This window comes from Scardinius erythrophthalmus (genome assembly GCF_964197995.2).
Source record: "Scardinius erythrophthalmus genome assembly, chromosome: 18".
In the NCBI taxonomy this organism is placed as follows: domain Eukaryota; kingdom Metazoa; phylum Chordata; class Actinopteri; order Cypriniformes; family Leuciscidae; genus Scardinius; species Scardinius erythrophthalmus.
The window spans coordinates 5,542,715-5,603,662 of NC_138238.1; the positions used below are offsets into that span (position 1 = coordinate 5,542,715).

A 60,948-nucleotide genomic window follows, 5' to 3' on the forward strand; every position below is an offset into this window, starting at 1 on the left:
TTCAGATCACTAACCGGTAATATGTGCAAAGTAATATGATGTTTCCAGCATGAAGAGGCATTCTGGCCACACTAGTGAACTATAAACAGGAGAAATATGAGAGAAAGGAAAATGGTGGAGATTGTTCAGTGCCGGTGTGAGCGACTGTGTTGAGCTGAGCTTTAGATCAAATAGTCACGCTCCATTAAGCCCTCATGATTGTAGCTGTAAAACATTTCCATATGAAAAGGAAAGGAAGGTCATTTCTACTTTCCTTCGGGACTGTCTCACACCTCTTGTGAAAAAAAGAGCCTGAGTTTCTGCGGTCCGTGCTATAGAAGAGCGGACAATGGCGTAAAAACTTTTATACGCAACTCTTATGACATGCTAACACACGTACTGTAGATTACTCTGTCAAGGTCAAGAGCTTTTTAGAAGCATTCCTTTGTGCGTCTATGAATAGGAGAGTCATTCAGCTCTTAAAGGATAACTGTCGCCAAAATGCAACCTAGGGTGTTTTTGTTAATCTATACCCGAGGTGAACTTTCGTTTAAAAGCATAATTAGAATGGAAGCGCCACTTTTAAGTTTGACTGTATTTTCATTTTCGGTCAAATTGCCTTTTGAAAGGGAGTGCTCGGGGCACGACTATGATAGCATCAAAAATCGCTATTTTTAAAACACTAAGAAAGCTCGACACAACATGAAACATGAGAACATTGTTTTTGTGTACACAGAGTTTACCAAAAAGAAAGATTCTGAACAACTCACTGTCTCTGTGTCCGCCGGCATTTTGACAGTCAAAAATAGTCGATCTCCGAATGTGAATGAACCAGAGGTGGACGAAGTACACAACTTCCTTACTTGAGTGAAAGTACAGATACTACTGGTCAAATATTACTCCGTTACAAGTAAAAGTTGTAAAGACCTATTTTTACTTAAGTAAAAGTACAGAAGTACTCGTTTTTAAAAATACTTAAGTATCAAAAGTAAAAAGTAAATGTCAATGCATTGTTTTATTATTGTTGCATTGTTGTATGTAATACTAAAAGTACCTTATGCCTCTGAATCTACGCCTGCCTACCCTCATATCAATATCAAATTTATTTCTAGAACACAGTTCCAGTAGTGGGATTGAATGTGAGATTGAATGTGAGATTGAATAAGTGCACTCAATAACGTCCACAGTGGTTTCGGACACCCAAATGGCTGTTCCCTCAAATATTGCCCTATTTAAAGTTTTTTGGCTTTTAGTATGAATACGGTAGCCTTACTGTTATCTATAAGCTAGAGTGCTCCAAAAAAGTGACAAAAGTCGCATTTAGAAGACCAAACCCAACGTTGAAAATGAAAATCAGGTTTATGTCAGAATCCATTGTCAGATTGACGTTGATCTCCAACGTTGGACAGACGTTGTATTGTGGTTAAAAATGAAAATCGGGTTGACGTCAGAAACCAACATCAGTCGGGTTCTGACGTCAACCCGACTTTTATTTTCAACCAATATCCAATGTCAATCTGACGTTGGGTTCTGACGTCAACCCGACTTTCATTTCCAACCAAAATGCAACCCCTGCAACCAAAATCATCCACTGACTGATGTTACTTTCTACTCAAGGACCTTGACAGAATTGTAGTGGAGTAAAAAGTATGATATTTGTCTTTCAAATGTAGTGGAGTGAAAGTAAAAAGTTTCCAGAAAAAATAATACTCAAGTAAAGTACAGATACTCAAAAAGTGTACTTAAGTACAGTACTCAAGTAAATGTACTTTGTTACTGTCCACCTCTGGAATGAACTGACTCTGGGTTTTAGTATTGCTTCTTATATGAGGATCCTTTTTCAAATACAAGGTCAATATTGATTTTCACTAACGACAAAACAACAAATTATCCGTGAATTTATATGGAACTAAGGCTATGTTTACACGTGGCCGGTTATTTTCATAAACGGACATTTCACCCTCTCCGTTTTCAGAAAAGTGTTCGTTTACACAAACCCGTGTACATGCCGTCAAGAGCATGCCAAACCTGTAGGTGGCAGTGTAACGAGAAGCTCAAGCCCATGTTAGCCAATCAGAATCCCGAAAATATAGGTCGCACCTTTGACGCAGTGCAAGTTCTGTCGCATACTGTAACGTCGACTGCCTAAAACTCCCTTTTTCTCTGTTTACATGTAAACGTGCAAACAGAGTTTTCCAAAATCTCCACTTTGGCCGGAGTTTTTAGAAAGAATCGTTTTCAGAGGCGAATTCTCCGTTTGCGTGTAAACGAGGGGAACAACCGAAGGGAAATGTCTCCGTTTTTCAAAATAACCATGTACGTGTAAACGGGGCCTAAGCTTTCCATCTGTACTCTCCTCCCTGTTCTGTTGCATTCGTAACAAATGGGGGAGTATATATATATATATATATGAAGAGTTCAGATGCAAAAGCCTCTAAGTGCCATCTGAAATTTTCTTCTAGAATGATCATTTTTATCAAGCTTGTACATTTAAGTTAAGTAATTTCACTTAAATGGCAATTAATAGATAATGCTCATTGGCATTTAAGTGAAATTACTGAACTTAAATATACGAGCTTGATATAAATGATCATTCTAGAAGAAAATTTCAGATGGCACTTAGAGGCTTTTGCATCTGAACTCTTCATATATATATATATGTGTGTGTGTGTGTGTGTGTGTGTGTGTGTGTGTGTGTGTGTGTGTGTGTGTGTGTGTGTGTGTGTGTGTGTGTGTGTGTGTGTGTGTGTGTGTGTGTGTGTGTGTGTGTGTGTGTGTGTGTGTGTGTGTGTGTGTGTGTGTGTGTGTATAACACACCTTTTATTTGAGAAACTAGAGTGTTTAGAAGCCTCTGAAAAATGAAGTTAACAGCATTGCTTTTTTAGTTTGTTACTCCCTAACACTACATGATCAAAACCAATGGGATTTGACACAAAAGCTTGTGGTCTTCACTTAGACTTAGACTGAGCACCTCATATTCAGAGGTTATCTTGGAAACTGGGTGTTAATAAGGTCATGTTTTCATAGCATAAAGCACATCTGCTCTTTTTCTAAGTGCAGCGTACCCATTAACATTTTGTAAGGACCACCCATTGGCCCAACGACGGAATCCAACGGCCTGGCGAAGGTTTAAAGCGTGTATGTCTTTTCAGCGCTCCAGTGAAGTTTACTTAATCTATTGGAACTTAGTTTTAGTATTACTTTAGCTCTACGTTTGATCTGACTCCAATTTCAAATGATAATCAAATTTAGATCGTATTTCTGATTAGAAATTAATCATAAACATCGATTATGAATTAATTTAGATCTTTGATTATCCTGATTATCCCATACTTTCAGTTATTAATACGTTATGGACCCGAATGCCGCACAGAGATCACGTCGGCCAATTCGTGTTTCTCACGGACACAAACTTGTTAATTCTGATTTGAGTCAGAGGATGTAGGGTTTGCTAATATACCCCTAAAGTCAGTCGCCTACTGCTTACGGACTAGAGAGTGTAGTTTATTTTAGCCATTTCCATACAACTTGCTAAACCAGTGATAGACAGAAATCAACAGGTCTCCAAGATGACGTGCCTACTGCTCCGTTCATTCATGTGCCTGTAGTTTGACCTACCTTAACTAAGTTTGCGGTAGCACCAGCCTCCTTAAATATATTAAAATAATGATTTCAGAATACTTCAGAATAAATCAAGATGTAACATTTATTTGTCAGGTAAAAATGTATTATGCCAATTACAGAAGTAATTTATTAAAAGCCAATTCAAATATACATTTACTCAAAGATGAATCTAAAAGTAAGCAATGTTCTCCTGACAAAGACACACAGTAATGTGTCAGGATTTTCCAACAGGAAAATACTGCCATGCATTACTGTGTGGGGGATGATCCCGGTAAAAGATTCCCAATGATTGCTCTGTCCCCTCACCTTAAATACCAGACCAGAACAAAAGGGGTTAAACAAATGTTGTTTAGAGTTGGTTGGGCCAATCCATGTACCCCAGGGGGGTAGCACCTGGTTTCTTGAGATATCGTAAAGAGATATCAGCCAGAGAGGAGATACAGGATTCTCCTAAGTTCTTCAATCTTTTTCATTAAACCAATGACTGCAATGAAATTAAGACCATTTTACCAATCGCACTGTGCCCTTTAAAATGACACCAAACATGAAAAGGAAAAACAACATATTCACAAGATACATCATATGTGATATATAGACATTCTTAATGAACTTTCAGTGCCTTGAGGAGGGAGAGGGGGGATGAGTTGAAGTCAAACAGGGGAACAATGAGATAAGTTTGGGCAGTACAAGGTTCTGTGCTCTGCCTTTGTTGTCCGCTGTCCAGGGTGCATTTTATGGCGTTATTGCAGGGTGAGTTTTGTTTTAACAGGAAAATCAGTTCTTACAGACGGCCCCTGGCCCCTTGGGACAGATTTAGATCAGGCCTAAGGGGACATTTTTTGGACATTTTCCTGTTTCCACATTTTTAGTGTTCACAGACCTGACCACTGTAGTTTGCAGTGTTAGTCGATTGGTGCAGGAATCCAGTCGTCACCTGAAATAACAACATTACGACAGGTTGAACATTAAAATGAAAGCATGGCAGAATGTGTGGATTCTGCAGCAGCCGGACTGGGTGTCACATGACCCTCTTGGCCGGGTTTGCTTCCACCTGCACTTGGCTGCGTTGGTATTCAGTCTGTAGAATGATCTCGTTGTATCAAGTCTGTTTGCGTTGGTCAGCATGATCAGAAAGTGTCATTGGAAAGTGTCATTATAACGCTTTGCGGAAACATCTTTGTCCTCCCTAGGATGTTTTAACTGACCATTTTAGAAGTCCTCGGTCACCTTCAAGCAGAAGGTTTCATTTGCCGGGTAGATCAGAACTCCATTGTTGAAGGAATCATTTCACTGATGACGCTCCACTGCGTGTAAGACACCTGAACAACTTTTGAATGACCATGCAATAATTGAACACTGATGTATTTGTGGTTATTGTAAGATGAGGAAAAGTTATTGGATAAACACAAGAACACAAGATAACAAAACATGATGTACTCAAAAATATGAAACCCAAAAGTCAAAGGTGCGAGTGGTAAATATGGTCTCTTCTTCAAAATCATATATTTAATGAACAGGTGTAATTTGATCACCAAATTCTTCACTACCGCAGTGATCTGGTAGTGGGATTTAGACTTGGTCTGGATGAATCAAGGACGGGTAGCAGAAAGTCACCATAACTAGTATATTTACTAGTTGTATGCATAATTAGAGTAATTAGAGTATATCACATAATTAAACATGGAAATACACAATTTCATAATTGTAAAATTGTCTACATTAGTTGTTATAAGTGCAAATCATCAATGAAACTTAATGTTTTAATCGATTCAATTAGAGAATGAAATGTATAGAAACAGAGATTTAAATTTCTGGTTTAACTTTTGTAATCATCCTCTGTGCATTTGATTTACAGGCTAGGTCACACTCAATAGTGCAGGTCTGAATTGTTCAGTTGACAAATAGAAATGCCTGCATTTTAAATTTAGCTGTTTAGATCATTGTCATTAGTCATTTGTTGGAAACTAGGGGGCCCTCCTGGTTTGCAACAACGCTAACGACTGGACATAAAAAATATTTTGTCCAAAGACCAGTTGCATTAATTAATAGGTCTCAATAAGATTTTTTATGTGGATTTAAATCAATTGATGTGTGACCACAGCCATGCATGTCCTATGCACAGCACAGTATTTACATACAGGAAGTTGACAAGACTGTAATGCTGAAAAGAAATTATTAAAATAATTTTCCTTGTCCTATATGTATGAAGGTAAATGATGTATTGCATGATGTGAATAATTTTGGCCTGGTTAGTCTTATGATCTATGCCAGGTAGAGATGTTCTAAGATTGCCATAGTGATGGTGTGTATTGTGTATGTTTGTGTACAGGAGATGGGTGGTGTTTTATCCTACCATAATTTGTGTTGCATAATTTAGTTCCAGTGCTACACCGGGAGGCCACATACAGGAGCTGCTTCTGTAGTGTTATGAGGTGTGAGCGGCCCCTTGGAAGTTTCTCCACCCCCATCTCCTAATGTAAAGTTGTGTGTCCTGCTTAAGGCAGGCAGAACCAGACCCTTGTGGAATCTGGTTCTAAAGAAAGTCATTTGTCAGCCTGTAGGGAAATAGACCTAGAGAGGAAAACACAGTTTAATCTTGAGCCTTTATACAAATTGCATTTAAGATAGATGGTCTATCTCAATATTTATTTGATGGCTTTAGCCAGACAGTTGTTACTGATGGCTTTGATCTGTTAAGATTTTACGCCATTAGAAGAAAATTTGTTTTTGTTTACAAAGACATGTATCATTCTCATGATCATGTGTTTGCAAAGAAAAGGTCAATTAAACAGTGATAATAGTCAGATCTGACTGCTATTGCTTCTAAACTCAAACAGTCTGCTGTGTTGTGAGCATTAGGACCCTCAGGTCTGCTAGGGAAATCTCTTTACATGATGTTGTTTATTTACACTAGCCAGATCTGTGTTTAGAGCAATTAGATCACCAGGGGTGGTGCTGTGCTTGTTTGTTTTAGCCTTTGGAATTTATGGTGCCATTCAACTCTTGACCATTTGGATCTCTGTGGTCCATAAAGACTGTAGATTTTCTGCCTGATATTTAAATTCACACAACTGTTCTTACATGTACAGTAAAATACCTTTCCTGATCAGATCCCATGTGAGATGAAGCTCCTAGAGAGGAGTTTAACACTTGCACCACTTTGTTTGTGGTTTTGTTGCAAGAGAAAATTTAAATTTGTACCTCCCCTTGTTACTGGGTTAAAGATCTATTAGATCAAAATGAAATCATCCTGTGGATTTGGATGGACATTTAAGACATGGTAATCAGGTTGATCATTTTAGTTGGTATATACTGGGCATTGTAATTTCTCTCATTAAAGATTTTTGCACAAATAGAAGGTAAAGAAGTTCTTTCTGATTCATTCTTCCTTTCAGTTTCCTTTCTTACCAATACTTTCTCTAACCATTTATTATCTCATTCCTCCCAACACTAGTAGTGTTCCTCCTTCTTGTTCCCTACATACACGTACCATCTTTCTACATTCTGATTCTTTTAATTCTCATTAAACATTCTTTTTTCTTCTAACCCAATGCTGAATCATCACGAGATTAAAGCCATTCTTGGCCATTACAATATAAGATATATTACAATCTGGTCATAATATAAATTATATTTTATAAAATTGTATAAATCAAACCAATTTTATTTTCTGGTCTCGGGGGTTTCTACTGAGTAATTTGTCCAAACTGACTTGTTATCTTCTCACTGATCTTTTAGAAGGTGATTGGCCCTGCAGCTCCAGCTGTGCTGGCATTAGCATTGTGTACACAGCAACACCCAAACTGGAAACCAGTTACAGCTGCTTCGATGCTGTGAACATTCAATGGACTGCAGGCATTGAGAAACATGGGTCAAATCATTGCTCAATTTAAAGATTTTTGTGACTACAATTTAGAATTGGACACAATTATCTTATTTTAGGCTGAGATGTTATCAGTTGCATTCTTTTAAGAATCTTATTTAAATATGAAAGAAAGGTTGGACAAACAGGTCTCATGGAGGGCGCCAAGATTGTTTTATGGCTTGTTGCTTTTATCAGTCTCTTTTGAGACCTCGAAAGCATACAATAATGCAGTGATTGCAAAGTCTGGTATAAAACCAAATTAAAGCTATGTTTTATAAGACTGAGCCTTAAATGGTGTTGTTTAAACCATATACGGGACATCAGTCATGAACTTTTTGACACTATTAAAAGATTTTCAAAGAACCATGATTACTTTGATGTAATTCATATAGGTCTTTGTCTAAATTATCTCATAAGATAAGGACAAGCTGTGCATGTCCTCTGACACTATCAGGCCTGGTTACAAGCCTCTAGTAACACAATAATTGTCATTATATGCATCAGTTTTAAAATTTAGCGTATTTTTCCAAATTTCAGCCTAGGACTCCTGCATAGCAGCTGTTCTCTAGGACTGGAATCATTTTCCCAGATAATTTCTTTTGAAATATTCTAATTGCATTGCACTGTTTTGTCCAACTTTACACTTCACACACAAAGGATTCAAGTGAGACAATTTTACTTGTTATCTTTTAGCTCATCAAATCACAAGATTTTTTCACAAGTTAGCGTGACCATTTTCTTATTTCCAGTGTTGCAATGTTGTTGCAACAAAGCAAATAATTAAATGTAACAACATTATTTACCTCAGAATTTAAGTTTTTAGTTTTCAACCCTCTGTTGAGTACCAGAATAAAATTTGGATGATGTTATTCCAATTTAGGTTTCATCACTTGTTGCTTTGGCAAACAAGGAGGTAAAGTTAAAGCAAGGGATATCTTTTCTCATCTACACTGCCGCTATCATGTCCCTGATATGTGGTTTTATCTAATTCTCAAGCCCCACCGGATTTTGCGTTCTCCGGTCTAACTGGGTATGCCGACCCATTCTACAAATGTGTCTATGTGAGGTGCGTCTGAATTTTCCCTCAACACTTCTAAAAGGCAAAAGAGAATTGACTTACCAAACGGCTGAAGAAAGAGAAGGACATCTTTTTTCTCTTACTTGTTGCAAGTCCCAATATTTCGCTGAAAAGACACTCGCAACCTGGAGAATCACGGAGGGACTGTCACCACTTTGTAAGGACCACCCATTGGCCCAACGACGGAATCCAACGGCCTGGCGAAGGTTTAAAGCGTGTATGTCTTTTCAGCGCTCCAGTGAAGTTTACTTAATCTATTGGAACTTAGTTTTAGTATTACTTTAGCTCTACGTTTGATCTGACTCCAATTTCAAATGATAATCAAATTTAGATCGTATTTCTGATTAGAAATTAATCATAAACATCGATTATGAATTAATTTAGATCTTTGATTATCCTGATTATCCCATACTTTCAGTTATTAATACGTTATGGACCCGAATGCCGCACAGAGATCACGTCGGCCAATTCGTGTTTCTCACGGACACAAACTTGTTAATTCTGATTTGAGTCAGAGGATGTAGGGTTTGCTAATATACCCCTAAAGTCAGTCGCCTACTGCTTACGGACTAGAGAGTGTAGTTTATTTTAGCCATTTCCATACAACTTGCTAAACCAGTGATAGACAGAAATCAACAGGTCTCCAAGATGACGTGCCTACTGCTCCGTTCATTCATGTGCCTGTAGTTTGACCTACCTTAACTAAGTTTGCGGTAGCACCAGCCTCCTTAAATATATTAAAATAATGATTTCAGAATACTTCAGAATAAATCAAGATGTAACATTTATTTGTCAGGTAAAAATGTATTATGCCAATTACAGAAGTAATTTATTAAAAGCCAATTCAAATATACATTTACTCAAAGATGAATCTAAAAGTAAGCAATGTTCTCCTGACAAAGACACACAGTAATGTGTCAGGATTTTCCAACAGGAAAATACTGCCATGCATTACTGTGTGGGGGATGATCCCGGTAAAAGATTCCCAATGATTGCTCTGTCCCCTCACCTTAAATACCAGACCAGAACAAAAGGGGTTAAACAAATGTTGTTTAGAGTTGGTTGGGCCAATCCATGTACCCCAGGGGGGTAGCACCTGGTTTCTTGAGATATCGTAAAGAGATATCAGCCAGAGAGGAGATACAGGATTCTCCTAAGTTCTTCAATCTTTTTCATTAAACCAATGACTGCAATGAAATTAAGACCATTTTACCAATCGCACTGTGCCCTTTAAAATGACACCAAACATGAAAAGGAAAAACAACATATTCACAAGATACATCATATGTGATATATAGACATTCTTAATGAACTTTCAGTGCCTTGAGGAGGGAGAGGGGGGATGAGTTGAAGTCAAACAGGGGAACAATGAGATAAGTTTGGGCAGTACAAGGTTCTGTGCTCTGCCTTTGTTGTCCGCTGTCCAGGGTGCATTTTATGGCGTTATTGCAGGGTGAGTTTTGTTTTAACAGGAAAATCAGTTCTTACAATTTCACAGCTGTTTTTTTTTTCCCTCTCCGTGTAAGTGAACTCTGCAGGGTTAAAGACGGAGAATAAAGACAAATGTTTGCCATGAATCCGGCTCTGGAAGATCATGAGGAGTAATCTCGCTGTTCTCAGCAATGCACGTGGACCAGAGTGAGCGATCGCTTACACTTAAGTCAAGATATCATTACTGGGTCATCCTTCTCTTCCTCTGTCCCATCAAGAGGGAGATTTCATCTCTTAATGTGACTCTCCCACTGAAGTAGGCACAGAGAGAAGACAGATATCAGTCAAAGATGCATCTGAACGCTTCTGCCTTCACTGGTACAGTGAGAGTTAGAGACTTTTATCTCTTCTAGGGTGGACCTAAGAGGACTGTGCTCGCTTGATGGACGAGAACAAACTTTGTTGGTTGCAGAAGCTCAAACGTTCTCGTGTAACTCAACAAATCTCACTGGTTCTGGTGTGTCAAGCAATCACCTTTGAGCTTCCATTTACGTTAGTGTGTTATGAATACTATGCGCTGACCAAGGGTTTCAAACTAAAAAAGCATTGATTTTTAGACATCACTATAATACCAAAGCCTGCAATTTTGATGCTGATAAATGTGTTTTTGATGTTGTTGTTTTCAGAAAGACAAGCAAAAAGAGTGGGTTTATAAAGACTTGTTGGATCACACTGTAAATATCACGAAAGAGAAATCGCAACAACCTGATAAAACAGGTAGGCCTAGCTTTTTTGTGTTTGTGATTCATTCTTATTTTGCTGTCTCTTGTATGAACATTCCCAACTAGACATGCGTCGGTGTTCAGTAATATGGTATTGAAATCACTATTGATTTTGACAGCAAATTTTGATCCGATATTCTCGCTACTGTTTACGTTCTCTTAAAGGGATAGTTCACCCAAAAATTTAAGTTCTGTCATTACTCACCCTCATGTCGTTCCAAACCTGTAAGACCTTTGTTCATCTTCGGAACACAAATTAAGATATTTTTTATGAAATCCGATGGCTCAATTAACACTACACTGAAAAAAAATTATTTGTTGAATTTACTAAATATTTTTATCGTAAGTGGTAGCACGCAATTGATTTTAGTTACATTTAAACATGCATTAAGTTGAACTAAAATTTATTAAGTTCAACTAAAACTAAAATCAATTGTGTGCAACCACTTACAATAAATCTTTTTAGTAAATTCAACTATCATTTTTTTCAGTGTATGAAGGCCCAGAAAGGCAGGAAAGACATCATTAAAATAGTCCATGTGGTTCAACCTTAAATTTACAAAGCGATGAGAATACTTTTTGTGCGAAAAAAAAATAAAAAAAAATAACGACTTTATTCAAAAAATTTTTTCTCTTCCGTATCAGTCTCCGAGGTGGTGCTCTCGTGAACTTTTGTTTGATTTAGTTATGTTGCAGTTAAAAACGTGAGACGCAGGTCTGTAGAATGAAGAATGTAATGTTACAGAATGAACGCATGAACAGAAACCTTAAAATACTGATTCTGTGAATCAATTGATTTTTTTTTTTTTTTTACCGTGTTTTTAAGCCCTGATAAAGAGTGCAGTTAAAATCACGAGGCGCAGGGCAGTGGAGCAGACTAACGGAAGGTCTAGAGATTCGTTTTCAGAACGCTGTCACATTGCAAAATGATTACTTAATAAAATGAACTTGAAGTATTTTATTTTTCGTAAGAGATCCCTTAAAGCAGCTTTTTGTTTTCCCTGACAGACAGTGAGACGAATCCCATGGTCTCACCAGCCGATCCTTTATTGTTGGATGAGCATTTTGAGCTTTCAGGAACAACTGTATGTTATCCTGATGTTTCCCAGCACTGCTGCATCCTGAGATTCTCTTAACAAAGGTCTTTGAGGATGGTCAGCTCAGCTCTCATACCCAGCATGCATCCTTTCAAATGCTCTACCAGGGGTTTGTGGGGACACTGCAAAGCCCCCAAACATTTCTACAGAAAAAACATTTCTGAGCAAAGACAACCCTGAGACCGTGGAAGCATTTGAAATGGCTGGTCTAGATGTGGCTGAGAGCCAGATATGTCAAGAAGTTCTTGCCTTGCCTCAGTTTCCCAACTTATTGTTCATCTGGCAGATTTCTTTCTGAAAGTAAAAACCCAAGAAACAGCAAGACTGCATTCCAATTTGTTTGGAAAAGCAGCCACACATTTAAAAGGGAATTTGTGTCTCTATATATTTGTCATTATGGCATGATAAACCTTTAAAGCACAATGGTTTTCTAGTGAAAAACGATGTTCAATACCCTGGTTTGTTTTCAAAGCTTTCTGTGTTTCAATGATCTGTCAGCTTTGCTCTTATCTTTAGAGAAACAGAAGCTTGGGATGAAAAACGTCTTTTTTTATTCTTTTCTTTTTTTTTTTTACATATATTGCTAGTGCTGTCTATCATACTGTAAGTTGTACCTTCTAAGGATTGCTATATAAAGTTTCAGAAAGTTTTGAAGGTGCAGTGTTAGATTTTCTCTTTGTAAAAAATTCTATTTTTTTTTCTAATAATGTAAGATTTCAGCTAACAAACAAGTAAAAGTACATTTACAGTGATGTGCAACTACATTTGTTGGACTCTCAATCATAGACCGATATCCCTCCTGTGCCCTTCACGGTCACATTATCTGCAAACTCTTATAAAATGTAGATAGCTGAAGTTCTATTTCTAGACATTTGAGATGGTATTGTTTCATTATAATAATAATAATGCAATGATCTATTAGCTAGATAAAGTGTCCTCCTGACATAAATGGATAATAATGCTAAAAATAATCTTCTAATCGGTTTCATGTAGAAATATAATCAACCCTTTCTTCCTCTAATAAAGGACATTGGCAAGGTTGGATGTTGACTCTAAAGTGCTTCAGTAAATCTTACCTCAGAATGAAACGGACTGATTTTAAGAGTGTCTTTGAGTGTTTCATCTTCCACTGAGAATTCCCTCTTTTAGAGGTCCATGTTCCCAGCGCACTCACTGAACAGGTCTTCATCACATTTACAATACAAACTGCTCATTAAAAATAAACATGTACATCCTAACATAATGTTCAGAAGACTTGTAATATCAAAGTAATTTGGATCACATTTAAGGTTCTTATTTTTTTTTATGGAAACAATGATCCCACTGAATGGTTGTGTGTGAAAGAGAAACAATAACACCAATAATTATTGTTAATTTAACTAACAAAACTTTCAATCTGCTGCAAACTACACTGTAAATAAACGTTTCTGGCTTAAATTAAGTACAATCAACTTGAAATTGAATTACATTAAACTGACTTAAAAATAACAAGTTGAAAATTGCTTAACTTATTTTGACGACTTAAAGCAATGTAAAAACATGTTGTCATAACTTCTTAATCATTTAATATTTTACAATGTATGTTGGAAAATACATTAATATAGACCTTATTCACAACAGCGCCAGATGTGAGGGACACACATGCATCTCTTTAGGGTTGTACTGTTATTTAATGTGTTTTGGATTTTTCTGATGATGAAACACTGCAAAGATATCTTTCAAAGAAATTTAAGTAAACTAAAACCTCCAGACAACATGAGCTGATAAAAAATAAGTGATCTAGGAATTTTTTTACAGCGGATGCCATTGAAAACACATTAAGTCTATCCCTCACAAGCTCGCTTTCATACCTGTCAGGGCGCTGCTCTGAATAAGGTCTATTGAAACTCACATGTCTGATTTAAGTTAGTATTGCACACTGTATTCAAAACACAGAGTTCATCACATAATTAATTAGGGACGTTTAATGCCTGTTGTGGAATCTAGCAGATATTCGAGAGCTGATGCAATGTGGAGTAAAAATGTTGTATCCCTTGACACCACGTGCAGGACATGATAATTGGACAGGTTTCAAAGCCCATTTATGTGTGTAGTCGTGAAAAGAATGAAGTTGATGTCAGGCATGTGTCTGGTGGTATTAAGGTAAACAACACTAATGGGCAGGGGTCCTGGAAGCTGCTTGAGAATCAAACCTCGCCTCTGAGTTTGAGGACATCAGATTGGTGTAGTTTTCTGTGCATCCATAGTAGTTCAAACAAGTCCATTAGGGTGTATTTACCGGTTCATGTGTGGTGATGTGAGAGCTTCTTGCGGATAATTCAGTCCTGCATCGCAATTGTGAAAAGAACAAGTAAACAACCATGTCAGAGATACCAAATCTCGTTAGAAAAACAAGCAACCTTGCCTGACAAAACAAGCCTCTAAATGAGCTACACTAAGATCTGGGAAAGCTCAAACAGTACATGGGGATGTCTGGACACTGCTATCCGTGGTCTGCCATACTTTATTGTGCTATAGGGGCCCAAGCACTAAGCCCAGAAACACCACTGCATTCATTTTTTTTTTTTCTTTGAACACAAAAGAAATTGTGAATCTTTTTTTTTTCATAACTGTATAGAACTTGTGCTATTGCAAGTCTTCTGAAGGCATAGCTGAGAGATGTTTTTAATCAATATTCATATTCACATTAGAGCATGGCATTAGCAATGCCACAAACTGATAATAATAATGATTATTATGTATTTATTATTAAATTATTCTTTATATGATTAATTACTGTAGGAAGGTCTAATAAGCTTTGGGGCGATAACGTTCATACCAACATTCGCTTATTGGAATCAAGAGCTTTATTATGCTGGTTCTCTTTATGACAAATCAATTGCAATTAGCAGCATATCACCACTGCCCAGTTTTACGATGCAATTAGTAGTTCTTTACTCTCGATGCTTCATTTATAATGAATTTTTGTACTGGCACGGAGCATTCAGGCTTAAGTCCCCTGGCTATCATCGTACCCTAAAGATTTGTTTAATTAAATGTTTACTATAAATGACATGAGTCAATGAAAACCAATTAATTTTGTGCTCAACAACACTGCGCACCCATATAGGAGTTTAAAATAAGAAGCCATGCAGACTATGCCAAGATTTCGCTGTGGGTTCTTAATCAATCTTAATCTTTTTTTAAAATGAGAACGATTATTTATTTTAAGAACGTAATATTTTATAGAGACATTTTTAGGTCCTTTGATGTAATATCAAAGAATTTATTCCAATTTTAAATCAAGTCTTGTTTGTGAGAGATATTATCTCTGGTAAGGGCTATTGATTTCGCCCTTGCTCGGATCTGAATGTAGGACGCCGGCGTATGTGAGCTGCCCCTTCAGGACAGTCATTAGTAAAAGAAATGACTGATAGAGGCAAACCATTGGGACTCCTTTTCTTGTCACACCTCATATTATGACCAGGAGCGATTTTAACATATTCTTTTTTTTACATTTCCCATCATTACTCTCCCATCAGGCTACTACAAATCCTCCTGCCATCTTTTGGTTTAAGAAACATATGTGTCAAACATGTTCCAATAAAAGACTTATAATGTATCTCAAATAAAAGCTCACATTAAAGTATCATCATTGCTTTAGTAATTAATATACTAGTCTCTTAGTTGTCAGGAATAATAGGAATTTCTTGAATGTATATGAATATTTATAAACTAATTTTTTGTTCAGCAGGAATAACTTTTTGAAATCTGTATTTCAACAAAGTGTCTAAATGTGTCATTAAATGCATAATTCACCAAAAAAAAAAAAAATTCTGTTGTTACTCACCTTCATGTCACTCCAAACCCAAGACTGTTGTTCATCTTCGGAACACAAATGAAGATCTTTTTGATCAATGTTTATATGTGAATAAAAGCCTAAATTCAAGACTAAACCGCTCAATTCATATGGATTAGTTTTGTGATCTCTTTTTGAGCTTTTTGAAGCGTCAAAGTGGTAGTTGAGTGGTTGTCAATGGAGGCACAGAAAGCTCTCAGATTTCATCAAAAAATAATCTTCATTTGTGTTCCGAAGATAAACGAAAGTCTTATGGATTTGGAACGAAATGAGTTTTCATTTTTGGGTGAACTATCCCTTTATTGTTTAAGATCTTTTTATTGCTTTCGGTCATACTGTTTTGCCTAACTTATTTTGCTTAACTTAACTTATGTGTAAGCATTTGTTATTCATGCAAACTCCAAACCAACAACTAGAGTTAGAATAGGCATTGTAACTTTAGACAGCAGAAGAAAAATATTGGCTGTCCAAAGAAAAAAATGTGTTATATTTTATATTAGTTTCATAAAAATAAAAATTCACACCAAGTGTTTTTCTTAGCCAGAGAACTATGGGCATGAATTTAAAATTTAAAATATAATCATGATACCAAATAGTTTTGTCCTGCCTCTACGACTTCACTGCATTATATCACATTGTCTCAAAACATGCTGCCCATAATTTACCATGGTGTTTGCATCTCTCACCTGCTAAGCCTATAATTTACCATGTTGTTTTCATCTTTCACCTGCTAAGCCTATAATTTAATATGTTGTTTTTATCTCTCACCTGTTAAGCTATCAGGTAAAGTCACTCTTTTTGGAAGACTGCTACAGGACACGCATTCAGAGTAAAGCGCCGAGTTGCTGCAGTGTTTGGCAACAGCAACCAACTGTTTCTGAGGACAGTAGTAAACTACATCTTTCAGATTGCGTTATAATTATTGTGCGTGCAGTTCTCAAGTGGATGGAGTTTATCTCGTCACACCGGAGGTCATTTCAGTTCATTCTGACACATTGTCAGAATCCAAGTAAATCTCTGTCTATGATTTGAAGGGTTGTTCGAAATCACCCCTTACACCCTTGAATAGGGCACTATGAGGGAACAGCCATTGTAGTGGTTTTTGAAACCATAATGGACATTATGGAGTGCACTTATTCAATCCCATAATGCACCGCAATAACAAATGTAATCAATGGCTTGAGATTGCCCATAATGCATTGTTAGGGTCAGGCCGAATTAATTCCCGCGTCTGAACAGAAAATGGCGTCCGCAGCTGAATCATCCTTCCATCCATTTTCCAAAACGCTGGTCCAATGTGGGTACAGCGTAATATCATACAGGTATAAAAATTCATTTTTAATTGATTATTAAATTGTTTAATTAAGGTTTATACAAGCTGGTTTCCATAATAGATTTCAAGATCTTTTCATTACTACTGGAGCTGCCAGTTTGCTAAGTTTCAAATAGAATAGAATAGAATAGAATAGAATAGAATAGAATAGAATAGAATAGAATAGAATAGAATAGAATAGAATAGAATAGAATAGAATAGAATGAGGCATTTATATAGCACTTTCATATGTACTACTGTACACCCAAAGCACTTTTACAATCATATCAGGGGATCTCTCCTCAACCACCACCAGTGTGGAGCATCCACTTGGATGATGCGACGGCAGCCACAGTACAGCGGCGCCAGTGCGCTCACCCAGCCTGATCTCACGGCAATTTGTACGAATTCTATGAGGTGGCTAATTCGTACGAATTCATACGACCTCACTCGTACAAATTAGTACGATTTTTGCTAAATCGTACATATTTTACGAATTGACCTACCCCTGACCCCGCCCCTAAACCTACCCATCACGTGGGTTTAGACAAATCGTACAAATTCATACGAATTAGCCAATTTTTAATCACTCGTACGAATTGGTCGTGACATAGCATTGGCTCACCACACACCAGCTATAGGTGGAGAGAGGACAGAGAGTAATAGAGCCAATTCAATGTAAGGGGATTGGTAAGGGCCAATGGGTGGAATTTGGCCAGGACACCGGGGTTACACCCCTACTCTTTGCGAGAAATGCCATGGGATTTTTAATGACCACAGAGAGTCAGGACCTCGGTTTTACGTCTCATCCGAAGGACGGTGCTCTTTGACAGTATAGTGTCCCTGTCACTACACTGGGGCGTTAGGACCCACACAGACCACAGGGTGAGCGCCCCCTGCTGGCCTCACTAACACCTCTTCCAGCAGCAACCTGGTTTTCTCAGGAGGTCTCCCATCCAGGTACTAACCAGGCTCAGCCCTGCTTAGCTTCAGTGGGCAACCAGTCTTGGGCTACAGGGTGATATGGCTGCTGGCCAAATGATTATTAAACAGCACAAACTATGCAAAAGCAGCAGCCCTTCCGGCACTCAGTGTCTGAATTCACTCACTCGTTTTCATTCACTCTTTCAAGTGGACTATATTAGTGGTCTAATGTAGGGAACAATCTTGAACACAGCCAAGGTAAAACATGAGAATAAGAAAAAGAACAGAAACATTGCAGTGAGCATGCAAAGATAGTGTAAACGTCACATTTTTAAAGGTTTAAATGTCTTGTTTGACAGGAACTAGCAATAGCAATAGCCCTGCTCATTTGCAAGCATCTCTGGAATATGAAACAAACTAAAAGCCACAGAATTGCTCATAAATGCTAGCTTGGCGCTCGCCATAATTCTTATTCATTGTGTCCTGTCACTGGGTTTTAATAGACTCACAGTATGTGAGCACCATTTGCTATTCTCTTTCCAGTATCACTCCCCGGAGTGAATCTCCATTGATTTAATAGGCGCTGGGAATCATTAGAGCTCTACGGCTACACAATTCACTGAGCATGATGAAGCCACTCGCCTACCTGTAAATAAAGGTGAGGCAGGGGGACGTAGAATTGGTCACTGCCCATCTCAAACCTGAGGAAACTTTAATAAACGCGCGGTTTCTGTTAGCAGAACCTTTGCACTCACCGGGTCGACAATGCACCAATTAAACAGCACTGCCTGAGAAACTGTTGAGTTTAGAGAGATGATTGTTTGGTGCCAACGAGCTCTTGGCCCTTGGTGCCTCTGCTCTGAGACCATATTGAAGCTCGCTCTGTCACAACAGGAGATGCATACTAAATTCAACACAGAAAAACGGATCAAGCACAGCAGTATGCCACAGGCTGGATCTCACTGGGAAATGACTTGCTAATCTTCTCCAAATAGCGATGTTGCTCTGGGATATGTTGGGGGTGATGTACAGATACAAAGTGTGAAGTTTTGAAAGCTAAAGTTTAATAGGGATAATTAAGTTTTTACAAAAGTTAGTATAGATGGTATGACTTTTGACTCAGTAAACTCCTAATTACTGCTTATATAGTTGTAATAAGGTAGTTAAAGGGATACTTCAGGATTTAGCATTAAGCTTTGTATTAGTAGAAAACCTGTAGTATTTTCAAATTACCATGCTTTCCACCCTCATATCCCCCTGAGACGAGAGATTTATGTATTTTTTGTCTGGAAAAAATCCTCCGATGACGCAAAAATCGTCATTTTGCGTCATCGGAGGATTTTTTGGCCAGATGCTAAAGACTACAGCCAGTGTCCCGCATGTTTTCAACCTGCCCATAGGAGGTGGGATCTCACTCACAGAATGTACACATAGTATCAGCAGTCTTTCTTTGGAAGCTAAGCTAGCAGGCTCTTGTTCTGTGGAGAAAGCTGAGTAGTAAAAGAAAGCTGAGTAGTAAGGGTTACCATCCTCTTTTTCCCGGACATGTCCGGCCGTTGAGATCATCCAAAATGTCCGGGATTCGGCTTTTGCTTTCTGCAGTCGCCATTCATTGTTTACATGCACACCTTTTGTTTCAGTCTAACTGAATTCATTCCGACTGGTGAATCTGAATGTAGTGTTTACATGAACGCTAAAAAAGTGATCGGTTGATGTGCGTTTTAACATTGCTAAGAAAATTCCCGCTCCTCCGTGAGAGATACGAGACCGGCGCGTCTCAGTAATGACAGGCAGCGAAGCAAGTGCAAGCAGAGTCTCGTAGGGCAGCGAAGCAAGTGCATTCTGGGAGTTGTTGTCTTTCATCCACATAAGCCAAAAATACATTTTCTGGATTTTCTCAGTCTAGAAAGCTCCAAATTCAAAAATAATTTCACATTTCTTCTACATAAATGACCTATTTTAAATACACATTCATCTTTCCAGAGGTGAAGTACCCCTTTAAGTTCAGGAATTGGGCAGGATTAAGGGATGTAGAATATGGTCATGCAGAATAAGGCTTTAATATGTGCTTTATAAGTATTTGAGTACTCAAAGTTTTCAGGACAATCTCTAGTCAGTATGAGAGCAAAATTTATTAACTGTATTAAACTGCATTTCATTGCATAATCCACTGGAAACTGACTCACCATTCTGAACATCCACCATTCCAACACAATCTCATGGCAATTCATAACTATTATATGTTTTGGCGAATTGGTAGCCAATTCATATTCATACATCAATCTGCTTACACCACAGTGACGGGTATGTAGAGGTTCGGGTTGGACCTTCATGCTTACTTTTTTCCTAATAATCTTATTTTTTGTATGATTCACATCGTACAAATTCATACGAAATCGCTGCCTCATAACATAGTCACGTTTTCCCGTGAGATCAGGTTGACTATTCATAATCCAATCAACTATTAATAGAAAAAATCTAATTGAATATTCAGTGTCCTTCAGAAATAAATCACAATTGCAATTTACAATATGTTAACTTTAAGCTAGATAAACACTCTTAAATATAAAGGAAAAGGTTTTTTTCAGAGTGATGCCATAAATAACCAATTTTTAGTTTCCCAAAGAACCTTTCAGTGAACAGTTCTTAAAAGAAATAATTTCTTTTAGTATTAAAGGTGGTATCAGCGATTTCAGGCCCAAACATAAATGATCACATTCATCTAATATTTCGCTAGCTGCACGCCCCATAAGCATGCTGTCAAAAAAACGCGTCTCTCTAGGTAGCCTAGGCTCTGAGATCTGCACACAAAAACAGTTGGTATCAACATCACTCAAAACCAAAATAAATAGTGTTCCAACCAATCATCGACAGGGGCGGGTGTTGTAGGGTTTTGCGCTCGTGCACGGCTGCCTATGACGGCTGCACGCGAAAACCTCACAACACCCGCCCCTGTCGATGATTGGTTGGAACACTATTTGTTTGGGTTTTGAGTGTTTGGCTAAAACGGGTGAAAACAACTGTTTTTGTGTGCAGATCTCAGAGCCTAGGCTACCTAGAGAGACGCGGTTTTTTGACAGCATGCTTATGGGGCGTGCAGCTAGCGAAATATTAGATGAATGTGATCATTTATGTTTGGGCCTGAAATCGCTGATACCACCTTTAAGAATGATAAATCTAAAGAATCTATTTAAACTATAAAGAACATTTAGTGCAACGCAATGATTCCATGGATGTTAATGGTTCTTAATGGAACCATTGATGCCTATAAAGAACCTTTATTTTTAAGAGTGTAGACTCCACCAGGATGAGTGTTTACTATTATAAAGTGTTATCTTTCTTTCTTAGTTAGTGCAGAACACGGATAAAGGCTGAGGTTTCTTTCTCCGCCTCTGAATCACAGGGAACTTTAAATTAATTAACTACTGAGATGATTAATTACGAGCCGCTTATTAGATTAGTGTTAAGAGTGTGTCTGACATTTCAAGCGACTAAAACATTGGTGTAACAAATTGATATATTAACCATTTTTGATTGAGCAAAACAAACCCAAAAAACCCACACAAACCAATCACCTTGGAATTACAGCAGCCAGGCTGGGACAACTCTTGCAGTTTAACTACCAATCAGACATGCTGTTAGCATGGCATTGACGCCATTCGGGTAATTCAAGAGTAGACTATTTCAACTAGGCAACCTCATGGCGAGTAGATGTTGTTAGCTTTTCTATCACTTTGGGTGTTTGATTTCCTCTTTCAGGCAGTTTGTGGAGGCAAAGGAAGACCCCATGATCCTGTCAGCTTTCATTTAGGAGCCAGTGACAACAGCCTTACTGCGTTAAATCACTCTGTCGCACGGTATTACTGGGCGAAAGCTGAGCTTGTGGATTCCTGACTGAGTAAGCCAGCTGATAAAATCACTCTCTGCTTTCACACTGGGGTCTGCAGGCTCCAGATAGGGGTTCAGACACCCGGAGCAATCCGAATACGGCAGGAACGAGCAATTAATTGCAGGGGTTAAAGTTTGTCAGCAGCACCGCAGCATTAATGTAAGCTGACGTAAGCCTCATCATTACTACAGTTTTTAGCTTGACGCCAGCTGTGTGTTTTCACTGTTTTCCTGCAAGCATTTTTTTTTTATCGTTTGGCATTAATATGTTTAATCAACAAGCCCCAGAGAACAAATGATACCGCTAAATGAATGGAAGTCAGCAAAGCGCTACGATCCAAACAGATCTCTCATGGTTCATTTCTTCTGAAAATGAATAGCAATATCAAAGAGTAATAAACTGATCTGTCAGAATATTTTCCTGCTGTAATTTTAATGACACAAAGGGAACCGACTCAAAATTTGATAGCCTCACAGAAATGTTAAAATGGGTCTATTAATAAAGACTTCAATAAAGAGGCAGGGGGTTTTCTTGTTATGTTAGTTGTTGAGATCTGTCGGGGGGAGTGGGGACGGGTGCAACACGGTTGTATTGGTAGGCCAAAATCTCAATACATTAAACCCACATCTGTCAGCTATCCACACACACTGCTGTAACATGTGTATGATAATATACGTACAATTTAATATTTTATATATCTTTTTATATTTTATATTAAACAATATTATTGATCTGTCAGTACTTGCTGTATTCAATTGATCTGTTGTTGTATGAGAACTTGATGATGGCATCTTTTTTTTTTCTTTTTTGCAGAACTGCTTTGTAGATGAAGTGAACTAATTTAATAATTGATGATCTTTACAACGGACTGAATCAACACTGAACTGACTTCAGCAGAACAACAGCCAAAATGCATTATTTTCATGTTATCACTGTAAAGCTGAATCAATCTGTAAAGTATAAAGTGCTTTATAAATATGTAATATATCACAACTATTCAGTGTTTTCAACCACATAATGTTTAGGTTTCTGACATTTAAACAGACATATACTGTAAATGAATTACAATACAAAATACAACATGGTCACACCTTAGATGAGGGTCCAATTCTGACTATTAACAGCTTTTGCTTCAATAAACTCTTAATTACTGCTTATTAATAGTTAATGTAGTTGTTAAGTTTAGGCATTGGGTATAATAGGATTAAGGGATGTAGAATATGGTTATGCAGAATAAGGCATTAATATGTGCTTTATAAGTAATAAATGGCCAATATCCTATAATATGCATAATTAGCAACTAGTTAATAGTGAGAATTGGACCCTAAACTAACATGTTATGTTACCAAATAAAATTTCTAGTTTGTTAAATACAAATTTCATACACTGACATCTCTGGAAGCTGCGATAATAATCTTTTCAATTAGGCTACTTTTTAACTATTCAAATCAGATACACATTATGTAAGAAACTATAAAGTTTACTCTATTCTTCTCCCAGTTCACTGGACACTTTTAAGTATTTTGGGAGAAATGGATTAATTTACATGATGTAAATCCAACAGATCCGATTCTCTGAATTCTGGTGCAAACAAACATGTTGGCATGGTATATATCAACTAGCATGATTATTATAACGGTGTTTAAATGACAAAACACATTCACTTCCACAAATTTGACAATCGTAAAAAAAAAAAAAAAACTCACTAGGGGCTCAACTATATAGACTTTTAGTTTATGATAAGCCAGAGGACACTGTTGAATTGCCAGATGCCTAATGTACTCAACAGCATCTGGTATACAAAATTCATTACATGTTCTCTGGCTTCAGGTATTGTATAATAATAATAAGAAAATATGTTTCTTTTTTATAGCACCTTTCAAGACCCCAAGGTCGCTTCACAAAATAATACAAACAGTTGACAGACAAAGAGACAAGCAATCTGCTTATTATAACAAACAAGCAGAAAAGCAGATGGAGACAACCAATAACTGAACCTTTGCTAATGAAACTAGATTCTCACTATAAAAGGAAATTGGACAGGGTTACACTCATAACGGTGTGCTAAATCATGTTCAGATAAAGTTTTCAGGCTCCAGAATGCTTAAGGCTACCATAACCATCCATCCGAAAACGTAGAAATGTTGAACTCAATATAGCACTTAAATTGTATTTTTATGGTTTTTGAATGCTTTATATAAATGTTAAGGAGGAGTTTCTCAAAATAATTCACCCAAAAACTCACTCAACCTCTTGTTGTTTTAAAATATCTAGATCCATTAAAGTTAAAAGTAGGTTTTTTTTTTTTTTTTGAGTGAACTGTTCCCTTATAATTAAGAACATGGCAGCCTTACAATATTGTATATAGTTCAAATAATTTCATATAGTTGCTTTGACTCTATAGTGAAACGCATAGGGACGAACCTTATGACCAAATATGTTGCAGCTCTTGATTTAAAACACAGCTCTGTCTATCAGTGCTGAAGTTTGCAGTGTTAGGAGGATAATAACAGCCTTCAGTGGGGCAGATGGGAGGTCAGTCCGACCTATCAGCTTGGATTTTTCCGTGTATTTCCGACACGCTTGGCTGGAAATACAAACAATTAAGCTGATTAAATGTGCTCAACCTAAACTGTCTGCAAAACTCAAACAAGTTCCTAATGAACTGTTTTGGGAGGTCAGCAATCAGTTGTTGTTCAATTTACATCCCAAGCCTCGGTGCATACGGAAAGAGCTCCAGTGGTTTGTGTTGAGTCGGCTGGTTTATAGCCCTGGAAAGGGCACTGGGGGGATGAGCGCCGAGCTTCGGCATTTGTTATGCCTTAAATAATTCAACAACACTATTCCAAGGCTTTTTGTCAGCAGTAATTTCTTGTGCAGTCTATTGTGACAGAACACTTTTGTTTACATGTTACATGCATCATCATAGAGAACAGCTATGATCTTACAAACTGCTTTGATCTTTCACTTTTTTATTAATTGGATTTGTTTAATGGAATGGAATGAATAAATGGAATTTTCATGTATTTGTGAACTGTAGAGGTAGGTGGATGGATGGATGGATGGATGGATAGATAGATAGATAGATAGATAGATAGATAGATAGATAGATAGATAGATAGATAGATAGATAGATAGATAGATAGATAGATAGATGGATGGATGGATGGATGGATGGATGGATGGATGGATGGATGGATGGATGGATGGATGGATGGATGGATGGATGGATGGATGGATGGATGGATGGATGGATGGATGGATGGATGGATGGATGGATGGATGGATGGATGGATGGATGGATGGATGGATGGATGGATGGATGGATGGACAGAGACAGTAGATAGATAGATAGATAGATAGATAGATAGATAGATAGATAGATAGATAGATAGATAGATAGATAGATAGATAGATAGATAGATAGATAGATAGATAGATAGATATAATAGTTATAATAATAATTGTCATTTTACTAACAGTAATAATAATACTAAATATTATTATTCTAAATCTATATATTTCATTTACATTAAAGTTTCATTAATAATGATTATGTTATTGAAATGATTATTCATGAAAGTTTAATTTATATAAAATATGCCTTTATAATAATAATTATTATTATTAAAATACAATTATTACTGTTATTATTATTCTAAATCTAAATATTTCAATAAATTAATAATAATAATAATACATTTTAAATAATATTTTTGGGAGGTAGAGAAATTGTTCGATATCCTATTGTGCAATGTAAAATTGTGCAAGATAAAACATGCACACACCTTCTCAATTAAAACACACCTTGAGGTGTGTTTTGCACTGGGACACAAGCCCTTACTAGCCACAAAGTATGTCAGACACGAAATTCAAGGTAAAACAATTCTCACAGAGAAACATATTTGGAGCTAAGGAGGTAAAAAAAAAAAAAAATCAGTAAATAAACCCTTAAGCACTAGTCAGAAAAATATGTTTTAAGCCAGTAACACTTCTTGCATCAAGCATGCTGTATGTCCTCACTGTAAACCACTGTGTTATGACATCTAAGTGTCTGATCATCCCAGCTCAATAATGTTCTGCCATGCTTTCATCTGAAGGTGATTCACGTGCCTGTTATTGTTGTTCTTGCTGTGACGAATCATCACTTTCTCATCACATCTCTCTCTCTCTCTCCCCCGCCGCGTAAAGAGCCATCACATCAAAACAACACAATGTAATCACAAACATCAATCTCTTCCTGAACACTATAGTGAGATGTCTCCACCAAACATAATAGAAAAGCATTGTTCCAAAACACAGCGAGCTGCAATGCCAGGCCAGCAAACAGCGTTTTACGTTCCAAACCGTAGGCCAGCGCGCAGAGTCGCTGATGGCCAAGAAGCTCAGCATCGAACAACACTTAGGCACTGGCACATCTATTCATTGACTGGATAAAGTTGTAGTTTGATACTTTCTGATGTCCTGCAGAGATTATAGCTCGGTTCTTATCCAGAGCATCTGATTTTCAATTGTTTATTCAGCTGGGATTCTAAAGTTTAAAAGGCCTGTTCTCATTACTCCCATGACTCAGTTTGATCTGCGTAGAAATAGTTCAGAGGGAAAAAAAGTGTTATTAATTTTTTATGAACATGGAAAAGTAGGGCTGAATATCAATGTAACTATGAAATCAGAGTAAAGGGGTAGAAGATAAAAGAAGGGACGGTCACTGGAGAGAGAAGAAACCGGAGGAGCAACATACTTATTGCAGCCTACACATGATGCTGATGGACAAAATTATTCTTTTGAGTAAAAAAAATAATAATCTTTAACCTGTTAACCCTCATCCCCCTTTTTGAACGGATCTGAACTTAAAGACACCCTGAAGATCTGAACATTTACCCACCCTTATGTTGTTCCTAACCTGTATGAGTTTCAATCTGTTGAACAAGAAGATATTTTGAAGAATGTTGGGAACCAGACAATTTATGGTAGCTATTGATTAAAAAAATACTATGGAAGTCAATACCGTCAACTATCTGGTTAGTTATTTCAGTAAGTCAGTCTGGAATAGCTAAAGAAGCAAGTCAGCAAAGCCTCATGGTTTACCAGATTCAATTCATCATTCTTTGTGGTACTTACAGAATAAAAGCTTGTGATTGAGCGTCTGAACTTATGAATAAAATAAATAACAGAAAATCAGTTTCAAAGGACACTGATCCGATGACAGCAGTAATAGACTTGAAAGAAACATACTCGTCCCAGCTAATGTGTGTTCAGAATGATGAGAAATTGCTCTCATGCAGTAAGTGGTAGGCCTATAATTTACATTTAGTGTGTGGTGAACTAATAAAGGCTTAATAATTAAGGTGAGTGAGATGTAGGCCTGTTTTTCTTCCTCATAAGTAGCCAATGTATTCTGTGTGATTTCCAAGCTAATTTAATTTGGTTTATTACACTTAAAAGCTTATGCTGCTCCCCACATCGCTGGCAAAGGCTTTTATTTTCACAGCGTCTGTTTTATTAAAGGACATAGAAAATCTCCCTTCATCTCTCATTATATGAGATGAATACATTTCCCATTTTCTGTTCCTGTAGGGCCCACTGTCCAACATTGTTCTGATATTGTTTAAACATGTGCTTAAAATCAAGTTCAAATAATTTATATTAGGCCTTTATGAACTGCATAGCCCAAACAATATGTGAAATGATTAATGTGAATATTACCATTTACAGTAAATGTTTGGGTTTGGTGTGATTTATTTTTTAAAGCTTTTGAAAGCAGTCTCTTATTCTCACCAAGGCTGCATTTATTTGATCACAAATAAAAATAAAAACAAGCATATATTGTGAAAAAATATGTTTTTCAAAAATTATATTTTAATATGTAAATAATTTATTCCTGTGATGCAAATCAGAATTTTCAGCATCATTACTTCAGTCTTCAGTGTCACATCATTCTAATGCTGATTTGCTGCTTATTTTAAAATGTAAAACAATGTAAATTTAAACAAAAAGTCTCTTTTGATCAATTTAATGCATCCTTTCTTAAAAAAAAGCAAAAAAAAGCATTAATTCCTTAAAACAAGGAAGAAGAAGGTTATAAAGTTTTTTATGGTAACACTTTACATTAAGGTTTCATTAGTTAACATTAGTGAACAATAGTCAACATGAACTAATAATACTTTGACAGCATTTATTAATCTTAATGTTAATTTCATTTACTAATACATTATTCAAATCAAAAGTTGTATTTGTTAACATTATTTAATGCACTGTGAACTAACATGAACAAACAACTAACATTAACAGAGATTATAAATACAGTAACAGTAAATACAAATGTATTTCTCATTGCTAGTGCATGTTAGTTAATACATTAACTAATGTTAACAAATGAGACCTTATTGTAAAGTGTTACCTTTTATATTTTATATGTATTTTTTTTTTTTTTTTGAAAATCAGCTAAACTCTCATGTTTCAAATTTTAAGTCATGTCCCACTGTCTGTTCATCAAATGTTATGAAGCGTCATGAACAATCTTCAGAAATAAATGTCAGTTTTGTGTAATTTTTATCACTCTGTGATGAAGATTTCTACTGATATGCACTGTATGCAGCATAGATGATTTGAACAATAAGATATGATGAATAACCACAACAAATGCTCTGCCTGCCTCTTATCTGCAGACAAGCAGCACAGCATGTGTTCGACACTGATCCAACTCTGACTCAAGCGGCTGAAAAGCAACTTAAATGATTGTTGATGCCAAGCAGAGACATTATATCGTTACCATTTACACAGTACTGGACCTGATGAACAGTGCAGCTGCATTTCAATTCTGCAGACTGTAGTCAGAGTCCATTAAAAAGAAAAAGAGGTCATTTATATTAAAAGACTGCCATCTGCTGGTCATTAACGCATAATGTGTTATAGTAAATAATCTTGGCCTACTAAATGATGGTGCAATCAACCCCTCTATAGGACTAATGCACAATCACCTTAGTTATTAATTGAAATTTGTGATTAGTTTTGGTGGCAATCAACATCATAGGACCCGGTCATACCTGAAACAAATCAGCAGCATGTTCATAATGTGACCAATAAAGCTCCTAAAAGAATGCATGTACAAATGTTTGGTTGCATTCAGAGAAATACAACATTGGAATTCATATTCACAGTGTTTCTGAAATGGATGGAAGAATAATTCAGCAAAACCATTTTTGCAAATGAATATTCTTGATAATCCATCAGCTTTGTTGAAAGTTAATGTAAATATATACAGAACCTAATCTTCTGAATTACACACAGGAATACCAGAGCAGATTTCTGATGACCAGCTAATTAATAAATCATCAGTGAGTTCATATGCATTTATTAGGTGGTAGAGAAGCACTCGTTCAGATCACTGCTCACTTCTTCTCTTTCCCTTTAGCAGTGCGGCTCATGTAATGACTCCCGTTTGCAGGATGTCTCTGTTGATATACACTCTAATTTTGTTCTGCGCCGCTCTCTGTAAAACATTGATTTAAAGACATCTGCCAGATCCACATGGGTCCTGCAAACAGATGAATTATTCATTTTGATATTATTCTGCATGCTTTATTTATGTTCCACCCAATGTGATTTCCTCAAAGAAACTACATAATATATAGACATGGTATGCATGCCAAATTGGCTTTACAGTTATTTGTTGACTATTATAAAGTATTAATCGCATGATGACAAAAGTAAATTCACAAATGCGTTAACATGCAAAAATTATGAACAATGAACAGACTGCTCTAACAATTTGATATCCTAAATCCAGTGTCTAATTTAGTCAACGCTCACACAGATATAGTGGCTCCTCCATGTGGCAAACTTATGAAATAGCCATAACACGGCATGAACTACATTGTCAACACCTTGATCAGAGAATAACAAAACATCTTAGCATTAAAAAAGAGGTGTATTTATTGATGATTTTATTTAAAAATTAAAATGGATTTCAAACATTTAATACTTTAAACAGTTTGCAGAGAAATATACATTGGTATAATCTCTTAAAAACATTAAAAAACCACACAGATTGCCATGACAATTTGTAAAAATAATAATAATAAAAAATAAAAACCCTGTGAAGTAGTCTATGCAACATTACAGAATATAGCAGTAACTGATGCAAGTGAAATTTCAAAATGACCAGAAAGGTAAAATTACAGTAAAAATGATCACACACACACACAATATAGGCTTATACTGTGTATAATATTGTTATTTTTGTAGAAATATTTATATGAACTTATTTTTCAGAAATATTCTAAATATTAACAATCGTGCCATTAACATGCCATTGTCACTCCAACTCAGTTTGAACTCATTTTTTCATACTTTTTTTTGTTTTTTGTTTGTTTGTTTTTCTGATGTCCAACGTGTATTTCCCTTGTCTTCCTTTTTTTTTTTTTTTAATCTTTGAAGCTTCATGAACAAATGTAATTTTTACCACATTTCAATAGGCCTCTTAATGTTGTGGTGGTGGAATGAAAACACCTCAACTTCTGTGTCCAGAGTTAGCATTTTATGTATCCTAAACACACACCTATTACATATGTACATGTTACACATATTACACATATACATATGTCACACTTTTTTTTTTTTTTTTTTTTGCATAACTTTGACAAATAACCGCAGCTTGAAATGACAAGCAATAAATTATTCCATTGTTCACGACTGAGACTGAAAGTCTGCGATCATGTTTAACACATTCATCCACCCAATAAACAAACAAACAAGGGCGTTTAGCATATTTGCGTAACTCTTTCAGTGTCTGCGCAAACCTCAGCGCAGCGAGGACGCGCCGGGCGCACGGCGCGCTTGATTAAATGACGTCACTGTGTCATGTCGACGGGAGTGTGCGCCATCTTGAAGCGAAAGCAAATCACGGGCAGATCCCGCTCTCGCTGAACCCGCTCTCATTCCGCGCTCGTTCATACCGTCCGCCCGGCTGAGCTCGAGGATAAGCCGCGCTGAAGGCTCGAGGCACAGGCACAGGCACCGGAGATGATGGCAGGTAAACGCGCCGCGCTGGGGGTTGTGTGTGTTGGTAGGCGGGGGCGCGAGCGGCAGCAGTGCGGCCTAAACATCAAACCAGCCCCCTTTACTGAGACTACATCAAACCCACATACACTGCTTTATCTCAGTATGCATGCTCGTGCGGGGCAGGGGTTTGAGTTCAGCGTGATTAAATGCTTCTGGGAGGTTGATCTGTGCATGCATTTAAATGCACTTGTGTTGTTGTTGTTGTTGCAGGGGTTGGTGGAGGCAATGATTTCCAGTGGTGCTTCTCCCAGGTCAAAGGATCCATAGAAGAAGATGTTGCAGAAGGTAAATAATGGTTTGCATTGGTCTTAAACACCCTTGGGTGAGTATGCATGAGCGATGAGGTGTTTTGTATGGAAAATCATGCATGGTGAGATATGATAGGAAGAGATGGAGTGTTGTAAATCCATGAAAATGTACACGGTCATCCCAAAGATTGACATTATTGTCCAAAAAATGTGTTCTCACACTTTTTTTATGTAGTATATGGAGTGAAGGCGATAGGCTTGATGATCTTGTGTGTCTAACTTTGCATTACAGTACTGTAAATAATACTGTTTGGTCTTTAATGACAGATTGCTTGTGATGTTCCTCATTTGTAAGTCGCTTTGGGTGAAACCACCTGCTAATAGATGTCAGTAGTAATGCACAGTTTGCTGGACATTATCACAAAACACACATCGACACGTGTATATATATATATATATATGTGCAAATGCATGGACGTGAAATAGCCTATTGATTTAAGTAGAAAGTAAGTAAGTGAAACCGCAATTGGAGGAAAATGTGTAAAAATACTGATGACTCAAGTTGCACTGAAAGGCGTGTCCAAATTGTTGTCCAATCAAATGCTCCCCCCATATACTACTTAATGCAAGATACCACAGGAAAAAATGGTTAAATTTTTTTTTATAACCATACTTCCCCAGTCGATTAGTCTGTACATTAATACAAAAGTTTTCTGAAGTGTTATGCTTAAATATGCAAATTAACTATGATCTAATTAATATGCACTAATTTACATATATTTCCAGAACGGAAATCTGAACATTGGATAAAGCCAAGTTTAAAGTTCAAATTGTTTTTTTGTTGACATATTATAGGTTTTTACAGAGCTGATTTTGTCACTTCATAAATCAGATGATGCATTTTCACCATGTTTAAAGAAATAAAATGTTCTATAAATCAGGCATATGATAAGAAAAGAAAACCCTGTAAAAACCTCTAGAATATAATTTGGAATGAAACGGTAAAGTTTTACTGAAGTCGAGATTTCTTAATCAGGAAACAGTGTTTATTACGTTTTGCATTTGAAATTTAAGCAAAAAGATAAAGTGTAATAAAATAAATGTGTAATTTGGATGTTGTCTTTCCTCTAGTCTGAAAGAGATTATGGAAACAAAATAGCCTGAAATCTCAAGAAGCAGAAAAAAACAATGGTTTTTCCTGTAGTGTCTTGCCTTAACTCTGACTAGCAATGACGAGTAGCAGAAGATTGGCCATATTTAAAGAGAACAATATGTCAGTTTTAGTAGCAAACATGTCAGCGTGGGAAAGAACACTGTGTTCTGCATACTATTTTGTGAGTTTTTAATCTCATAAAGGCAAATGTTGGCAAACAAGCATTCAGCATAGCACAGTAGTAACAAAATGTATTAATATGACATGACACATTATAGATTGTTAGATGAGCGTGTGTGCTGCATTCTGGGGCTCCACTAGGGAAGCACATCCTGCCTTTGAAACGGCGGAAAGCACGTCCAACTGGTCTGACCAGCTCACGTTATCCATGTGTCGTGTCTGAGTGTGCGCTCCATCCAGATATCAGTGAGTGAGGCTTGGGAATACAGTTGTGCTTCTGAATCTCTGAAAGCAAATTGACGCTCATTGTGGTGCTTCGATTTTGTTGCCATTTATATTTGCTTTTTTTTATTGCATTTTTATTTATTTTATTTGCTTTTATATGGTCTTTTATATTAGTTATTATAAAGACCATCCATGTTTATCTTCGGTTTTTGAGCACTTTACGCCAAGTAGATTTTTGGGAGGCTTTGGTTGCTTTTTTTGGTAGTTTCTGCATGAAGTATTTTAGCTAAATCTATCAGGTTTGTGTGTGGCTTGTCGCTTTTTATAAGACTAAATGTTGCTTTTTATTTGACACCGTTTTATTCAGTTCAGAGAGATTCTTAAAAGGAAATCTGTCATCACTGACTCCCTCTCATGTCATTCTAAACCCACAAGTCTTTCATTTAACTTTAAAACACAAATGAAGATATTTTCAATGAAACCTGAGAGATTTCTGTCCATTCATTGAAAGTATTCAAGGTTTAAACTTTCATAAAGAGATCGTAAAATAAATCCATATAAATGCATCCGTTTAATCCAAGTCTTAAGAGAAATTATCGTTTTATATGGTGAACGGATTGAATGTAGGCTTTTATTCACATATAAAGATTGATCAGTAAACACAAACAAAAGCTCAACCGTGCTTGCTTGACTCGCGAGAACAAACCTCATTGGATCTCACACATCAAGCAAGCATGCTTGAGCTTCCGTTTACCAAATTTGAGTTATCTATGTACGTTCTCTGATCAATGTGTGAATAAAAGCCTAAATTATATCTATTAATCATATGAAGTAGTCATGTCTCTTCAGAAGACTTGGGTTAAACCGCTTGATTCATATGTTGTTGTTTTTTTGTTTTGTTTTTTACCTTTATGAACATTTTAAAAGCTTCAGAGTTTTGGGTGAATAGACTTTCAATAAAGGGACACAAATCTCTCATTTGTGTTCCGAAGATGAACAAAAGTCTTACAGGTTTGGAATGAAATGAGGAGTGAGTAATTAATTTTTGGGTTAACTGACCCTTTAATGAAGTATAATGTTGAAACAAAAGCTTTTAGTGACTTAAGGCCCATTTACATCAAGGACAATAACTATAAAGATAACGATAAATATCTAGTTCTGAAAATCGTTCTCAACATTAAAGAATAGCAGTTCACAGTCACACCACAGCTGTAAAAATAACGACACAATATATTTGGAATCACTTTCAGAATGATTTAATCCAGCTGATGAACGATAAAAACATTGACAGCCAATCAGAATCCATCTGTAACGAGCTCGAGCATTTAAAGTGACAGACAAGCACGCGTTTAGAATAAACTGAACCATACAGCTGGCGTGTACGCTAATAGTTACCTTTATAGTTTTCGTTCTTGTTGTAAACTAGCCTGTTGTTTGCATGGTGGCGGTTGGTTGTTGTTGTTTTTGCCACTTCCAGGTTTGCCCTCTGTGAAAAATAAAACCGATTTCTAGGAAACGGACACATGTTGACTTGTGTAATATCATCTGAGCAGACTGACCCCTTATGTGGAAGAGAAGGTTATTTAGAGATCACTGTATCGCTTGCTAGACTATGAGATGTGGTCGCTCCGAGTGGCAAATTTCCTTTTCTCTGAATTCTGTGCATTTGGGAATTTTAATGCCGTAGTGATAAGGATGCATGCAAATTTGGATTCAAAATACAATTACAGTATTGCCCCATATTGTTTTTTTATTAACAGACCTTCAGACTGTGTTGCTTGCATGATCTAAAGATAGAAATAAATACGGACTTTCTCACACTCACACTTTCTCACTAAACCGCTCTGAGATAGTCGCTGGCTCACAGCCAATGTGTTTTCCAAGTTATTCCTAAGTGTGAAGACTTCCGGTTTCATTTCAATTCTCTTCTTTTTTTTTTTGTCGAGCTTTTGCTTTTAGAGCAAGAACCCGAGGACTAGTCATAAGATGTTCTTATAGTGTTATTGACTTGATGCATGTGTTTTACTGGACTAAATGTGCAAAATATGGTTCATATTGTTTGTTTGACTCATCACTTAAGGATTAGCTAATAAGATGTTTTCTTTGCTCAAAGTGATATGCCTGATATTGCAATAAACAGTCGATTAGAGTATACCAAAATATAACTTAAAACAACAGCCATCAAGTAGATAAAAAAAAGAACTGAAGTGCATTTTTTCCCACACATAAAAGTATGTGTATATATTGTGTGGAAATTATGTAAATGTCCATTTATGGTTCTAAATCATTGTGAATTTATCTGAAATGAATGTGTGTGTGTGTGTGTGTGTGTGTATATATATATATATATATATATCTCCTATAATTTTCAATATTTATTTCATGCACACATTTGTTTTTGTTTTCCAGTAATGAACTGCAATGTTTTTGTGAAATGTCTTGGATGTTATGTAGCCTAAATTTCTATTTATTTTTTAAATCATGGTGAATATTGTGAATTTTCCATCTTGTCCAGCTTCAGTTGTTGTTTCTCTTGCCCTGAATGACTTTTAAACAGGAAGTGAGTAATTTGTGGGAAGGACTGCAATGCATTGCAAACTCCCTTAAAGTTATATGCTCATGTTTATGAGGCCATAATTGATTTGGGATGACACATTGGAGGGTCTCTGTCAAGTGTGTGTGTGTGTGTGTGTGTGTGTGTGTGGGGTTGGTTCCCCTCATGATCTTACCTGTCTAACATGGCCGCACAGATCCCCGTTGCTCACCCTCCCTGCGTCCACACCGCAGCTTCTCCAGGCTCTTAAATCTTCCTCTGTCTTCTGTGTGCTGACTGCCACAGTCTGGAACTGTGCTATAATGGCTTCTCCCTACCTTTCAGGATGGGTATGTGTGCGTTTATCTCTGTGTGTGCTCCGCTTGTTTTTGAGCTTTACGAGGTCAGGGTTGGTCTGCTTTTCCTAGCGCTAACGGATCGTGATGTTTGGGTGACTGTATGATGCTGTGATTTGATCTGGTTTCGGGAGGTGCTGATGTAATGTTGCTGTAGGATGTCCGAGGTGGACGTTAGCAGATTTAGGACGAATCGTTCGGATGGTTTGTGTACGAGGTGGTGGTCATCACCCGTCATGTTCCTGCCTACGCTTCCCCGCTGCTGCTGCGGCTGTTTGTGTTGATGCAGTATAGTGGTGTTTGCTCTGGGTCTGATACAGTACGGTGGTGTTTGCTCTGGGTCTGATACAGTACGGTGGTGTTTGCTCTGGGTCTGATACAGTGCAGTGGTGTTTGCTCTGGGTCTGATATAGTACGGTGGTGTTTGCTCTGGGTCTGATACAGTGCGGTGGTGTTTGATCTGGGTCTGATACAGTGCAGTGGTGTTTGATCTGGGTCTGATACAGTACGGTGGTGTTTGCTCTGGGTCTGATACAGTACAGTGGTGTTTGCTCTGGGTCTGATACAGTGCAGTGGTGTTTGCTCTGGGTCTGATACAGTACGGTGGTGTTTGCTCTGGGTCTGATACAGTACGGTGGTGTTTGCTCTGGGTCTGATACAGTACGGTGGTGTTTGCTCTGGGTCTGATACAGTGCAGTGGTGTTTGATCTGGGTCTGATACAGTACAGTAGTGTTTGCTCTGGGTCTGATACAGTACAGTGGTGTTTGCTCTGGGTCTGATACAGAACAGTGGTGTCTGCTCTGGATCTGATACAGTGCAGTGGTGTTTGATCTGGGTCTGATACAGTACAGTGGTGTTTGCTCTGGGTCTGATACAGTACAGTGGTGTTTGCTCTGGGTCTGATACAGTGCAGTGGTGTTTGCTCTGGGTCTGATATAGTACGGTGGTGTTTTCTCTGGGTCTGATACAGTACGGTGGTGTTTGCTCTGGGTCTGATACAGTACAGCGGTGTTTGCTCTGGGTCTGATACAGTACAGCGGTGTTTGCTCTGGATCTGATACAGTACAGTGGTGTTTAGTCTTGGTCTGATACAGTACAGTGGTGTTTGCTCTGGGTCTGATACAGTACAGTGGTGTTTGCTCTGGGTCTGATACAGTACAGTAGTGTTTGCTCTGGGTCTGATACGGTACAGTGGTGTCTGCTCTGGATCTGATACGGTACAGTGGTGTCTGCTCTGGATCTGATACAGTACAGTGGTGTTTGCTCTGGGTCTGATACAGTACAGTGGTGTTTGCTCTAGGTCTGATACAGTACAGTAGTGTTTGCTCTGGGTCTGATACGGTACAGTGGTGTCTGCTCTGGATCTGATACGGTACAGTGGTGTCTGCTCTGGATCTGATACAGTACAGTGGTGTTTGCTCTGGGTCTGATACAGTACAGTAGTGTTTGCTCTGGGTCTGATACGGTACAGTGGTGTCTGCTCTGGATCTGATACGGTACAGTGGTGTCTGCTCTGGGTCTGATACAGTGCAGTGGTGTTTGCTCTGGGTCTGATAAAGTACGGTGGTGTTTGCTCTGGGTCTGATACAGTACAGCGGTGTTTGCTCTGGATCTGATACAGTACGGAGGTGTTTGCTCTGGGTCTGATACAGTACAGTAGTGTTTGCTCTGGGTCTGATACAGTACAGTGGTGTTTGCTCTGGGTCTGATACGGTACAGTGGTGTTTGCTCTGCATCTGATACAGTACAGTGGTGTTTGCTCTGGGTCTGATACAGTACAGTGGTGTTTGCTCTGGGTCTGATACAGTACAGTGGTGTTTGCTCTGGGTCTGATACGGTACAGTGGTGTTTGCTCTGCATCTGATACAGTACAGTGGTGTTTGCTCTGGGTCTGATACAGTACAGTGGTGTTTGCTCTGGGTCTGATACAGTACAGTGGTGTTTGCTTGCTCTATATCTGATACAGTACAGTGGTGTTTGCTCTGGATCTGATACAGTGCAGTGGTGTTTGCTCTGCGTCTGATACAGTACAGTGGTGTTTGCTCTGCGTCTGATACAGTACGGTGGTGTTTGCTCTGCGTCTGATATCTGATACAGTACAGTGGTGTTTGCTCTGGGTCTGATACAGTACAGTGGTGTTTGCTCTGGGTCTGATACAGTACAGTGGTGTTTGCTTGCTCTATATCTGATACAGTACAGTGGTGTTTGCTCTGGGTCTGATACAGTACAGTGGTGTTTGCTTGCTCTATATCTGATACAGTACAGTGGTGTTTGCTCTGCGTCTGATACAGTACAGTGGTGTTTGCTCTGCATTTGATACAGTACAGTGGTGTTTGCTCTGGGTCTGATACAGTACAGTGGTGTTTGCTCTGGGTCTGATACAGTACAGCTGTGTTTGCTCTGCGTCTGATACGGTACAGTGGTGTTTGCTCTGGGTCTGAAACAGTACAGTGGTGTTTGCTCTGCGTCTGATACAGTACAGGGGTGTTTGCTCTGGGTCTGATACAGTACAGTGGTATTTAGTCTTGGTCTGATGCAGTACAGCGGTGTTTGCTCTGCATCTGATACAGTACAGTGGTGTTTGCTCTGGATCTGATACAGTACAGTGGTGTTTGCTTGCTCTATATCTGATACAGTACAGTGGTGTTTGCTCTGCGTCTGATACAGTACAGTGGTGTTTGCTCTGCGTCTGATACAGTACAGTGGTGTTTGCTCTGGGTCTGATACAGTACAGTGGTGTTTGCTTGCTCTATATCTGATACAGTACAGTGGTGTTTGCTCAGCATCTGATACAGTACAGTGGTATTTAGTCTTGGTCTGATGTAGTACAGCGGTGTTTGCTCTGCATCTGATACAGTACAGTGGTGTTTCCTCTGGATCTGTTCTTGCGTCTTTTTCAGATGCACAGGATGAAAAATCCAGATAGTTAATGACCACGGCTCTCCTCGATAAAATGAATCTCACAAAAACATGTCCAGGTCACATAGCTAACACCCACAGTCAAGACATTTTAAATAAAATGTGTATATTTTGCAGAAATAAAATTGTTTTATGGTAAGCTGTTTTGCATTTGTACATTTTTATGACAATATACCTTAAGCAAGTCATATCATTACTGAGAGAAGTTGATAAACCAGTATGAGCCATATATTTTGCCATAGTTTCAGTGCTGATACTGAAAATGTCAGTTTATTTTATTAACTTATTATTATTATTATTAACATTATTTTACAGTTGTTTATTTATAAATGCAAAGAATTGAGTATTTATTTCAAATACTGAATTTGTATTTGCAAATATTTTTAATATTATATTGTACGTTATATTAAAAATAACTATGATAATTACATTAAAATGCATATGTAGATGTATAAAAAGGCATGTAATCATTTCAAATGTTGAATTTATTAAATATAAATTGTCGCTTGAGTTTTGTGCATATATTATTTGCTATCATTAAATTGCTACTTATTAATAATAATAATTATTATTATTAAAATATGAATAGCAAAATACAATTTCTTTTTATTTAATATGCAAATATAGTATATGCAGATGTACAGTAGTATTTCAAGTGTTGACTTAACTATTTGTGCACATCTTATTTGCTTATTAACTTAAACATTATTGTAATGGGAATATAAGCCGAAAAATTGCTGAATTGTGTGCTTTATGCAATGTGAAAAACGGTCTCCAAAATAGCCTTCATTTTCTGTATGCAAAAATTAGCATATCTATCTATTAGTTGATCTTGGAGTGAAATATGAGCAGGCGTGTTCTTGCTGTGTTTTGTGAGGTTCACCCGCTGATGTTTCTGAGTCATCAGATTCTCTCTGTCACTGGTGTGAATTAGAGATTGATTAATCAGACACAGACGGTCCAGAACACACACACACATACACACACGCATGTGCAGAGAACCGAGGTCTTTGCATGTTTGTTGCTTATTAGCTGATCCTTCAACCCAGGATTTCTATTAGTTAGGGTTGCTGGATTATGGCAAAGTCATAACCAAGACTATTTTGGTCAATATTGTAATCATGATTATTTGTGATTAAAATAATTACTTTATTAGTTGATTTTCATAAATCTGTTGTGTTTTGAATGTTTTTACAAAAGTAGAAATTTTGAAAACTTTGGTGCCTATTAACTTTCATTGGGGCCCCTTGAGCTACACCAGCCACTTTATTAACCCATGTCCTTCTTAAATAAAATAATTTAGCATGTTCTGTTTTGTGAAGTGATATGATTTTATTCATTATATATTTAAATTTGGAGTGCTGTCAATACAGAAAACAATGACAAAAATCGGTGTTGCCTACACCGTGTTATCCTCTTTTTAAAATTTGCACCCTGTTGACTTCAATGGGGCAAGTTTTAAACCTGCTTTTAGCCTCTTAACATCCTTGATGTGTCATTACAAGTGCACAGCTAATTTGAGTGATTCCTTCGGGGTGAACGCGGGTGAATCTGACTGCAGTAGATGTGAAAGATATGAATAAAAATGATGTTATTTCAGCCAGCGCACATACCTGTATTTTCTTCCTGTTTTCGGTCGAAGTCCACAGTAATCGATTGTCGAGTTCAGCGTGATAAACCTATGCACGTGGATGTATTATATTAATTTTTATATAATAATAATAAATAATTTTTTGCCCATTCCTAAATGGAATAAAGATGTCCGATTACTTTGGATTTAAAAGTATGTTCTCCAACTCATCTGGCACATTCATTTGTGGGCAGGTAATGTTGTTGCATTCTTATTTTTTTTTAAGGTTGAGTAAAGTGCGTTCTCCCGTAGCTTTGGTGCTACTCAGTGGTGAAGTTTCTCTTAACCGTTTTCTTTGTGTAAACTCAAAACACAGAAGTCGTCTTTTTTTTTTTGTCTGTGTATCATATCATAACCTTGTTTTTTGTTTTATCAGACACTAGTTATCTCTCACTGTTTTTAATCAGACACCATATAACCAAACATGTAGTTAAAACCAGATTTCTCCATTTTGATTCGTTGCTTATCAGCGTTTCTCACCTGGTGTAAAGTTTCCTCATCAAATCCACAGTAAAGAAACCAAATAGCCATTAGCTTGGTTTCAGTTCTATAAATGTACAAGAGGCATTTGATTATCTCAAATACTGTGTTTTTGGCATGTGAACCGTTGTTTAAATGAAGGCCCAGGTCTGGGTGCGTCAAGCTAATTGCTCTGTTTCAGGAACACTGAATCATGCCTCTGTTTATCCCTGTGCCCTTCCCTCGGAGCGGGAGAGATCAGCGAGGTGGAGAGAGGAAATGATCCACACTGAACAGATTTGTGTTTTAGGTTAAAACATGTTAAACTTAAGCATGCATGAAGATGAGACTTGAATAATGAATGTTTTAAAGTGTAATATAGCTGTTTGTGAATATAAAATATCTGCAAAGTTTCATAGATCAAAGTGCTGATAAATGGACAATGAGCCGATTCTGAACTGCCTGAAACATGTTGTCAGTAATTCCAGTCAATTAATATAATGCTAGCCTGTGGTCAAACAACTGGCGTGGACATCTACTTTGACCCGCAATTAAACACTGTAGTTGTTGCTGAAGCCAAATCCACTTTCAAAGACTCTGGCTCGAATTGATACAATAAAACTGACTCCATTGTTACTGTTTGTACAAGCGCTGAAGAAGCTCAGGAACTGAAATTCAGATATATTAAAGGCCGTTTTGTTTCCAACACACGCTGTAAGCTGTAGACCACAATAGATCACAATAGACTGGGCTATCTGACCAATCAGAGCAGAGTTGGCTCGCGAAAGGAGAGGTTTAGAGAGACTGAAACCTTTGTCAAACCTTTTAGACACTGAGAAAAGAGGTGATGCTGCATTGTATATTGTGCGAATATTATTAGTGTTTTTTGATACTGGATGCATGTAAACCTATTGTTGGAGACCTACAGAACAAAATTAGAAACCTTTAAAATAGGATAATATGAGCACTTTAAGTGAAAGACAAACATTGTTGGTCTCTGGCACAACATACAATGATCAGTCCAAGAACATGCATTTAGAAAGTAACTTGGCTCAATTTTGATGTCAAAGCTTTGTACTATCTTAAAGCTGTGCATGTTGAATGCATGAGATACATGATTGTCTTATCTTTCTTTCTTCCTTTTGCATATACAGCGGACATTATCTCAACTGTTGAATTTAACTATTCTGGGGAGTTACTAGCCACAGGAGACAAAGGGGGAAGAGTCGTCATATTTCAGAGAGAACAGGAGGTGATGCAACCCAAAGAATTGTTTTTTTTTCTTTTCTTTAGAATGTGTGACTCGATAGATGTGTTAACTTGTGTGTTCAATGTTTCTCTTTACAGAGTAAAAACCGCCCACTCTCAAGAGGGGAATACAACGTGTACAGCACTTTTCAGAGTCATGAGCCTGAGTTTGATTACTTGAAAAGTTTAGAAATAGAGGAGAAGATCAATAAAATCAGATGGCTCCCACAACAGAACGCTGCACACTTTCTCCTGTCCACAAATGGTATGAAGAGTAAATTGTGCTTTTGCTTCTTTTTGTGTGTGTGTGTGTGCTATCATTCAAAAGTTTGGGGTCATTAAGATTTATTTATTGTAAAGAAATTCATATTTTTTTTCAGCAAGGATGCATTAAAGGTAGTGTTGGCCATTTTTGACTGGCTAGCAATAGCAAGCTATCTTTGAAAGCTTTAGATCCCTCCTTCCAGTGCGCTCTAAAGCCACTCCACCTTCAAAACACATGGTCACCCACAGCCAGAGCAGATTCAGCAAAGCGTCACAGGAGACAGCATTAAAGGAGAACTCCGGTCAATTTTAATTTTTGTACATTTGGAGTGCTGTCAATACAGAGAACAACGACAAAAATCGGTGTTGCCTACACCGTGTTATCCTCTTTTTAAAATTTGCACCCTGTTGACTTCAATGGGGCAAGTACTAAACCTGCTTTTAGCCTCTTAACATCCTTGATGTGTCATTACAAGTGCACAGCTAATGTGAGTGATTCCTTCAGAGTGATCACGGGTGAATCTGACTGCAGTAGATGTGAAAGATATTAATAAAAATGATGTTATTTCAGCCAGCGCAAATACCTGTGTTTACATCCTGTTTTCGGTCGAAGTCCATAGTAATCGATTGTCGAGTTCACGCGCGTGATCATAGGTAACTAAACCTATGCGTGTGAACTCGACAAATTTTAAAAAGAGGATAACATGGTGTAGGCAACATCGATTTTTGTCGTTGTTCTCTGTACTGACAGCACTCCAAATTTACAAAAAAATGAGCTCAATGTTAAAATTGACCGGAGTTCTCCTTTAAATTACCTCATGTCTCAAAGCACAAAACATTACAATAATAATGAACTTTCATAGAAGATTTATGTAAAAAAAAAAAAAAAAACATATATATGAGCATAATATAATATACTTTTTTTCAAGAACGTGAAAAAATCATACAGGCCCCAAACTTTTGAATGGCAGTTTTTCTATAGATGTTCTCAAACTATTTGAGCTGCCTACCTAGACAATATTGTGATCATCCTGACAAAAATATAATGTATTTTGCACTGATTAAAGGAAAACATGGTTGCATTTTAGCTTCCTAGGTTTTAGATATGCAGTTTGTCTGTTACTGATTTGTATAATTTTCTTATCAAAAAGACAAAACCATTAAACTATGGAAGATTAGTGAAAGGGACAAACGAGCGGAAGGATACAACCTTAAAGACGAAGACGGAAGACTGCGAGATCCGTTTCGAATCACATCACTACGGGTTAGTCTGTCTCTTTTATTCCCATGACGTTCTGAGTTGCAAGTGCAGCCAGTAGCTGTGCATGTTTTTAGTTAATTAATATTTAATTCATAAATAGTCATTTCACTGATGTTTACAGAACTTGTAGTCTGTATAGAATGCTTTTCTGTAGTATGCTTTTCGACAGTACAATTTTTCGATACCACAGTATATGCCCCGTTGTTGCTTACTTAATTTTATTTACAGAAACGTGTACAGAGCGAGACGTGTTGCAGACTAGCCAAGACGAGGATGTATTTTGGAAAAACTACAACAGTGAACCATAAATTTAATGCAACCTTTAATAATGGGTGAAATTCATAAATATAACATTGTTCAGTATTAGCGAATGGATCCTTAACTAATGTTTAGCTATCGATGTAGAAATATTTGACTAGTTAACGTTAATTAAAAATAATATATACTATTTTTCGTTGTTAGTTAATGTTAACTATTGCATTAACCCAAACTGGTTAGCGAGATGATTAAAATTAATCATAAAAATAATTAAAATAAAACTTGAAAAAAAAAAAACCCTAATATTGCATTTGTTTTCCTGCATGCCATGTGACCATTAACTGACATCAGAGAACTGTGAACATGTGAATGTGTTGTTAAATAAATTTCTAGTGCATCACAATATGGTTGCGAAAAAATTACAATCAGCCTTTGATTATAAAAGATTATAATCAGCCTTAGAAATTAATCTAGGATGGGAGAGACAAGATGCAATTTTTTTTTTTTTTGGAAAATATTTACATTTACATTTACATTTATGTATTTAACATAACTATATTATACAACATAACATACAATATTTAACATAAATATGAATATTTAAAATGAAAATGCATTTAAATGCTTTTAAATGTTTTTTTGTTTGTTTAATATTTCATTTAGTAACTGGTTGTTTTGCAGGTTCCTGTGCTGATGCCGATGGACTTGATGGTGGAAGCCAGCCCACGTAGAATATTTGCAAACGCACATACATATCACATCAATTCCATTTCAGTAAATAGTGATTATGAAACATACCTTTCTGCAGACGACCTCAGAATAAACCTCTGGCATTTAGAAATCACAGATAGAAGTTTTAGTATCCTTTACGTGATCTGTGACTTTTTTTAATTGACATATGTCCTCCCTGAATTTATTTTGCTATAGAGCTGTTTATTTAAATTTCTATTTGTGCTTCAGTAGTCATAATTAAGTTTTCATGACCACTTTACACCTTTAGAATTAAGCTGTTTTATTTGCTGTTTTACCTTGGGTAAACATCCTCTATGCAGATGAAATAAGGTAAAGTGTTTGGGTTTGTGCACCTCCCTTGCCCATCCTTTAAAGGTGCAGTAAGCGATTTCTGAAAAAACACTTGATATTGAAATCAACACCCAAACAAACACACCCCTCCCTTCATTTCTCTGTCCACAAGAAACTGGAAACACTATGCAACACAGGCAACCACTAACATCAGACAGCTTGCGCAAGTATGGATGAATCAGCTGTGATTCAACAACATCATCATCATAGCACATCTTAGTTCTTTGAAACAGCAATGTTACTCGTGTATCGAGCAGAAACAAAGCAACCTGTTTTCATGCCTTCCTGCTCTCTAACATATCTCCGGCGCTGGAACGTTTTTCCAATATTAACGCAGGTCCTTGCCTGATTGTAACCCTTCTTCCAATAATACTCCTCAGGGGCCTTATTTATAAACGTTGTGTATGCACAAAAGAAGGCATACGCCGCTCTCTACGCAATAATTGGTATTTATAAAAGCAAACTTGACGGGAAAATGTGCGGTCCTTCACGCAAACTCTGACCCAGGCGTACGCACAAAAACGGGTTAAATGAGAAATGGCGACACCGGCGGCAGATGGAAGAAACACGTGAAAGTGTGTGAAACTGTAGACCGTTGTGTAAAAGAAATGGCAATACTGCCTCTCATAAATAACATGAAGACTTCACAAAGCAAGTCTTACAATTAACAGCCTACACGAACACCCGTTTGATCAATCTCCAGTGTAAAACAAACAAAATCAAACGAAGATTACAACAGAAATGCGAATGAACACATTTGCAAAAAGAAAAGTGAAATATGTTCTGCAATAATATTGGCATGTTATGCAATTCATCCTCTTGACACATCTGTAGCTTGTCAGATGCTATCAAATGGATGGTAATAAAATGCCATGATGCCATCACAATGCGTAATGACGCTTTTTTTCATCGACTTTGATGTCTTACCATTTCTTTTTTATTTTGGCCACGGTCCGAGGTTGTGAGGCTGCAGCATTAATGGCGTCTGCAACCTTTTGCCACTCAAGTGCCTTTTTGGCATTAGTAATGCCCACACTGTGCCCTCCAAACAACATTTTACTCCTCTTTTCCACCTCGCCAACGATATTTTCTACTTCACATTAGGGTTGGGCGGTATTACGGTAATATCGGATACCGCGGGATCTTAAAATAGCACCGGTATCAGTTTCAATATCGTCATTACCGGCACTTATATAGCCTATAATATATATCATTTATTTATTGCCTAAAAATGCTTGTGTGGTTGCAGTTTGGTAATATTTTTGGTTCCAGACAAATGAGAAGGGAGAGGCGGTAAATACTGACGAGGCAATTTGTAAATTGTGCCATAAAAAGGTGACCGCGAGAGATGTAAACACCTCTAACCTAATGTCGCATCTCCGAAACTACCACCCACCCACTCACTGCTGCCAGGATGCATTTTGTTCTCGAGTTCATTAAATAAGCGCATTAAGTTTCGTATTTGTTAAAATATTATAATGTTATTTTTTCCATCTTTGTTGATTATGAAAAGTGAACAGCACAAATAAGATGGGATGCATCGGGAGTCAGACGATTTGACCACTTCAATAAATTTCGTTTTGTAAAAGGCCTCTTTAAAACGAATTTCGTTTTGTATAAATTGTATCTTAATTTTAATAAATTTTTCATCAACCAAATTGCCTGGATTTAATATAATCATGACATGATGGGCGCTGGCATGCCACGGTCACTTGCATTGAAATCTAAAAAATTAACCGAAACTCAGAGATGGCGATCGTCAATTTCTTTAAACAAAACAATTCAAAACGAAAAGAAATATAGGGTAGGCTACTCTCTGATTAATCCATGATGTGCATTTTTCTCTATAGCGTTCACAGAGATGCCGATCGTCAATTTCTTTAAACGAAACAATTCAAAACGAAAAGAAATATAGGGTAGGCTACTCTCTGATTAATCCATGATGTGCATTTTTCTCTATAGCGTTCACAGAGATACCGATCGTCAATTTCTTTAAACGAAACAATTCAAAACGAAAAGAAAAAGGCCACTCTGATTATTTAATCCATGATGTGCATTTCTCTCTAGGCGCGTTCATACAGAGATGCGATCATCAATTTCAGTAAACGAAACCAAAACTTTTTTTTGCAGAAAAGTTTTATTAATAAAAATCAATGGACACGCGTCACCGGATTACAAAGGCACTTCTTGCTTGTTGCACGCACACAGATAATATGTTGAATAATGGTGGGCTCGGGCTCATAATAACAGTTAATGCCGTCGGCCGGACTCAGACACAACGTGCACGGCTTGATTTTATTTATTTATTTTTGTTTGATCTGGCATTAAGTTTCTGAACCGTGTAGGCACAAGCCAACAGTTTGGTGACGCCATCTGAGCCCATTATGTCATAATTTTTAATTAGTCACGGTAATACCGTATACCCCGGTAAAATAGGGAGGAGGTTTGACGGTATCAAAATTCCAATACCGCCCAAGCCTACTTCACATTGAGTGAAGTTACGTTTCTTGGTTTTCTTCTCTGTGTTTGCCATGATTTCGCAGTCGATGAATATGAACATATTTATGTTAATATTTATGGGCAACTATGGGCGTGACATGAAGCTGCAAAAGCTGCGCTACATTTAGAATTGATTGTTATTTATTAAGGGAAAACTGCGTAGGATGTGTGTGCGCACGATTTTATAAATCCGAATATTTCTGTGCGTACGCACGTCCTATGTTTCATCCGTACGCCCCTTCTGACGCAAATCCTACGCAAAGTTTTATAAATGAGGCCCCTGATCTTTTCCTCTTTGGAAATTTCTCAGCTATCTCTCTTTCTAAAGAAGTTCTTAGAAATTGCTTACTGCACCTTTAATAATAACCTCTTGCATAGCCTGAATTATGCTGCGACAGGTTCTTGAAACAATATAACCAAGGCCTAAAATGAACACTCGCCAAGCGTCAAATATCAAAAAATCGGTGTAAAAATTGACATTGGCGAGCAAAAAAAAAATGTGAACAACGCTCAGGACAGTTGACGGGGCAGTGTTGAATCTTCACGAATTCGTTACTCATGCTGTGTGGCAAGTTTTCTGAAGTACGTGTTCAAAAAGTTGAGAAATAAAATACGTGTAACAGTATTTGTATATTGGATTCGTGCATTAGCACTTAAAGTGACAGCAGCCTAATATTTCTGCTGGTGTGTGTTTTTAATGTTAATCAGTCAACAAAAGAACAAAGAACAATCACTTATTGCGTTTGACTGAATAACAGTTGTAACTTATTAAGGATTTATCTGCGTTTCATGGCTGGTAAAAAATATTTGTGGCCGATACATTTTCTAAAGTCATCGGCCATTGGCAGGTGTGGCAAAAATTTTGTTTTAGGCCCTGAATATAACCCTTTTAACAATTGTATTTTATTGTAAAACATAATTTTTTATATTGAAGGCATTGACTAATCTGAATATATTTTAAATGACAATTAGAAAACATCCTCCAATCATCTTTTTCAACCACGTTTTTGTTTAGAAGCCAAATCCCCAAGTAATGACCAAGGCCTGCAGCAGTGACGTCTCAGTGTGTGTAAACTACTTTCTGTTGGTTTCCTTTATGGTTTCCCCCCTCAGACATTGTAGATATAAAACCAGCCAATATGGAAGAGCTGACGGAGGTGATAACGGCGGCCGAGTGTCACCCACACCAGTGTAACGTCTTTGTATACAGCAGTAGTAAAGGAACCATCCGCCTGTGTGACATGAGGGCCGCCGCGCTCTGCGATAGACATAGTAAATGTGAGTATTTGAAGTCAGTCCAATGTCTCTTCCAAATGTTTATTTTTTTATGTAATCTCACATCCCTTTATTTTCCATCAGACAGTCTGAACTTTTTACGTGATAATTTTCCTGAAAAAAAAAAACAGACTCAGATTCTCTCACTAAAAGGCTGTGGAGAGTTCCCCTTTTGTCTGTTTTTGCAGTGTGTTTCCAGTGTTCAATGTCAGCAGGGCTTGTGTTACGTAATCACTGGGTTATGTAATTAATCGAACACTCTGTTCTCAACTTAGACCTCATTCCAGACCAACAAAGCAAAACAGCAAACTCTGGCCATTCACTTCCTGTAAAATCCACTCGTTTCAAAACACTGCAAATGCATAAAAGTGAAGTGTTTGGATGGAATAAATTGACTTGGTTTTCTACTGTCTTTTACTTCATAATGTGCAGTATGCAGTGTATACAACCAAATATTCTTTACAAAAAGGAAATGGAACAGTATAATTTCACATGATCGTATGCTGATTTGGTGCTCAAGAAACATTTGAAAACAGTTGTGCTTCTTAATATATTTTTATGGAAACAGACTTTTTTCAAGATTCTTGGGTGAATAGAAAGTTCAAAAGAACAGCATTTAATTGAAATAGAAGTCTTTTGCAGCTTTAAATTGATTAAAAGTAACAGTAACTATATTTATAATGCAATATAAGTATTAATTTCTTTCTAGAAATAAAATCTTACTGACTGCAAACTTTTGAATGCTAGTGTAAAAATTTTACAGTTTCCACTCAAACAAGCTGTAAAATTTGAGTTGCAAGTGAGAAATTTCAACAAAAATATTGTGGTTTTGTTTCTCCAAAGTTTTTGAGGAGCCAGAAGATCCCAGCAGCCGGTCGTTCTTCTCAGAAATCATCTCCTCCATATCCGACGTCAAGTTCAGCCACAGCGGTAGATACATGATGACCCGCGATTACCTCTCCGTCAAAGTTTGGGACCTGAACATGGAGAACCGGCCCGTAGAGACCTACCAGGTACAGTAGAGATCTGATTATTGCGACAACTGGCATTCCAGAGCATGTCTAGTCATGTTTCGCATATTTTCAGAACATGGTGTTGCACGTCTTCAATTAATACATTCTTCAAATAGTGCCGGCACCTCCCCATAGTTTCACACAGTGCTTAAATGTCTTATTTTGAGAGTGATATGTTTTTGCTGATTCCCATGTGCTTCTCTGTTTCAGGTACACGAGTACCTACGTAGCAAGTTGTGCTCGCTCTACGAGAACGACTGTATTTTCGACAAGTTTGAGTGCTGTTGGAACGGTTCAGACAGGTGCGAAACTGTTTTTCATGAGGGTGAATGTAGAGAATGTAGAATTTCCAAATGCTTCTTCCCACATGCTCTATTGAAGTCCCATTCCTACAGTTCCACTTTTTAAAGCAGTTTATCCTTCCCAATAATGTGACAACCCATATAGATATAGATAGATATATATAGATATAGATAGATATAGATAAAGATATAGATATGCATGCATGCATAAAATATAATATTTAAAAATATTTACTACTAATTTCAGCTATTTATTATTAATTTTTATTTAAAATTTAAATTATTTTAATTTGGTTTCCCTGGCTTGAGTTCAGACTTGAAAGCAAGTCTGCTAAAAACTAAAAAAGAAAAAAAAAGAAAATGTATCTTTATTTTATTTATCTTTTATATTACAGTAATCACAACAATTTGTGTGGATGACACATGCCATATTATTTGTGCATATTTGTAAAGACTGGATAATGGTATGTTTCTTGTGAAATATTTGAATGTATATAAACTATAGAAATAGGACAGAGGCCGCACTATGCATAAACGTTTTTTATTCGTTGCACAGCGAATTTGTGTGCAACGAATAAAAAACGTTTATGCATAGTGCGGCCTCTGTCCTATTTCTATGTATTATATTTTTAGGCCAGCACTCTAAAAAGTGTATTATCAAAATTGAGTGAAGCCTGCTCCTATCCTCATTAATGTATATAAACTACTCATTAAAAACTGAGTGGAAGATACTTGGTAAGTTTTTATTATGATAATATTTACTTTAATAATATTAGTGATATGTAGGAAAAAAGGTTCTGATTCGTGTTGATGAAGTGGTACTTGAACATTTCTGATGGGACTGAAAGAATCACTGAATCAGGCTTTTGAACTGAATCAATATAGTTAAAACCAATAGTTTGAAACCATTCAAGCCTACAAATCAGATGTCCTGCAGCAAAACCAATGCTTAACAGTGTTTAAGATGCAAACCAAAGGTTGACCAGTGGCGTGGCTGATTGAAAACAGTCATTATTTTACATTTGGTTGTGCAGAAATTCTCAAACTCAAAAGCCTTTTGAGACTGCGTTTAGGTAACCTAAACTTTACAATAAGTAAATGATGACTAATCTTTATTCTTTTCCTCCTTCCCTCCTCCTCAGTGCCATTATGACGGGTTCCTACAACAACTTCTTTAGGATGTTCGACAGGAACACGCGCAGGGACATCACACTGGAGGCGTCGAGGGAGAACAGTAAACCCCGTGCCATGCTCAAACCCCGTAAGGTCTGCACCGGCGGCAAACGGAAGAAAGACGAAATCAGCGTGGACAGCCTGGACTTCAACAAGAAGATCCTACACACCGCCTGGCACCCGAAAGAGAACGTCATAGCTGTGGCCGCCACCAACAACCTGTATATATTCCAGGACAAACTTAATTAAAAAAAAAAAAAAAAGAGAGAAAGAGAGTGATTTAAAAACCAAGAAGAAACAAAAATCAAGAAAAAATAAACATCCCCTCCTCCCCGTTTCCCCCGGCCCAGGTCGGAGGACACTCAAGAAATCTCGTACTTTGCTTAGTCGTTAAATCTGTAAGAGAAATATGGCCCCGTTGTCATCCTGACAAAGAAGTGAAGCACTTGTTTTTCACACGTAGTCAAGGAAGCTGAGAGACATTGTATATTTTGGAAAAAGCCCTCTTTGGGAGGGTGTCAATAATTAAAAAAAAGAAAGAAAAAAAAAAGCAGAGGTGAAGGCCAATTTCCAACCAACCCTCCAGCGGCACCAATCAGCATTCAGACCAGATCAACTTCGCAAAAGTCGTACATGTATTCGTCTTTCGGCTGAGCCTTAAGTTTTTATGATTTGACGACCAAAAGTACGGAAACGCACCAGGATGAGTAACGTCTCGCTGTCAATCGTATGTACTCGCTGTTCGACTTTGAAATTCAGGCCTTCATGAGCGTTTGTTTATTGCCTGTTAACATTCCTTCCCCTGGCCCGACTCTCAGGCCTTGATCTTCTACCTTTTAAGCACTTAAAACAGTCTCCAATTTGGTCAGTGGACAGTTTCTTGTTTTCTTTCGTTTTTACTTTTTGTTCTGTTTTTATACCTTTTTTCTTTTCTTGTTTTCTCATGCATAATATCTACTCACTGACTGTATCTATATATTACACCCTCTGGTGTCAAACCACTTAATAAAAGTAACATAACTACAAAGAGAAAGAGTTTTTACATTATGAGCAGGTATGTATGAATTTTATGTTCTATATTTGCATGTAATCTGCATATGTAGATCTGGAGCGCCAGTGGTTAAAATGTGAAATCATTCTGCTGAACCTGTATCGGCAGCATTATTGGGGAATTCAACCCCAAAAAACTTGGGAATTTACCAAATGAAATGACGCAAACTAAATAGATTTGTTTTTGGCCTCGATTTTAAGATTTCACTTGCTTGTGTGTCAGAGGAGTCTAAAGACGACATCAAACCGAACGTAATTCCCTGATAATGAGCCGGTTGGGAAGCAAATCTCCATGTTGTACTACTTGAATTTGCAGTTGCACTGTTTGAATGAGGACATTGGCCATAAGCATCAGTATTGCCGTCTGATTTGCTTTAGATCCTGTTTTTATTTTGGTATTAGTTATTTTTCTTTCTCATTTTTCTTTTGTAAAGGGATTCTACCGCCTTAAGTCTGTCCTAAAATAATCCTCACCTGATAACCTTGAGGACTAGATGATCTCGACATCAAGTCGCCCCGGCTACTTTTTCCCACAATTCTTCCTACATGCATTATTTGTCCTTTTAGCACTCCCGTTTGTCCGTTCATGTGCTGCTACGGTTCTTGCGGCTTAGTATTTGGACACTAATATACAAGATATCGTACGGTCGGTGACCGGCGTAGAACACTCAAATTGAAACCGATGTGTCGAGTGCCTCTAGAGACAAAACTGGCTTTCCTCCAGTCAATCGAAGTTAAACCGATCACATACCAATGTTGAGATACTCCTTGCGCTCAATTCCTGCGCAAAAGAAAAAGTTGCGCAGAAATTGACCTAAGCGGATTTGATGTGGTTTAAAGAAACCAGTGACAACAGTTGGCATGCTGCTGAATTTTGACATGCGGCTACAAACCTGATGTCAAAATGACAAACGTAACTTAACGATTGACAAGTGCAAAGTTGTTGTATAGCTGATTGTGACACTCTTTAAATATGGGAACTTAAGGGTCGGTTACGTACTCGGACCTTGTTCCTTGTTAAATGATGATGATGATGATGATGATAACATTGTGAAAGTGTACACTTGTTTGATTATTTTTGACCAAAGTTAAATAAAATTTTAATTGTGTTTATCTGAATCGACACACTGACCAACACTTATTTAAATAATTTCAGGTAGCCTTGGCAAACGTTTTGTCTATGTTCAGTGTAAATATGGGATGTATACTGATTCCTATTAAAAAGTGTATGATAACTGTGTAAAACTTAGGTATGGTTCAAATTCATGTGAACCGATTGGTGGGTAACATCCCGTTTTCTTGGAAATGTGTCCTGTTATCTTTAAGTCAAATTAATGTTTAATTCACAGATGCATTGCTTTCTCATTCTCAATTGATGCACATTCATAATTGCCATGTTAAACTAGTGTGCAGCAGGACAGTGCATTAGAGATGTTGTGATTTTGCAAAATTACCAATCTAGAACAACAGCATCCATTTATTTTGAAATGCCTAGGAGTGTAGCATGTGTATAAACTGCTGTTGAAATATGGAGATGAATCAAGAATTTGTTTGCTCAATCATCACTCGCTCTGAAGTTCTTTCTTCTGTTGAAAATAAAGGAAGATATTTTGAACAGTGTTGGTAACCAAGCAGTTGCTGGTCCCATTGACCTCCATAGAATAGAGAAGAAGAAGAAAACAGTGAGGAAGTCTATAAGGACCAGAAACGTTCTTCAAACTATCTTCTTGAGGGTGAGTAAATAATGATATAACTAATAATTCTTAAAACACAGAATCCAGAGGAAGCGTTGAAGTAGTTGGCAGACATTTATTTGTGTTGATACAAAACCATTATGAAATTGACACGTACACTGAATATGATTTTTAAAGACTACAAAACATGCACAAATTTACACAATTTCCCTTATGCTCCTGCCTGATTCATTAACAGTTTTATTTAAGGCAATCTTCTGACCATTCAGATAAACATCGGTGAAGAACATCTGATTTCAATTCAGGTGAGCACTAAGGCAAAATTAATTTAACAACATTAGTAAAATCTCTCAAGCTTGAAGTATAATGTACATTTATTTGTGATTTCAATTGACATTCAGATAAGAGTTGATATGATACTCAACTTTTGGCTAGTATTTACTAAGGACAGTTGCTGTTGTGTGTATATATTGTATATAATACTGTGCACAGCCTGATTCCCAAAGCAAAGGTCTGTTTTTTTGGTGTCTGGAACATCTTGCATGCAGAAACAACTTCAAGATACAGCAAAATGGAGCTTTGACAAGGTAAAACAAGTCATATACTTTTGTTATATCATCAAATGTTGAGATTTAGCATTCGATAGATACGATCCCTGTTTTTAATGGGGTAGAAAGTTAAATCTCCCAATTCACAGTCTTAAGTTTCAGGTACCATCTCTGGAGATCCAGCATCTCGTGATCGACTCGTCCTTTCCTCTCTCTCATCCCTTATTTTATGATCCTCTCAATATTCTTAGTAGTCTTGGTACGAGTAAATACGAAATGATGAGGATGCAGTACATCTAATTCTATCAGGCATGTGCCCATAAGTCTAGCGTAGCCTTCCCTGCGCTGACGGCCCTGGAATGGACTGGCATTACATGTCGATTTGGAAGAGGAATTATGGGAAAGGCCAGTGGAATACACTAGGGGGAAGCGAGACAGAACGGCTCACAGCCGGGAAGAGGAAATGTGTCACGTGACCTTTCCCTATCTGCATCTACACAAGCACTTATTCACGACAAAGCAGCTGAGATGGTGGATGTGCGTATATGAGATTTGTCTTGTTTCTTGGCTTTTCCTGCTCCCTCAAAATGTGCCAGAAGTAGTAATACGCCTTCCGATGTACACCCTAAAAAGAAGAAATTAATATCAATTGGAGTTAGTAGTATTCTCAGGCTAAATAAGAACATGAATTCTAGTATTCATTTATCATGAAAATGAATAACTCTCAGCTCTTCCAACTTTCTCCTCCAGGTTGATTTTTCCGTAAATCAGCGGACTTGTTTTTGCATCATTGAGTGAGAGATTTACGTCAGTGGAAAACTGCTAAGTCATACTAACCCCCTGTAGAGCACACTAGCATGCATTCCAGCACGCAGACCGCATCCATCCACGGGACTCAAAAATAGCCCTTTATGTGTTACTATAAAATATTGTCTCTGCGGATAAAAAGGATTTGGCTGGCTTTTTTAACATCAAAATCGATCAATACAAGGCTTAAAATCGTGAAAAACATTGGGTGGTTGATACCCGTTGACTACCCACAACTCTCTAAAATATTCAGTTCCCTATTTATGGCTCAGGATCTCCCTTAAATTTAAGTTCATAGGATTTCTTTATTTTGTTGTGTGACAGGCAAATGTGATCTGACCGCTACCGGTCAAAAGTTTGGAAACGTTAAGGTTTTTTAAAGATGTCTCTTAATTATTTGATCAAATACAGTGAAATATTACAATTTAAATTAACTGGTTTCTTTTGTAATATATTTTGAAATGTAATTTATTCCTGTGATGCAAAGCAGAATTTTCAGCATCATTACCCATACATTACTCTTCAGTGTCACATCTATCTATCTATCTATCTATCTATCTATCTATCTATCTATCTATCTATCTATCTATCTATCTATCTATCTATCTATCTATCTATCTATCTATCTATCTATCTATCTATCTATCTATCTATCTATCTATCTATCTATCTATCTATCTATCTATCTATCTATCTATCAGCATAAAATAGTATATCAATAATACTGAAATAACACTGAAGGCAGCATTGTTAATTGTTAATGTTTTATTTATCTAATAATTATATTATTTTATTCATAAACTTACGATTTTATATAGTTTTGGTTAACATTAACAATACTGTAGCTTAAAAAGTGATTGGTACAAAAGTTACACACTGATATACTAGGGTAACTTTAATAGCAGGGTTCAGGGGTTTGTTTAAATGTACTCACCCGAGTCCCACAGCAAGGATGTGCGAAAGGACGAGCGAGGGTAGGAAAACTTTGAGGAATTCTGCAGAGAAGATTCCTCCCTTCTTCATCACACTGGTGTTCCTCATGCTGAGTGTGCTGGAACGCTTCGGGTGCCTCAGCAGAAATTCCCTACAAAGGCATAATTTACTGTGTGATCTGTTTGACCTTCCTCATTACTGCTGAGATGCTTTTACGTTGGCTTATTAACAGTATTAAATTGTATGTTTTCTAAAAGTTTAGGTACTTGGGTGGCAAGTTTTCCGGCCGGCTCGACCAGTCCCAGATCCAGTCTGCATTTTTCTTCATCAGGATCTCCACCTCTCTTCTCCTCTCCAAATAGTCTTCCTCTGACTTAAACCAGACCACAACAAAGTTAGGGGCCGTTCACCCAGAACCTGTTTTTACATTCCATTTCACTCCTTTACCATAGTTTTTCAATGTAAACATTCTACAATGAGGTCTGTGACCGTTGCACTCATATATCGCGCATGACAGCATTCCTAAAATACGGCGCTCAAGATAAAAAGTTCAACTTTTAAAAACGTGTCTCTAGACCTTGTGCTTTTTTTTTTTGCTTTTTTTTTTTCATTGACCTGCAACTCGTGTTTTTAACAGAAAAATTGCATTCTGTGTGAACCGGCTCTCATCATTTATAAGATGACTTTCATGTTATGATTGGATTATTTTATTTTAATTTATTAGTCTGTAATCGTGTAAACTAATCCTGATTACAGGATTCAATAAATATCCATGAATTGTATTTGGCTTTACTGGGTTTTAAAAAATAATTTTATAGAAATGGTCCTACTATATTAGGTGTCTTTACTATGTACTTGCATTAAATGTATTGTTTGGCATTGTATTGTGTTGTACTGCAAAACACTTGTGTTGCTATTGAGGTGGGAAACAGTTAAGGTTTGGTACTATGGTTAGGTTTAAGGGTGGGTTAAGGGTCAACAGTGTAATTCTAGAAATTAGTTACAGATGTATGTACACAGTATTGCATCACTATCAGGGAACAGTAACACTTTATTTTACATGTAGTTATTGTAGTAATAACTATAAATGATGCATAATTACATGCAACTAAACTTAAACCAAACCCCAATCCTAACCCTATAGTAAGTACATGTGGTTACATAGTACTTAAATGCATAATTACACGGTAACACGGACACCTTAAAATAAAGTGAAACACTATCATATGCATTGCATCAAATTATTAATTTAAATGTTAGTACATAGTAGTTAAAGACACACACACGCACATATACACTTAATATATATAGGCTTTTTTTTTTTTTATGGAGCACTCACAAAGCAATTTCTAACTGATTATACATTTATAAAAATGTATCTCCTATATAATTTTCCACAAGTTTTTTTTATTCATTTACGTGACTGACTTTCAGGTCTGAAAACCACTATTTTAAATCCCCTGATGATTCTACATTTATCTTGACCATGGGAATGTTGAATCTTACTGTATACCGAATATATCTGCATAAAAGTCTACATTAAAACAGTAGTACACCTGCACTAGTACAATTGAATTAAAGGGGTGATATAATGCCCCCTTTTTACAATATGTAAAATAAGTCTATGTTGTCCCCAGAGTGTGTATGTGAAGTTTTAGCTCAAAATACCCATAGATATTTTTTACAGCATGTTAAAATTGTCCCTTTTTGAGGGTCAGTAAAAATGCATTGTTTTTTGTGTCCCTTTAAATGCAAATGAGTTGCTGCTCCCAGCACAGAGGGCGGAGCTTCATATTCTGTCATGATAATCTATAAATCGCTCGTGTGGGAACTGTGGTAAGATGCCTACAGAGTGACATGCTATTGCATTTGTGTTCCGTTACAAAAACTCAACTGTGTTCCTGGGGGTGGGGCTAATGTAAATTTTAGGGTTAATGATGTCACTAACCCGGGAGGAATGTTGTGTAGTCCCTACCAGCCGTTTGTTGTAGTCCTTAAAAAACTATTTCTTTAAAAGCAAATATTTTCCTTTGCTTTAAGCTATGAGCATTGTAACTTTGCAGATGTTGTTTATGCTCAAACAGCGACATTACACACTAACTAAAGTTAGAAGAGTGAAATCATAATCAACCACTCCTTTAAGTCATGACAAGCTGCTAATATCTACCTGTGAGCTGTTCTTTTCTCCAGAGCTGTGGACCTCGGAGCCCCTGCGCAAGTGTGAAGGAGTCTGGGATCTTGGAGGACTGGTGAGATTCCCAAATATATATAATTTATTCATATACATTTATTATTTTATTATAACATGCTTATCCTATCAAATGAACATCTTGGAATCTTACGGTATTCTAATCTAAATTAACATCTGGTCAGACTGACCTATCACATGGCAGGCTTCCTCTTGAGCTGCTCCTGCCCGACTCGTGCTGTGCTTCCAGAAGCATCTTCTCCAGGTCTCCACTCGGGGCGGTGCTGGCGGCCTGTTCCTCCGTTGCTCCTTTAGGACTGCTGCCGCCTCCATTGTTAAAATGCAGCTCCACCCAGGAACCTGCAGGAAAAAGACAAATCATTTCTAGGTCTTTGTTTTTAGTGTTGCATTCAGATTTAAAGTCACCATTTTAAATGGAATATTGCAGTATTGATTGATTATAAATGATTTATCTATGCACATTATTTTAATTAATGTGCCTCGTAATCTTTAATCAAAGTGTCTTCCTCCTCCCTCTTGCAGCAACATCTATTCTCTGATGATGTTTACTGGTGCTAGGGCGGGGCAACCTGTCACTCACATGAGATCCACCAATAGCAAACCAAAACAATACAATCAATTCCAAGTGACAAAGTGATCAAGTCTCGCCCAACATTTTTTTTTTTCTAGTTTGTAAAGCTGTTTCATTCCGATATGTCACAATAGGGAAGAAATGACGATTGAAACTTCCATTTCATGCTGACTTTATCTACAGTCCATTGGTTTTTTAGCCTTTTTTTTTTTTTTTGTATTTACTTCTAATGTTGTGCACTCCTCACATATATTATGTTTTTATATACAGCCTATATGCCATTGTCTTTCAAGAATCAGTGTATTGCAAGCATCACATGTCATGAATATACGTGCATCAAGTGCAATTATGTTTTGCAATTCAGTGTATTGCAAGCATCACATGTCATAACCAGTTGTTTTAACCAAATATTTTATCGACAGGACATATTGAAAACTGGGTTGGGCATGAATCCATGATCGTGACACAGCGACCAGAATATCCAGAAAAGCAGAGGACATGCCAGCACTTGAGACTCAACCCAGCAGCCAGGGGAAACAAACAGAGCTCTGGCTAGAAATAGCTCATGGAATCAGGTCATTTTTTTTCACTCATCATCCAATGAAATCAGGCTGTGTAATACACCTCTTTCAAGTAGTCCGCCTCCTTTCTGTGAATCGGTTCGTTCAGACAGCTCGTTTCAAGGAACCGGTTAAAATGGTTTAGTGATTCTTTACGTCATCCCGTGATTCCATTACTTATTTTTTTTTACGTTATAATAATAATAATAAGGATATTTATTTTAACTTATTAACAAAAATCAACATTGAACTATTTCATTCAACTCTAGGTTTGTTGTTTTAATAAAATGTAACTGGTCACAACCAACGTGTTGATTAAACTGCCAAATATATCGTTAACACATTTTCATTATGTATCATACGGTTCTCCGAAACATTGATAATTCGGCTCATTACGATTATGTTCGAAAGAGGCGGTTCTCCGTTCAGTGAGTTGGCGAGTTGTCGAATCGAAAACATTTCAGTTTAATTCCTGAACAAATTGTTCATAACGGTTCTGTGAACCGGTTCAGTGAAGAGATCCGACTCTAAAGAATGATTCCTCCACGAATCGAACATTGTTTCGCTTCCATTTTTATTATTGCAGATCACATGCGTCATTATGTTTTTTGTTTTGTAGCCCACACCTCCTGCTTCTTTACACACATTATTCCGTGAAATAGCCTATTAACAATACCTGGGCAATCATTTAATTTGATGTGAAACCGGAATTTGATGCATAGCATGAAATATTGTCATCTAATATCGAACGTCACTGCTTTAGACCAAGGATAACCCCCACAATTATGTACATATTAGATATATGAATGGGGTTTTAAGGAGAAACATGCATAAAATAATATTAACTTGAGCTGTTTTGATAGCTACATACCCTGAAGGTTTTCCTCGGGCACGCTTTGTTTCTCAATCGACATTTCAGTTCCCTTTCCCGACAAAACAAAGAGCAGAAGAGGATTCACGTCCTTCTAAATCCTTAATCGGGAGTCGGTACGATTTAGAAACGCAGTTATCCAAAGGCATGGGTGGTTCCACGCTCGAAACGGTGTTTGTCGAAGAGACAAGCTCTGCTTTATATATTCTGCACGTCCAGTATAATAAATTTCATGTGACAGAAGTGGCTCGGGATATTTATTCCACGAATCCACACAGCTGGTGGTGACGCAACATGCGGCTGTCCTATGGATGGAAATATAGGGCAAACAGAATGACAACAATACTGGCAGTCTGGCACACTGGCACAAGGGATGCCAGATTGGGCTAAATCCTCTTCAGGGTTGTTGCCAGGTTGTACAAATCCTCCTCTAGGTCAGGTACCCTACATTTGCAGGCTTCACCACAGTATTATTGTATCCTTTCTGTTTTTATTTAGGCTATACTTTTTATTTTTACGGTTCTTTTAATTTATTTAGGCTACTTATCAGATTTTAGTTTAGTTTTAGTGTTTTCATTGTGTCTTTTCATTGTTTCGGTATCTTTAATTCAGTATTTTAATTTTACTCTATTATTATCATTATTATTATTATTATTTTCAGTTAACAGTTTACTTTTGTATGCATTCATTTATTTTTTTTATCTTTTCCCCATAAGAGCTCTTAACAGCGTGAAATGGATAGC

At 37.2% G+C, this 60,948-nt stretch overlaps 2 protein-coding genes across 3 annotated transcripts; one reads left to right on the forward strand and one right to left on the reverse strand.

The window, feature by feature from the left end:
* Nucleotides 1–30,628: 30,628 nt before the first annotated feature.
* On the forward strand, nt 30,629–53,135 carry ppp2r2d (protein phosphatase 2, regulatory subunit B, delta). 2 transcript variants are annotated; one of them, XM_081393252.1, is made up of 10 exons: nt 30,629–30,853; nt 31,093–31,167; nt 41,741–41,838; nt 41,934–42,099; nt 43,250–43,362; nt 44,299–44,476; nt 48,313–48,477; nt 49,318–49,487; nt 49,698–49,789; nt 50,932–53,135. In XM_081393252.1, the coding sequence occupies exons 1-10, from the start codon at nt 30,844–30,846 to the stop codon at nt 51,209–51,211; spliced, it is 1,347 nt and encodes a 448-aa protein (XP_081249378.1). In that variant the 5' UTR covers nt 30,629–30,843; the 3' UTR covers nt 51,212–53,135. The 2 variants fall into 2 exon arrangements, with proteins under 2 accessions (XP_081249378.1, XP_081249377.1); XM_081393251.1 differs by lacking the exons at nt 30,629–30,853; nt 31,093–31,167 and adding an exon at nt 40,544–40,896.
* bnip3 (BCL2 interacting protein 3) lies at nt 53,125–60,342 on the reverse strand. The gene is made up of 6 exons (XM_081393253.1): nt 60,206–60,342; nt 58,374–58,542; nt 58,162–58,240; nt 56,261–56,367; nt 55,996–56,145; nt 53,125–54,879 (listed from the first exon to the last, which is right to left on the reverse strand). The coding sequence occupies exons 1-6, from the start codon at nt 60,246–60,248 to the stop codon at nt 54,837–54,839; spliced, it is 591 nt and encodes a 196-aa protein (XP_081249379.1). The 5' UTR covers nt 60,249–60,342; the 3' UTR covers nt 53,125–54,836.
* Nucleotides 60,343–60,948: the final 606 nt, after the last annotated feature.

What these genes read in the sequence shown, in the direction of transcription:
- ppp2r2d (XM_081393251.1), top strand. Translation starts at nt 40,743, where the DNA reads ATGAAGGCCCAGGTCTGGGTGCGTCAAGCTAATTGCTCTGTTTCAGGA. An exon ending in TATTTCAGAGAGAACAGGAG is followed by an intron (nt 41,839 to 41,933) that starts GTGATGCAACCC and finishes TTCTCTTTACAG; the next exon opens with AGTAAAAACCGCCCACTCTC. An exon ending in CTGCGATAGACATAGTAAAT is followed by an intron (nt 48,478 to 49,317) that starts GTGAGTATTTGA and finishes GTTTCTCCAAAG; the next exon opens with TTTTTGAGGAGCCAGAAGAT.
- bnip3 (XM_081393253.1), bottom strand. Translation starts at nt 60,248, where the DNA reads ATGTCGATTGAGAAACAAAGCGTGCCCGAGGAAAACCTTCAGG. An exon ending in GGAAGCCTGCCATGTGATAG is followed by an intron (nt 58,241 to 58,373) that starts GTCAGTCTGACC and finishes GAATCTCACCAG; the next exon opens with TCCTCCAAGATCCCAGACTC. An exon ending in CCGGAAAACTTGCCACCCAA is followed by an intron (nt 56,146 to 56,260) that starts GTACCTAAACTT and finishes ATGCCTTTGTAG; the next exon opens with GGAATTTCTGCTGAGGCACC.